The sequence below is a fragment of the Medicago sativa genome, chromosome 6, assembly GCF_051527215.1.
Source record: "Medicago sativa cultivar Bolivia chromosome 6, Bolivia_mono, whole genome shotgun sequence".
NCBI classification, from domain to species: domain Eukaryota; kingdom Viridiplantae; phylum Streptophyta; class Magnoliopsida; order Fabales; family Fabaceae; genus Medicago; species Medicago sativa.
In genome coordinates this window covers 90,189,718-90,261,806 of record NC_140754.1, presented here as the reverse complement: position 1 = coordinate 90,261,806, position 72,089 = coordinate 90,189,718, and the positions used below count along the sequence as shown (strand labels likewise).

The following is a 72,089-nucleotide window of genomic DNA, read 5'->3' as shown; positions in this document are numbered from 1 at the left end:
TTCTGGACCTTGTGCACTAGTGTCAGATGAAGCAAAAATGGAAATGTTGAAATGGGTTGCAGCTCTTGAAGAGGCAGCAGAGAAGAAACGAAAAATGGCTGAAATTGCTCAGGGTAATGTAACTGAAAGCCCGACATTTGAAGTCTCTCAGCCTCAGCATAAAGGAAAGGGGAAAGCTACCGCTTCCGGGACTCAAACCAAAATAGATGCTATTGCTAAAAAACCCTTAAAGGTGGAGGCAGATGATGCTGTTGCAGAGTTTTTCTACACAAGTGCCATTGCATTTAACTGTATAAAAAATCCAGCATTTGCAAAAATGTGTGCGGCAATTGGAAAATATGGACCTGACTACAAACCTCCTTCTTATCGTGATATCAATGATAAATTATTGGTAAGAGCAGTGGATAAAACTAATGAAATTGTTGACAAATTTAAGGAAGAGTGGAAGACAACTGGTTGTTCAATCATGTCTGATGAGTGGACAGATAGGAAAAGACGTTCAATTTGCAACTTTATGGTGAACAGTCCTAAGGGGACAGTTTTTCTATATTCATTGGACACTTCTGATATTTCCAAAACAGCTGATAAAGTTTTTAAGATGTTAGATGATGTTGTTGATGTTGTTGGAGAGGATAATGTGATCCAAGTTGTTACTGATAATGCTGCAAATTTCAAAGCTGGTGGGGAATTGTTGATGCTGAAGCGAACAAAGTTGTTCTGGACTCCTTGTGCTGCCCATTGTATCGATTTGATACTTGAGCATTTTGAAAAAGAGATGATAATTCACAATGTCACTATAAAGAATGCAAGAAAGTTCACTACTTATATTTACAATAGAACCATGCTAATTACCATGGTGAGGAAGTTCACAAATGGGAGGGATTTGATTAGGCCTGCTTTGACAAGATTTGCCACTGCATATTTGACTATTGGATGTCTCAATGATCTCAAAGCATCGTTGATTAATATGTTTGACTCGAATGATTGGAAGTCTAGTAGGTTTGCAACTACAGAAGAGGGAAAAAAAATGGCATCCGGTATCTTGGATCAACGTTTTTGGAAGAATATTGGTGTATGCCTCAAAACTGCAGCTCCTCTAATGGATGTGCTTCATTTAGTGGATTCAGAAGAAAAACCCGCCATGGGTTACATTTATGAGGCGATGGATGCTTGCAAAAAACAAATTCAAAACAACTTCAACAATGTTCAAAAATGGTGTAACTTCCTACACATGTACCAACATTAAAGGTTTGAAAATGAATTCTAACCCAGTTTTTCTTAATTTAATTGGTTAAGAAAAATAACTGCAATCAATTGTTACAGTATTATTGCTCAAAAGAAATTCACAATATTTACATGGTGAAATATTAACATTTAATTTTTAAATCTGTCCATGTATGTAATGCGGCCAAATGAATTAGTGAACAAAACTAAGGAATAATCACATGGAATAGTTGGCCACAACTAATAGTTGGTGAAATATTCTTTCAAAAAAAAATAGTTGGTGAAATATTAACATTTAATTTTTAAATCTGTCCATAATCATAAGTGAAGTTAATAACATTAGTTGGCTTTACTTTGAAAAGTTTATTTGTTAGTTGCCTAATAACTTGCACTCCAACTTACATGTATAAATAGTTTGTATTCTCCTATTTTTCATTTATCAATGAAATAAACAAACTTCCAATAAACTCTTTGTCTCTCCATAACCATCATTCTCATTCTCTCTTCTCCCTCTCAAATTCATCCATTGTTATGATTGCTTGAATTGCAAGAAACATAGCTGCGCTAATAAGAACTAGACAGTTGGCCAAATAAAAGGAACAACGATTGAATTCAAGACTCTTACACTAATAGTGACTCACATATGAAAAAAGAGGTTAGGAGAGGGGACTATGAAAAGTGTGTAATGACTGATGAATTTATTTCTCTATTCATGTTTACAGGCATATATGTCTCAAGCTTAGAGCTATTATGTTGATACCTCATTGGAATTATACTTTGGAGTTAGCCTCACTTTTCTTAGCAAAACAACGGTACACTCAATCAATATTATTGCCTTTTAAATTCTGAAGCATAATAGTTGATCAGTCTCTCATTTCTTAATGGTAAATTTTAGGTTTTCATTGAAAACAATTGTAGGTAATTATCCAACATAATGTGTTATCAATGAAAATTTGCCGCTTGCACTTTACTATTTATATCAAACTTAATATATGTTATTTGCATAATCACCTCACTTTCCATTAATTAAATTTTTCTTATAACAAAAATTTACTAAACATCTTTAAAAAAAAAATTTACTAAACATCTTTAAAAAAAAAAATTTACTAAACACAAAGCTACACTAAAATATATAATAAAGTGATCACCTCTCTTCTCCATAATTCAACTCTTGGAAGGATCTTTTCTTGGAGCACAACAAAAAACATATATTTTTGAAGGCACCGATGTTATTCACATTCGTTTTACCACTGCCAAAAATCCGTTGTCTACGTCCTTGTCCGGAAACTAGACAGCAGAACATATCAGCTTTTTACCGTTAAAAACTTTCTTGCTTCAGGTAGAGAAGAGAATGAATCTGTCTCTGCAACTTGCGGCTGAACCTGCCGCACCAGACTACTAAAAACAACAGCATCATTTGCACTGTTTTCTCCTACTAGATCAGTACTAGATTTTTCTTATTAACAAATATAAGCAATGGGGTAAGACTTCCGCATTACATTATTTTTATCCTAATTGCTATATATTTTTCTATCACCTTGTAAAGAAGTTTCTAGTTATTGTGTATGTAAAAGCATTATAAATTGGTCAGATAAACTCCGTATTATGCATACTACTCACTATTAAATTTTAGTGTTATTTTGATAAATCTGCTGCGATATAGGTCAAAGTATAAGTGATATCGCGGAAGGGAATGAAAAAACTACGAAGAAGAAAGACTTCCATCTGCTGCGATATAGGTCAAAGTATAAGTGATATCGCGGAAGGGAATGAAAAAACTACGAAGAAGAAAGACTTCCAGTTCCAGATGACATGTTTATATGATTTAAAACAGAGGATTTTATAGGCAAATACTGAAAATTATATCAATCATTTGTTCAAGAATTTTTAATTTCTCTGTTGAAACCATAACTGACAAGTGTTGGTAAACCTAAATCCGCACACATGAATCTAAAGCATGTGGATAAAACAAGATTTGTCGTATGGTTAAGGACACACACATGACATGTGATCCACAAATGAAGGAGTTAAGGATTGAAATGCTAACTAAAAATATCCATCAGCATGCTATAAGAGGCAAAACAAATTATCGGTAAAAGGTATTACAGCATGATTATCAAGATAACAAGGATTCATATATACACCCTTAGTTAAAGTTAGTTAAATCTAGTGGTTACTTGTATAATAAGATAAATGCTTAGCCAGTTGGTTTTAGTATGCTAACAGTTGAGATTTTAAATTAAAAAACAAATATTTGTTTAATAAAAATACATAATAATAACAAACAAAATCATGTTCCCTTCTTCTCTCATATCACAATAACCTTTTATTGTTTTTTAATTTAAAATATCAACCGTTAAATTTTTTTTTGCCACATGTCTTGCATCCAAACCCTAAATGGAGTAAATGAAGCTTAGCCTAAATGGAGCATACCCTAACTCGGTTAAGGCACTATCAATACCAATTAAAACTCACGGTTATTGTTCAACAAAATTTAAGGTTTGTACCGTTATGCTACTACACATGCAAATCTCTTTTGACTTGGTAAATTAAAGCAAGAGAACATGCACTCAAAGAAATTATTTAGGAAAACATGTTTAGACCAAGTCCAATATATGACCAAAGGGATTGGGCCATGTCTAGTAAAATAATAATAATAATAATAATAATAATAATAATAATAATAATAATAATAATAATAATAATAAGTTTCTATTAAAAATATTTTTCAATATTTCTTAATTAAAAATATGCGACACAAAATATTTGAAACTTTAGAAATATACTCAAAATTTACAACAATCCCCCACATATTTCAAAAGTTTAAAAGAAAATAGGAAAAATGACTTTTCGGGTTAACATCCTAGATGTGATGCATCAAACAGGTGTAGCAAGCTATATGAACCAACCCTAGAATGACAATACTTAACACACAGTGAAGTTGGTGTAGCAAGCTATATAAACCAAAATCACTTGGTGTATATTAGCGGTATACCACTCGCATCACACCCCCACATTTCTTGCCGTTGGCACTGTTGGTGCGCTAATAGGCCGTGCGCGTGCCTGAATTATTTCATGAGTGCTCCAAAGATTTCGCCGAGATCGCATACAAGCGGCCCCACTTGACACTCACATAGGTGATTTCATCAAGTGTATGCTGCAAATCATACACCACCCAATAAGGCACTTGTTGAATCATTTTCCAACCAGGGCCGGCCCTAGGCATAGGTCTGGAGTGCGACGGCCTAGGGCCCATGCCCATAGGGGGCCCTAAAGTTTTTTTTTATAGGGGTGTATATTGCAAATCTAAGTAAAAAGGTGGGGTGCTTATAGAAATTCGTATCATAAGGCCCAAGCCAGAATCCTTTTCTCAGCCCAGTATGTAAAAAAAGGGGGAAAAACGTTAAAAGGCCCAAATAAAGTGAAAAAAATGAAATTGCTCTTTAGGCCCCCCAATATACAAAAACAAAAACTCTTTTTGTGTAATTAGAAAGACAGATGAAAAAAGAAACCTAAAAAAAACCAAAAACTTCCAAAATCAGCCATTCTCTCTTCAGGTAAATTTTTTTAGGTTTATGTTTTTTCTTTCTTTCTAATTTCAATTCTCTTTGATAATGATTGTTTCAATTCTCTAATTGCTTCAGCTGTTGAATTCTAAATTTCTAATTGAATGATTTATGCTTTTTCCAATTAAATTCTTGATTTTTGCATATAACATGATTTATGATTCAACTTCAAGTACTGTACATCAATATTCTTCAAGATTCCGTAAATATCAAATTATCAATTCAATTCAATTTTTTTTATTTTTGTTTTTCCAATTCAAGTACTCGTGAATATCATTATATCAATCCAATTTGATTTTTTTATTTTCTTTTCCAATTCAATTTTTGATTTTTGTTTAATTAAGTGTTGATATATGTTTTTTTGTTGCGCTTTTATTTTCAGGTGTTAAAACTTCGGTCTGCTTTTAAGGTGTTATTGTTCTCTACTTCACTATTTTTATGGTTTTTGTTTCTTTGTTTGTATATTTCTATTGAGTATTTGATTTATTTTGAGATGTTGCCTAAAAAACATTTATGTGGTAGTGAAAAGCGAAAACAAGGAGCTCTTGATAAATTTATTTTCAAAAAGGTAGATACCCAAGAAAATGTTCTTAATGATGTGCCAAATTTAGAAAACAACAACACTGAAAATTTGGATCATGAAAATGAAAATTAGGAAATTAATGATATTTCAAATGTTCCTAATGATGTGCCAAATGCATATAATATTGAAAATCTTGGTGATGATTGTGAACAAGAAATTCCTCATTTTGATATTTATGATACAAGAAATTGGGAGAATCTTGATAACACCTCAAAGGATATTCTAGTTGAAAATGGGTCTATTAGAGAAATGAATCTTAATTTTCCCAATGACAAATATTTTAGGCATTTCTCATATGCAAATTATTCAAGAAAATTAAGTAATGGTGAGATTAGTGCTCGAAAATGGCTAGTTTATTGCAAACATGTTGACAAAGTATATTGTTTTTGTTGTAAATTGTTTAAATCTTATATAATGTGAATTATTCATTTATCAGAAGAAAAAATTTATTATATAACACAAAGGGCCCTTTTTCCATACTATGCCTAAGGCCCGTAAAACTCTAGGAACGGCCCTGGTGCCTTTTACTCATAATCAAGGACAAATTTTGGCAGACACATATAACACAAATAAACCCCTCATATTCATGATATATATACTGAACCAAACAGAAAATAATTTTGAATGATTTCTAATGCGCAATTCTGGGTTACGTCTTCCTGAAAATATTTCTTCATGCCAGTTCTGAATCCTTGATTTTAAATCAAGAAGGGTCTATTAAATCTTGGGGGATTAGCGTATAATTACGCAGAAAATCCTTAAGGACAGTGTGATCAGCACATCTCAAACTTATTTCACTATTTATTCATTTTGTAGCTGTCTTGTTGAATCAATGTTTATAGATGTTGATAGTGTTATGTCGATGGTCAACTATACAACAATCTGAAGACAGATAAGTTTCCTTGAAATCTCCTTTGATTATTCCCATTAACATAAATTGATTCTTATATTTATATTTTGATCATTATTTGTAGAGATAATTTATGCCAAATTTTACCACAGAAACAAGGGACACTTCAAATTAAGCCTTTCAACCTCTAAAATATGGTTGCAAAAACAAGTTATTGTTTAACTTCATTTCACATTAAAATGCTTATTTCAACCTCTCTTCACCTACATTATTAATTAAAAATTATATTTATTATGTACGTTCATATGAAATGCCCCATTCAACCTCCTTTCATCTAATCTACTCTACAACACCCCTTCACATCTTTCAAAAAAAAAAAAACACCCCTTCACATAAAATGTACCATTTTACCTATACCTACTCTCTAAATTCAATTGTTATACCTTCAAACTCTCTTCGTACTAAAAAAATCAATATATTCAACATATCTTCACCTATAAATTTCTTTCAACCTATTTCTTTATATAAAAAGAGGCTTCCTTCACTCTTTATCTCCCAAGCTCATAGATGTTCATTTCAAACTTCATAATTAAATCTATAATGAGATTTTTTTTTTCTTCCTCTCTGTCACTCTCTCTCTTATAGCTAATTATATAGATTGGTCCCTCTTTCTACCAATGATAGTAGTATAATATTGGCACACAAGAATGAATATTTTTATACTATATATAAAGATAATAGGGGATTTTAGGATGATTTTGGGTTGACTTTTTTCTTATTTCAATTATACCTTTAAACAAAATTTTCTATAATATTGTTATTAAAAAAGATAAGAATTTTTGTTATATTTGTTATATTATTGTTGTCATTGAAAAAGATAAATAGAATTTGTTGAGTTTGTTACATTTGAAAGTTATAAACATCTATACTTATAATTTAATCTATATCAAAAAATTTATACAAAATATCGTTTCTAATTTACAATTAAAATTTCTATAAAATATCATTTATAATCTATACGAGTTAGAAAAATAAAAACATCGGAAAGACATAACGTGAGTGCCGTCTTTCCACTAGTGTATAAAAATAAATATCTTTGGGGCTCTTGCCCCCACAAAGGAAAAAATAATACTTCAAAAATATTTAATAATTTTCATTTCATTCCTATAAAGAAATAGTTGTTGCCTAAATAAATAAATTTTTAAATAAATGAATGTAGAAAGCTATAAAAGATAAAAATAACAATAAATTAATGCTAAATTTTGTCATTTGTTCTTCTAATTTTTATTACTTCTTTAGCACTACACACTCGCAGTGATATAAAATACATCATATTTTGAAAAGCACATATTGTCATACATATTAAAATAATATATGTTATTTTCGTCAAAACAACAACTAAGGTTAAAATATTTTCCTTTTACCAATATTATTAACAATTGTTTATCCCATTATAATAAAATTTGATCAACCATTGTTGGCACAACATTGGTGCACGACAATATACATGAACGTATATTTATCTCAATAGTTCTGTTGAAATTGTTTGCTGAACATTTCCTCCAAAATATGTTAACAATAGATCAATGTGATCACCAAACATAAAAAAATAATACCGACCACACAACTCTAACAGAAGTATAATAACCACAATCAATATATGGAAGCAAATTGTGGATAATGCGTTGTAGCTTTGGAAAAAGACAATATGATGAAAATGATAACGATGAGCAAATACAATTACCTGAGGAATCTTTTAGAGTCAATCAATTTTTTGTGGTTGTTGATACAACAATAACTTCATTGAAAAATAAATTTGAGCATTTTGTAGTATTTGAAAGTATTGTTCAATTTTTATTTGATGCAACAACCTTAAAATTATTGGAGAGTGATGAATTAAAAAAATCTTAAACAAATTTTGAGGCTACATTTTCTCGTAAGGATTCGTCGAATGTTGATGTAAATGCACTTTTTTATGTATCGAAAGTATTACAAATATCTTTGTTAAACGTGTTGATGTGAGCATTTGAAATTCATGAGTTTGTATCGAAAAAAATATCTTAGTGTAGTAAGAGTATATTAATATCTTTGTAACTAACCATATCGAGTTGGTTACGGTTGCCATATTCTATAAATAACGGGATAAACACATTCCCTATAATATTCAACTCTTTTATAATCGATCAAAATATCAAGAAGATTCACATAATCACCATTCTCTCTCGTTACTCTATTTATCTATCTCTTTTGCTATAGTTGTAGATTGAACCTTAACAGTACATTTATTGAATAATTGATGTTTTTGATTTTTAATATAGTTTGGATACATCAATTATTCAATGGGGAGTGATGGAAAAAGAATACATAGTGGTGGTTGGAGAGTGATGAAAATGAATTAGATAAAGAAATTATGTGAAGAAATTTAAATGAGAGGGTTTATATTAATATAGGGATATTATGACTTGTGGCTTTTTTAGAAACATCAATTTCATTAATAATAACCAGCTTGCAAAAGCCCCCATTTTATTATTTTATATATTTTAAAATGAACTTTATTTACAATTTTCAACTTAGAATTAATTCTATCTATTGAATGGTGCCTTCTATCTAATGTTTTTCATACTACATCTGAAACATTATACTTCACTTTACATTCATAATGGTGGAAAATGCATCAATTGTGAATACATGCCCGTTTATGAGATTTTGGTGGCCTGGGTGAAACCTCAATTTAGACCCTATGAACATTTATAGATTCAAAGACAATAATAATTGTGTATGAAACAATATGTTCAATCATATATTTTTAGATGTAAGATTTTTCAAATTAACTTCGAAAAAATTATTTCTACAAATACAACAATCATCGACGTACTTAAAATAATTTTATAAGCAATTGAAACATTTGACAAACTCATGAATTTCAAATGCTCACATCAACACGTTTAACAAAGATATTTGTAATACTTTCGATACACAAAAAAGTGCATTTACATCAACATTCGACGAATCCTTACGAGAAAATGTAGCCTCAAAATTTGTTTAAGATTTTTTTAATTCATCACTCTCCAATGATTTTTAAGGTTGTTGCATCAAATAAAAATTGAACAATACTTTCAAATACTTCAAAATGCTCAAATTTATTTTTCAATGAAGTTATTGTTGTATCAACAACCACAAAAAAATGATTGACTCTAAAAAATTCCTTAGGTAATTGTATTTGCTCATTATTATCCTTTTCATCATATTGTCTTTTTCCAAAGCTACGATTTTTTGCCGAAAGTGTCGGCTCTATACGCATATCAAATGCAAGACTTTTGGCAACAATCATCCTAATTATTTCTATATTTTTCAAAGTATAATATTATATCTTACACTTTTTTTAAAAATTTAGGCCCATGTTTTAAACTTAATTTTTAGTGCCTAGGACAGTTGTCATCTTCCCCGCCTCAGATATGGTCTTGTGTGAATAGAGTTAGACTAGCAAAAGTGTCATGCCTTATGACAACGTCATTATATATTTTTAATTTATGTAAAAATCTTAAACACTATTTTTTGTTTGTTTTAATTTTAGATCCTACGCATGTACGTTTTGCGATACATCTTATGTTCATGGGTTCGGTTAACTACCATTTGTACAATTTGACGTTGCTACAACACATAAGGTGGATCTGCCTACACATGTACCAAAATTAAGGGTTTGAAAATGAATTACACCTTAGTTTCTCTTAATTTAATTGGTTAAGAAAAATAACTGCAATCAATTGTTACAGTTTTATTTCTCAAAAGAAATTCACAATATTTCAACGGTGACATATTAACATTTCATTTTTTTTTTTAAGAAATCAAAATGATATATTAACACTAAACAACGGAGTATCTTCACGGCACAAGATATACCACAAAAAATATCCGAAAAATACAGCAAGTGTTATTAACATTTAATTTTCATATGTCATGTGTGTACTGAGGCCAAATGAATTAGTGAACAATACTCTAAGTGACACAGTCGGAAGCGTATGCTAACAAGCGCTAAACCTCGATTGATAACAAACTTGTGAAAATAGGGTTCTGAAATCTACCAAAAAATTGAGAAAGCTCTTTAAAATATTATTGAATGAATAAAAATTGCTTATTAGGCTACAACTGTTAAGCTTAAATAGGAAAATAACAAAACCCTAGTGAGTCGAAAATAACAAACTGAAACCAAATAACATAAAATTATTAAAATTAGACTTAAATAAAAATAATTTAGAAATAGTATGGAAATCCTCCTTCATCACTAGGAATAATCACTTGGGACGGTTGGCACAACCAGACAGTTGGCCAAATAAAAGGAACAACAAATGAATTCAAGACTCTTAGACTAATAGTGACTCTTAGACCATGAAAAATGTGTAATAACTGATGAATTTATTTTTCTATTCATGTTAATAGACATATTTGTCTCAAGCTTAGAGCTATTATGTTGATATCCTCATTAGAATTAAACATTGGAGTTAGCCTCACTTTTCTTAGCAAAACAACGGTACACTCAATCAATATTATTGCCTTATAATTCTGATGCATAATAGTTGATCAGTCTCTCATTTCATAATGGTAAATTTTAGTATTTATATCAAACTTAATATTGTATCTTTACAGGTTCTAATATATGTTATTTGCATAATCACCTCACTTTCCATTAATTAAATTTTTCTTATAACAAAAATTTACTAAACATCTTTAAAAAAAAATTACTAAACACAAAGCTACACTAATATATACATGATGGACAACTCACAATAAAGTGATCACCCCTCTTCTCCATAATTCAACTCTTGGAATGATATTTTCTTGGAGCATAACAAAAAACATATTTTTGAAGGCACCGATGTTATCCACATTCGTTTTACACCACTGCAAAAAATCCATTGTCTACGTCCTTGTCTGGAAACTAGACAGCAGAACATACCAGCTTTTCACCGTAAAAATCTTTATCGCTTCAGGTAGTGAAGAGAATGAATCTGTCTCTGCAACTCGCGGCTGAACCTGCTGCACCAAACTACTAAAAACAGCAGCATCTGCACTGTCTTCTCCTACTAGATCAGTACTAGATTTTTTAATTTCTCCAAACAATGGGGTAAGCGTTCTGCATTGCATTTATTTTATCCTAATTGCTGTATATTTTTCTATCACCTTGTAAAGAATTTCCGAACTCTTGTTATAGTGTATGTAAAAGCGTTATAAATTGGTCAAATAAACTCCATATTATGTTCCCTCAAAAAAAAAAAAAAAAAACTCCATATTATGCATACTACTCACTATTAAATTAAGTATTATTTTGATAAATCTGATGCAATGTAGGTCAAAGTAGAAGTGATAAATCTGAAGCAAATGGAAAGTGATATGACTTCCAGATCATATGTTTATAGATTTAAAAGAGAGCATTTTTTAGGAAAATACTTAAAATCATATCAATCATTTGTTAAGAAATTTTAATTTCTCTGTTGAAACCATAACTCGCAAGTGTTGTTAAACCTAAACTCGCACACATGAATGAATCTAAAACATGTGGATAAAACAAGGTTTGTCGCATGGTTAAGGACACATGGCATGTGATCCACAAATGATGGAGTTAAGGATTGGAAATTCTAACTAAAAATATTCATAAGCATGCTATAATTGGTGTTTCTTATCTTACAAAGAATGAATTACAATTGCTCTTATATAGAGCTCTATGACAGGAGATTTATTCTAACTTCAACAACATAACTGAATTTAAACAACATAACTGAACTAAGTTAAACTAAATTCTACTTTGTTCCCTATTAGCTTTATCCTCAATCTGAAGGGAGCATCGTTGTAGTTTGTGAAAGAGGAAAAAGAAAAGTTCTTGTATCAGGAAGCAAAAGGTTGCATGTCTAGTTTAATCATATTCTCTACACCAAACTTGAATATTGTATTTTGTCATGTTATAGTATTCATATCTAACGATACATTAAATACTCACATTTTGAAAATGATCTAAACGAGAGAATGAGATGGTCCAAATTGATGATGATGACGAGACATGTTGAGTGCAGGTTGATAAAAAAATTATTTTGTGCTTGTTCACCATAATAAAAATAACCTTTTCTTTCATCTTAATTTAAAGTCCTTGTTTCAGGTATAATAATTCATAAAATGATAATTCCTTTTATTCATTTTAATTTGTACGACTAAGTGATTAATGTAAGAAAAAAGAAAAAAAAAACAATGTTTTTGTTATGAGATAGGGTGAAACAAGGGACACTTCAAATTAAGCCTTTCAGCCTCTAAAACATGGTTAAAAAACAAGTCATTCTTTAACCTCATTAAATGCTTATTGCAACCTCTCTTCACCTACATTATTAAATAAAAATTATATTTATCATGTACGTTCACATGAAATGCCTCATTCAACCTCCCTTCATCTAATCTACTCTACAACATCCCTTCACATAAAATGTGTCATTCTACCTATACCTACTCCGTAAATTCAATTGTTACCTTCAAACTCTCTTCGTACTAAAATATCAGTATATTCAACATATCTTCACCTATAAACTTCTTTCAACCTTTTATTTTTATATAAAAAGAGGACCCCTTCACTCTTTATCTCCTAATCTTCTACATGCTCATTTCAAACTTCATAAATCTATAATGAGATTTTTTTTTTCCTCTCCCCTTCTCTCTCTCTTATAGCTCATTATATAGATTGGTCCCTCTTTCTACCAACGATGATAGTATAATATTGGCACACAGGAATGGATATATGTATATAATAAATACCTTTGGGGCTCTTGCCCCCACAAATGAAAAAATAATATTTCAAAAATATTTAATAATTTTCATATCATTTCTATAAAGAAATAGTTGTTGCCTAAATTAATAATTAATATATTTTTAAAAAATTATTGTACAAAGCTATAAAACATAAAAAAAAAAAAAAAAAAAAAGAATAAATGAATAAATTAATGCCAAATGTTGTCATTTGTTATTCTAATTTTATTACTTTTTTAGCACTACGCACTCACAACGATACAAAATACATCATATTTTGGAAAGCACATATTATCATACAAATGGGGCTCTTGCCCCCACAAATGAAAAAATAATATTTAAAAAATATTTAATAATTTTCATATCATTTCTATAAAGAAATACAGTTAAAACTCTATAAATTAATAATGTCAGGACCGGAGAAATTTATTAATTTAGAGAGTTATTAATTTATCGATAAATTAATAATTATTAATTTAAAGAGTTTTTAAGTAATTATACTCTACATACCAAACAAAAAGACAAATTAGTCTATGCCTCTTAGAATTACGTTGCAGCGAACCTTGGGACTCAACGTAAATTAGTAATTATTGTGTTCATATGCATTGGAAATCAATAATGACTTTTGAAATACAGTAAATGTAAACAAGAGGAACAAAGATGTTCAATGTATTCTTAATATATTTTTTTTTCAGTTTCTATGAATTATTAATTTATGATTTTCTTGGGACCGAAAATTATAAAGGGATCTCCCAAAAAATTATTATCTTATTATTTTATCGAGTTTTTCAATTTTTTACATTGGCCCAAGTTAGGACCGGACAAATTTATTATTTTAGAGAGTTTATTAATTTATCGAGTATTAAATTAAAGAGTTTTTACTGTAGTTGTTGCCTAAATTAATAATTAATATATTTTTAAAAAATTATTGTACAAAGCTATAAAAGATAAAAAAAAAAAAATGAATAAATTAATGCCAAATGTTGTCATTTGTTATTCTAATTTTATTACTTTTTTAGCACTACGCACTCACAACGATACAAAATACATCATATTTTGGAAAGCACATATTGTCATACAAATGGGGCTCTTGCCCCCACAAATGAAAAAATAATATTTCAAAAATATTTAATAATTTTCATATCATTTCTATAAAGAAATAGTTGTTGCCTAAATTAACAATTAATATATTTTTAAAAAATTATTGTACAAAGCTATAAAAGATAAAAAAAAAAAAAAAAAGAATAAATTAATGCCAAATGTTGTCATTTGTTATTCTAATTTTATTACTTTTTTAGTACTACGCACTCACAACGATACGCACTCACAACGATACAAAATACATCATATTTTGGAAAGCATATATTGTCATACACAAAATAATTTTTTTTTTGGTGATGTCCGAGGTTCGAACCCCGGATTGGAAAGCATATATTGTCATACACAAAATAATTTTTTTTTTGGTGATGTCCGAGGTTCGAACCCCGGACCTTGCATATATTATGCATTGTCCTTACCAGCTTAGCTAAGCTCACGGGACTGTCATACATATTAATATAGTATATGTTATTTTCTTCTTCAAAACATTATTTACTTAACAATTAAGGTTACATAAAAGAAACGCCTCTCTGTTTATTAATTTCATTTGCTTTATCAAAAAAAAATTAAGGTTAAAATATTTTTCATTTATATATATTATCAATTACAGGTCTTTGCGGATTGGATTGGTTCAGTTTTATTATTTGTTCATCCAATTGGTTTTGTTTTAAAATCAAATTTAATCCAATATGATCCAAATTTTTTTGATTTGGATTGAATTAAGGTTTTCGGTTTTCAATGTTGTATAATTTTTTTCATTTTTTTAAAAAAATATATTATTTTATGACGTTTCATAAAAAGGCAAGGTTATGAAAAAAATGAATAAGTATAAAATAAAAGAAACAAAAAACAAATAAAATAGTAGATTGACGAAAATAGTTACATAATTGTAAATTAATAATATTTCTTAAAAGAAGGAAAAAATCAATACTTTAAAGAACAACCGTAGAAAATAGTTACATAATCGTAAATTAAAGAAACATTTATAAAAAATTCATAATATATATATATATATATATATATATATATATAAGTATAAATATTTTGGTTTGGATTGGATTTGACCGTTTATATAAGTATAAATATTACAGTTTTTTTTTTCGGTTTTTGGTTTTTCGGTTCAGTTACTGCGGTTTACATTGGATTGGATTGGACATGAACATCCTTAATATCATTTGTTAGCCCCACTATAAAATAAATTGGTTCTACCATATTTTTTTTGAATAAGGTTCAACCATTGTTGGTGCACAACAATATAGACGAATGTATTTTTATCTCAATAGATCTTTCAAAATTGTTTGTTGTACATTTCCTATAAAATATGTTAACAATACATGATTTATCACCAAACATAAAAAAATGAAAAAAAAATGACCGACCACACAACTCGCTCGAATAGAAGTATAATAACAACATTATGAAAGCAAGGTTGTGATAAGACGGATAGTAATATCTTAATGTAGCCAGAGTATATTAATATCTATAACTAACTCTATTGAGTTGGCTACGGTTGTCATATTCTATAAATAGCTTGTAACACACTGCATGTAACATTCAACTCTTTTATAATCAATCAAAAGAACAAGAATATTAACATAATCGATATTTTCTCTCATTATTCTATTTATCTGTTTCTTTTACTATAGTTGTTGTAGAATGAACTTTAACGTTTATTGAATAGTTGATGTATTTGATTTTTAATATAGTCTAGATAAATCAATTATTCAATGAAGAGTGATGAAAAAAGAATACATAGTGGTGGTTAGAGAGCGATGAAAATGACTTGGATTCAAAAATTATGTGGTGAGATTATTATGTGAAGAAATTTAAATGAGAGGCTTTTTGTATTAATATAGTGATATTATGAATCATGGATTTTTTAGAAACGTCAATTTTATTAATAATAACCAGTCTGCACAAGATGCCCAATAGATGGCAACAAAGACAACTACGTAAGCGCCGCTAACAAGCGTAGCCGAAACAACCAAGATAGTGTTGTGCCTAAAATTGAAATAGCTAGAAACCCCAAAAACAGAAAAAATGGGGGGAAACAACATAAACACAACCCAAAAACCCATTGCTAAATACCAGAAAACAGCATAAAAGAGCAGGTAGCATGGTAGACAACCGTACAGGCCAATACCTGGAGATGGAGCTGCCAAAAAACATCTAGGTTGTAATTACCTTTTAAAACAATCTCCCAGATACCAGCACCATTCATATACCAATGAGGGGGAGACCTTTATCTGACTCAAGGACCAACATTAGGATTGAGCCTTTATTTCCTCCACTAAATCCACCACTATGAAGTCTTTACCTTTGAAGATCTTTTCATTCCTTTCCTTCCACAACACCCAATCTATGGTATGCCAAATAATCCAAAATCCCATATGTGCTTTCTTGTGTGTAGTTGCAGCAAAAACACACTCCAAGAGGATGGATGTTGGAAAGATTCCGTGGGATAATGATATCGATCCCAGTCCAGCATAAAATCCTTTTCCAAACTCAGAACTCCACCTGTCTGTGGAGGAATGAGTGGGAAGAAGTCTCCAACTCCCTATCAAACAATACATGTTGATTTCGTTGGTGTTAGAACACGACAACACCTCAAATTATTCCTAGCCAGCACTCTGTCGAGAAGTAATTTCCAAGAATAGGCAATATCAATGGACTGGGACTTTTCCAACTGTACCTGAAAATTTCTCTTCCAGTGAAAGTTGAATTAACCGTGAAAATGCTACTATCATCTGGTTCCGTGATCATTTACCAACCTCCTCCCACCCCACAAATGTAGACACCAATGTTAGAAGTTGTCATAAGAGGTTTTCCTCCGATACGAAAAACTGCCACCCCCATGACCAAACCCACCTCCAAGTATCACGCTATCTCATTCTCATATCTCACACCTTTGCCTCCTTATTGACCGCCTGTTTTATCTTGGTTTTCGGGTGTCAAACATTGATTACGTTTGAACCTTTTAAACCGGTGATATCTTATTTTTTCTTGGGAAGGGAAAAAGTAAGCAAAACCCTTGAGAATCGAGGTCCGGGAGTTGTTTTCGCTACGGGAAGGTGTTAGGCACCCATAACGACTATAGTATCCTATAGGAACCGTCTTTAACTTCTACGCGCGCGCTTTATTTTTAAATGCTATTTTGAAAGAAAATATTAAGCCTAAGAGTCTCTAATTGAAGAATTGGAGGGAGAAGAATGTTTTTGAATTTTTATTTTAGTTGAATTGAAGGAATTTTGTTCCTTGCCTACGTACCCGTTTAAGGGATCAAATCCACCGTAGTTCTCTTTCAAAAAATGTTTTTGTTTTTGTTGGTTGATTTTAAGTTTGAAAATGGAGTTTGAAGAATAGAAAGAGGCCTCAAGGGCATGAGGTTTATGAAATTGTGAGGTGGAATTAGTTGTTTGCAAAAATGGTCTAAGTATGATTAAAGTTCATTAAGGTTTGATTAAGAAAATAAAAGGGAAAATTACAATGGGATTTTGATCCCAAGGTTTATTATGAAAAAGAGTTTGAGTGATATTATTCATGTTTGTTTGAAAAATGATTTTTTCTAAGTGTAAAGCCTAAACGTTCATCTAAACATACAATCCTAAACATACATCTAATCATGCATATTCTAGCTATATACCTAAAGTGATGTGTGTGCATGTGTCGGTGCTTGTGTCGGTGTACATTATTAGAGTCCATTGTCCTTATTACATCATGCCCTAGTTTACATTCTATGGTCTTGCAAGAAATTAAAATGGCATAAAAGTAAAGTACAAGATTTCCTAGGTGTTACATTCTAAGTCTTTGCATGAAATTTAAATGGCAAGGAATTAAAGTGGAGAAAGAGATGAGATATGGAATGCTTATGATGTATGAAACATGAAGCAAAAAAGAGTTAGTAGCACATGACAATATCAAGAAATAAGAGCAAGGAAACATTACTATAGCAAAAGCAAGAAAATATCACAAAACATAGCAAAAATAGTGCGAAATAGGCCTAAAGATTCATCAACAATGCAAGGCTTGAACAAGGCCTATAATCCTCATGTTTGAACAAGTTCCCAAAGAGTGTCAAATCAGTTTTCACAAGGAGGATTTAAAGGAGTGTAATATGCCAAGCATTTAGGACAAAAGTTAGGCTTATTCCACATTATTTATACACACACAAAACTTATAAAACGAGTAATAGAGCGCAAAAATATCCACATGCAGTAGCATACACATTTAAACAGTAAAGAAACACCACAAAGTCACACATCATGGATCACAAACACATATCAAGCATGGGAATCGAAATCAAACAATTTTCACGATTTTTTTAACATAAAACTTCAAAATTAACGCAAGAAACTAACACATTATTTTTATCAATTTTAATATGCAAAAATCATCACAAAAACACTACAAAATTATCAAGAAATGTGTATGAAAATTTTTAGAATTTTTAAAGAATTTTTAGACACAAAAACATATAAAAACTTCACAATTTTTAACAAAAATGGTAAACAATTGACAAGAAAATACCACACATTTTTTAATCAAGATTTAACACATGACAACACCACAAAAATGTCAAGAAAATGATCAAGAACACATAGGAATTTTTTTAGGAATTTTTAAAGGATTTTTTGAGTGCACAGGGGCGTAAAAATCAGTTTGCGGTGTGGAAATAGCACAAAATTCACTAAAAACGAAAATTGCAAGCAGTCAAGGCCCAAGCCCAGTCTAAGGTGGAAAAACGGGTCATCAGGAGATACAGGGACCGTTAGATCGATCCAATTGGATCAGATCCAAGATCCCACCGTTATGAAGGCCTAGGGAGCATGGTATCATGGTGGACTAGCGCACATAGGATTAAATGGCATGGCAAGTTTATAACAGAAGCTCACGTACATGTTGATAATGCATAAACCAAAGAAACTTCTTTCTCTACTCTCACGTTTTGCTCTCCCTCCCTCATGAAACTTCATCTTCCTCACAAACCTCACCGGAAACTTCATAGAGTTCGCCGGAATCTTCAAAGGTTCGCCGGAAAATTCATAACTCCGGCGACACCTCCGGATTCCGGCGAGCTCCGATTTGAAAACTTTATTCATTTTTACACATCCTTTTTCTTCCTCATTCCAAATATCTAATCAAAAAAGCCAGCAAACTAACACCAACTCCTAGATCTAACTTGCCATTTTCGAAATAATTTAGCAAGAAAAGATGAACAAAGATGAAACCGTTACCTCTCTTTCTTCTTGCTGCACCGTTTTCTTCTTGCTTGTGTTCAATTCTGGATTTGTTCCCTTCCTTCTTGCTGCACCGTTCTTTCTTCTTCTTTCCTCACTTCAATTTCAGTTTTGGCTTTTGCTTTGTGTTTGAACGTTTGTGTGGTAAAGGAAAACGAAAATGGATGGATTATGATGATGATGATTGTTGTTAGTTGAAAGTGATGGTGAAGGTTTGGTTATGGAGGATTCAAGGTTGTTGTGGTGGTTTTAATGGAGGTAGTAGTGGAATATGAAAGAAGGAGGTTGTTGTGGTAGTTTGGAGGGTGGAGAGAGTTGGTTATGGTGGTGGAGTGAGTTAGTTATGGTGGTGGAGTGGTGGAGGAAAAAAGTGGTTATGGTGGTGGTGATGATGATTCACGTGAGAGAGGGAAAAAAAGAGGGAAGAAAGAAATTGATTTTTATTATTTTTGGGATTTTTTGTGGAAAAATGATTGGTAATGATTGAATCTTGAAAATTGACCATAGGTTTGACTTATATAGGTGATGTGGTAAGCCTTGGACCGATTGGAGTGGGACATGTGGCACTAGACTTGTAACAAACTCTTAAGGACCAATAGCATTTGGACACGTGGCACTTGGACTTAACACACTTAAAAAGGATTAAAATGCAAATAACAAAAGTACGAGGACCAAAATGAAAATTAAAACTAAAATTGAATTGAAAAAGTAAATTGAAAATTAACGTAAAGCGAGACGATTAAAAGCGACAAAGCAGATTAAAATGAATCAGAGATTTTACGTGAAATGACCAAAATGCCCCTAGGGACTAAAATGACTCGAAACAACTCAAATGCAAATTTAAAATGATTTTTTAACAAGGGATTAAAGCAAGAGTTCATACAAGCGAATTAAAAGACTCAGAGACAATTTCTAGAATTTAAACAGGGTTTTAACACATGAAAAGACTAAAATGCCCCTAGGGGCAAAACTGACTCAAAATGACTTCTAATGCAATTTTTAAAATGGACTTTGACATAGAATTGAAATGAAGACTTATTCAAACTATTTGAAAGACTCAAACAATTTTCAAGGATTAAAAATGAGTTGAATGCAGGAAATGACTAAAACGCCCCTAGGGGCTAAACTGACTAAAAAATGACTTAACTGATATTTTCTGAAATGAATTTTGACATGAGATTGAAACAAGGACTTATACAGACCAATTTAAAAGACTCAGACAATTTTCAAAGATTAAAATGAGTTAAATGCAGGAAATGACTAAAATACCCTTTTATATGAATTTTGCAAATAATATTGAAATAAAATGCAAGGAAAAATGCAATTGATCAGAGACAGTTCAAATGACTTATAATGCAAGAAAAGAAGAATTTAACAAGTATTTTTAGGTCCAAAATTAGGGTATAACAGCTGCCCCTATTTAAGTTTCTTTGTCCGGGGAGTCAAGAGACGAAGTCTTAGAGTTGACGGGACGAAGATACTTAAATATTAACATTTGCACTGCTTTTGGACATAAAAATACGTTTTCAGATTTTCAAAAAAACATGAATGTCATGCAACATTTCATTTATGAATGCAAGACAATCGAACCGGAATCTACGGGCTGTGTCACACCACCCAGGGATTTATAGACATCAAGGTAGAAAGAACGGGCAACAAATAGACAGGTACAAGCTGTTCTTTGGATCGAACTTGCCACTTGACCGAGAGATACAAACAAGAGACGGGTACAAGCTGTTCTTTGGATCGAGCCTGCCACTTGACCGAAAACATAGACATATAGGCAGATACAAGCTGTTCTTTGGATCGAACTTGACACTTGATTGAAAATACAAACAGAAAGGCAGACACAAACTGTTCTTTGGATCGAACTGGCTGTTTGGCCGGAGATATAGACAAAAGGGTAGATACAAACTGTTCTTTGGATCGAACTTGCCGCTGGATCATCACCTCATCATGTGGGTAGGTGCAAACTGTTCCTTTAGATCGAACTCGCTGTTTGACCGATAACAAAGCATAAGCTGGGTACAAACTGTTCTTTTAGATCGAACTTGCCGTTTGACCGATAACAAAGCGTAAGCTGGGTACAAACTGTTCTTTTAGATCAAACTTGCCGTTTGACCGATAACAAAGCATAAGCTGGGTACAAACTGTTCTTTTAGATCGAACTTGCCGTTTGTCCGGAAGCATAGGTATAAGCAGGTACAAGTGGTTCTTTCTTGGATCGAACCTGGCACTTGACCAGTAACAAGATACAAATTGAAAGTCTGGTTTAACAAGATACCCATTGAGGGTAAATTGTCATTGATTTGATTTGGAAATAGACATGACCATTTTTGTTGGCCCAAAAGTAAGTTGAGAGTGAATTGACATTGATTTGAATTGAATTGAAGGTTGACATTGACAGAGGGATTGAAAGTTGAGATTAATCAGAGACATAGACAGAAGAATGATACAAGCTGTTCTTTGGATCGAACTCGTTGCTTGATTAATATCACAACATGTAAGTTGGTGCAAACTGTTCTTTGGATCGAACTTGCTGTTTGACCTAGAAATATAGACATATAGAAAGATACAAGCTGTTCTTTGGATCGAACTAGCCACTTGACTGATAACAAGATACAAATTGGAAGTTTGATTTGGAAGGATACAAATTGAGAGCAAGTTGATATTGACTTGACTTGAAGATAGACATGACCATTTTTGTTGGCCCAAGAGCAAATTGTGAGTAAATTGACATTGACAAAGACATTGAATTGAAAGTTTGAGATTAAAAGAGGGATTGAAAACTGAGATTGATCAGAGACATAGACAAAAGAATGATACAAACTGTTCTTTGGATCGAACCTGTCGTTTGACCGATAACAAAACATAAGCAGGGTACAAACTGTTCTTTGGATCGAACTTGCCGTTTGACCGGAAACATAGACATATAAGCAGGTACAAGCTGTTCTTTGGATCGAACTTGCCACTCGACCGATAACAAGATACAAATTGGAAGTTGGATTTAGAAAGATTCATATTGAGAGATTTGATTTGAAAATAGACATGACCATTTTTGTTGGCCCAAAAGCAAATTAAGAGAGAATTGACATTGATTTGAATTGAATTGGAAGTTGAAATTGACATTGACATTGGATATTGGAATTGAATTGAAAATTGACATTGACATTGACATTGACATTAGATATTGACATTGACATTGAAATTGACATTGACATTGCCATTGGATATTGACATTGACATTGACATTGACATTGGGTATTAACATTGACATTGACATTGACATTGGCATTGGATATTGACATTGACATTGACATTTGACATTGGATATTGACATTGACATTGACATTGACATTGACATTGACATTGACATTTGACATTTGAAATTGAAATTGAAATTGACATTGAATTTGACAGTTGACAGTTGGATATGCAACATGTATGTATGGTATAGCAAGATTATTGGATGCATGAGCACATAAAATGCATGATTATGCATGTATGAATGCTTGAAATGCATGATTGGCTTGTAATTTGACAGAGAAAGTTTCACAGAGATAGACAAAACATTGGAAGATTGGGCACGTAGTGGCTCGTGCTGCAACATGTTCACAGGGGAAAACCTCTTTGGAGAGACCGTCGTTGAGACGTATCAAAACCGTGGCTGAGGGCAATAAAACTTGTAAAGGAGGGAACCTTGGAAGATTCTTGGATACAGGTCGTCGTTGCTAGGCGTGTCAGTGTTGGGTAAACATTGGATGTTCGCATCTGTGGTCAATGCTTTTTCAATATTCTTTTTCATTCTTTCATTTTTCAATCCCATTTTTGCTTGAACCGCCCTTTCGGGTTTTCGATTCACCGGGGAATAAATTCTTTTCATTGCCCCATTTTTGCCTGAATTGCCTTCATAGGTTGTCAATCAGCGGGGTGCTCATTTTTGCCTAAGCCGCCCTTTCGGGTTTTCAACTTAGCGAGCTTTTCATTTTCATTTTTCCATTTCCTCATTCTGTTTTTCATTCTTGCCATTGACCACAGATCATCCCGGGGAGTAGCCTGCTTGTAACATGTATTGAAATAGACATTGACACTCATTTATTCATGCATGTTTCATTGAAATGTACCCTATTGCTCAGGTTTGCTTTCAGAATAGACAGAAAAAGATTTTTTAGTTTTCAAAAGATGTTTGTTTCAGACATTGACATTATCAAATAGGAAGAAAATGTTTTGTATATGGCATTGAAAATGGAAAGAAAAAGAAAATAGAGTTTCAAACAATAGCACAGGCTCAAATTGATGTAGAAGAGTGAGAGTCAGCCAAAGGCATGACTTCACGGATTTACAAAGCTTGGAAAATGGTAATTTTATTGGTTGGTGATACATTGAGCACGATGACCGCTACATTTCATAGAAATTTTGAATTCACAAGTACAGAAGCCTCTGATGAAGAAAATCACTGACAGTTGCAGATGCCCCAAGGGTGATGGTGATTCGCCAGATATAGTTACTTGTCTTTTGTCAACCTCATTTTTGCATGAACCGCCCTTTCGGGTTTTCGGCTCATCGAGGCGCTCATTCTTGCCTGAGTTGCGTACAATCTCAGCGAGCTCTTTCATATTTTTTTGTCCCTAACTTTTGCCTGGATCGCCCTTTCGGGTTTTCGATCCACCGGGAAGCGCATTTTTGCCTAGGCCGCCCTTTCGGGTTTTCGACCTACCACGCTGTTCTTTTCTTTCTAGACAAAGTATTTCTTGACTATATCGGCATTAACAAGATTTGGGAGTTCAACACCATCCATGTGTGTAAGAATCAAAGCACCACCGGAGAAAGCCTTCTTGACAACATAAGGACCTTCATAGTTAGGTGTCCACTTGCCCCTTGGGTCAGGTTGTTGACTTATCCTTCTTTTCAATACAAGTTCGCCTTCCTTGAATTCTCGAGGTCGGACTTTCTTGTCAAAAGCATTCTTCATTCGCACTTGATACAACTGTCCATGAGTCATAGCATCCATACGTTTCTCCTCAATCAGATTCAATTGATCATACCGACTTTGACACCATTCAGCCTCAATTAATTTTGCTTCCATGATTACTCGAAGAGATGGAATCTCCACTTCCAGAGGGAGAACTGCTTCCATGCCATACACAAGAGAGAAAGGAGTTGCCCCGGTTGAACTGCGCACTGTAGTACGGTAACCATGCAAGGCAAAGGGTAGCATTTCGTGCCAGTCTTTGTAAGTAGTGACCATCTTCTGAACAATCTTTTTAATATTCTTGTTAGCGGCCTCAACTGCACCATTCATCTGAGGTCTATAAGGAGAAGAGTTGTGATGTTCAATCTTGAATTCTTCACATAAAGCTTGCATCATGCTATTGTTCAGATTGGAACCATTGTCAGTGATGATCTTATTGGGAACACCATATCGACAGATGATGTTATTCTTGATAAACTTGACAACCACTTGCTTGGTCACATTGGCATAGGAGGCAGCTTCAACCCACTTGGTGAAATAGTCAATTGCCACTAGAATGAAATGATGTCCATTGGAAGCTTTCGGCTCAATTCTTCCGATCATGTCAATGCCCCACATAGAGAAAGGCCATGGGGAAGATATAACATTGAGAGCGTGGGGAGGCACGTGAATCTTGTCAGCATAAATTTGACACTTGTGGCATCTTTTAGCATGTTTGTGGCAGTCACGCTCCATAGTTATCCAGTAATAGCCAGCTCTTAACAGTTTTCTTGACATGGTGTGACCCGAAGCATGGGTCCCAAAGGTACCATCATGTACATCATGCATCAATTTCTCAGCTTCTTGTTTGTCAACACATCTCAACAAGACCATGTCATAGTTCCTTTTGTATAGGATTTCTCCGTCCAGAAGGAATTTGCTAGCCCATCGTCTCAAGGTCTTTTTATCCCTGTTGGAAGCGCCAGGTGGATATTCATGATTCTGCAAGAATTGTTTGATGTTGTAATACCAAGGCTTTTTATCATTCACATCTTCATCAGCTTGATCTGGCATGTTTTCAATGGTAAACACGTGAGCGGGTCTATCAAGACGCTGTACTTTGATTACGGGCACATCATTCCAGTGATTCACACGAAACATGGAAGACAAAGTAGCAAGAGCGTCGGCCATCTGGTTTTCATCCCGAGGGATGTGGTGCAGTTCAACCTTTGTAAAGTATGTCAACAAACATCTTGCATAGTCACGGTAAGGGATCAGCTTCTCATGATGAGTCTCCCATTCACCTTTTATCTGATTAATAATAAGTGATGAATCTCCATAGATGTCAAGGTGCTTAATTCTCAAATCAAGGGCTTCTTCAATGCCTAAGATACATGCTTCATACTCTGCTATGTTGTTCGTGCATTCAAAAGTTATTCGAGCGGTGAAAGAAATGTGGTGCCCCTGTGGAGTTACAATGATGGCCCCAATTCCTTTACCATAAGCATTAACAGCACCATCAAACACCAATCCCCACTTGCTATTGGGATCCGGACCTTCATTGATCAGTGGTTCTTCACAGTCTTTCGCTTTCAAATACATAATCTCTTCATCAGGGAAATCAAACTTAATTGGCTGGTAATCATCAAGAGGTTGACAAGCAAGATGCTCAGCAAGGACACTTCCTTTGATTGCTTTCTGAGCTTTGTACACAATATCATATTCAGACAACAACATTTGCCAACACGCAATCTTTCCAGTAACAGCAGGCTTTTCAAAGATGTACTTGATTGGATCCATTCGGGATATCAACCAAGTTGTATGATTCACCATATAATGACGCAGACGTTTGGCAGCCCAGACTAAAGCACAGCAAGTCTTTTCAAGCATTGTATACTGAGTCTCACAGTCGGTGAACTTCTTGCTCAGATAGTAGATAGCATGCTCTTTCTTACCAGTCTCATCTTGTTGACCGAGAACACAACCCACTGAATCATCTAACACTGACAGATACATAATCAAAGGCCTTCCTTCCACTGGCGGGACGAGGATAGGTGGCTCTAACAGGTATTCTTTAATGCTATCAAAAGCTTCCTGGTATTCATCATTCCATACAACAGGCTGATTCTTCCTGAGCAATTTGAAAATTGGACCACAGGTAGTAGTCATGTGAGATATGAATCTTGAGATATAATTCAGACGTCCGAGGAAACCTCTGACTTGCTTTTCAGTTTGAGGGGTCGGCATCTCTCTGATGGCTCGGACTTTGTCAGGGTCAACTTCAATGCCTCTTTGACTGACAATGAAGCCTAGCAACTTTCCAGATCGCACACCAAATGTACACTTGTTAGGATTCAACCTCAGCTTGTATTTTCTCAGTCTTTCAAACATCTTTTTCAGATACACAACATGCTGCTCTTCATCACTTGATTTCACAATCATATCATCGACATATACCTCAATCTCTTTGTGGATCATATCATGAAACAGAGTGGTCATTCCCCTTTGATAGGTAGCACCAGCATTTATCAAGCCAAACGGCATCACTTTATAACAAAACGTTCCCCACGGAGTGATGAAGGACGTCTTTTCTCTATCTTCGGGAGACATTCGTATCTGATTATAACCAGAGAAACCATCCATGAAAGAGAACACTTTGGATTGGGCAGTACTATCAACAAGTACATCAATATGAGGCAATGGGAAGTTATCTTTCGGACTGGCTTTGTTCAGATCTCTGTAATCAACACACATTCGAACTTTCCCATCTTTCTTTGGTACTGGTACGATGTTGGCAATCCACTCAGGGTATTCAGCTGTCATGAGGAAACCCGCATCAATTTGCTTTTGTACCTCAGCCTTGATCTTAAGAGCCATGTCTGGACGAGACCTTCTCAATTTCTGCTTGACAGGAGGACATTCAGGTCTTGTCGGTATCCGATGTTCCACAATCTTGGGATCTAGACCCGGCATATCTTCATAGGACCATGCAAAGACATCTGGATAATCATCGAGAAGCTGAGTGATCTTCTTTTTCACTTCTGGCTCAAGTGCAGCACCGATCTTAATCTCTCGCTTGTTCTCTTCAGTACCTAGGTTGATAAGCTCGATCTCTTCCTGGTGAGGCTGAATGGCTCTTCTTTCTTGTTCAAGCAGTCGAGTGATCTCATACGGTATCTCTTCATCATCATCATCCTCATCTTCAGCTTCATATACAGGGAATTCAAAATTTGGAGGAACCATAGGGTCACTGTGTTCAACGGGTTTATTGTGGTTCAATTTGCATAATATGATTGGGATGATTTTTAGAAAAAATGTTTTCTATGCAGATTTTTGAAATTAATAAGAAAATACAGATGTTTTGGTTTTTTCTGGCATTACCATTATTTCCAAGAAAAAGGCACTAAAAAGTAAAAAAAACAAAGAGTCGCGGAAAAGACGACAACTTTTATTGATAACGGCAATACCGAAACAAACATGCCCCTACAATGATATCACTTTCGCCTTGGGCAGAGCGAAAGGATTGTTATTTTGAAAACAAAGAAAACATGAGCAACACGACACATTACATGGAAGCATGCATGACTAAAGGAATATCAATGGCCTCCCAATTTCTCACAGTGCCTCCTGGTACAACAAATGTAGGCACATAACTACTTCCAGTAGTGTCTTCAGCAATAGCATTAATGAACCCAGCACTAGTGTCTTCAGCAATAGCATTAATGAACCCAGCACTGTAGAAAGTTCCTGTTGAAACACCCGATGTTGGGGAGAATCCAAGGCCCTCTTTACGCTTGTTTTCCAAGATCTGAATCACTTTGCCCCAGCCAGCAGCTTGCCCTTCTTGAACAGCCTTCTGGGCAACCTTCAATGAAGCCATGCACGTACCAGCCCTCCGGGGCTCTGCTCCTTCAACAGTTAAGCCTTGAAACGACGTCCCTTCAGCGGACCCTGCTTCAACACAAGAGAAGGATGACACTTGGCTAACCAGATATGCTTCTTCACCGTGTACAGTGACAATCTTACCATTCCTCATGAACTTGTGCTTCTGATGCAACGTAGAAGTTACTGCTCCAGCGTCATGGATCCACGGTCTTCCGAGGAGACAGCTGTAAGAAGCGTTGATGTCCATGACTTGGAAAGTAATCTGAAATGTCTCGGGACCAATGGTAATTGGCAAGTCTACTTCCCCAAGAACATCTTTGCGGGATCCATCAAAAGCTTTAACCAAATAACTGCTACCCCTTAGAGAAATTCCGTGATGGCTCAATTGCCTTAGTGTGGACTCAGGCATTACATTCAACGATGATCCAGTGTCCACCAAAACGTTGGATATCATATCAGACTTGCAGTGCACCGAGATATGCAGAGCCAAGTTATGGTGTTTCCCTGCTTCAGGGAGTTCATCATCACCAAACCCCAAGTTATTGCAAGCGGTAATGTTACCCACTATTCCATCAAACTGATCCACATAGACTTCATGATCAACATAAGCTTGCTCAAGTATCTTCATCAACACCTTCCTGTGAGCTTATGAGCTCATGAGCAGAGACAAGATGGATATCTTTGACGGAGTTTGCAGCAGTTGGTCAACAATCTTATAGTCACTTTTCTTGATAAGCCTCAGAATCTCGTCCAGATTAGACTCTTCAATGGGCTGGCCCGAGGGGCTGGCATTCCCTTCCTCAAGGTTAGCCATGTTTCTTCTCTGGTACAATCTTGTCTGATAAGCTCTATCTGGTTGGTAAACCTTACGAGCACGAGCCACCTTGCAGACTGCGGCGGAAAAACCAGGAGACAATGAGCACGGGAAGCCATTTGTGACCGATGAATGATGCATATGATGCATGATATGCGAATGCAAAAAAGACTCTTTTTTTTGTCAGAAGACTTGTCAAAGTGGTCGTGAACATCACGGAGAAACACGGTTTTATTTGAAAATCTTGAGCAAAACTAAAAGTTTAGTTGAGATGGTATCACTTGGTGTTCACATCCGTGATGTTCAAAAGATGACTTGTCTAAGTCCTCCAATAAATGCATGGAAAAAAGTTTATGCATGTATGCATGTATGCATGAGTGCAAAATTATGTTCAAGTTCGGAGAAAACATGGTGGGTTTGAAGTTCAAAGTCGAGGAGTCACGGGTGGACACGGTGTCCGGTGAATCTAAGGCTTTAGGAAATAGTAACCGGGTTCTAAAAAGGTTCCCACGTTGCAACCTCTCCGACGTATATCATGGTGTCACGAGACAACACTCGCTCCATGATTATCCGTGGAAGGTCTAACTTGAGTGTAGTATCGCGTGACGACTAAAACTCGAGACAACACTCGGCTTAGCCTCCGCACTACATCCTAGAAAATGACCATGGATGGGTTTGGTTATCTACGGTTCATAGCGTCATAGAACAATTAGAAGTAAAGTGCCTAAACGCGACAACACGCGCCGACAACATCACCCCTAAAATGCCTCAGCTATGTGGGATTGATCGCATAATCCAAAACACGAGGCAACCCCCGGAATGAATTGTCGATTATATCCCCCCTAAATCCTAAGTTCACTCAGCCCGGGTGCAGGACTTTTGATATTCTCACCCCACACGTTTGCAAGAAATTAAACATTTATTCACATAGGAAAGCAAGTAAAAGAAACAAGTAAAAAAAGAGCGCAAGCGTGGGAATAAAGACTAGGCGTAACTCTCGAATCTCCCCAGTGAAGTCGCCAGCTGTTTTATCTTGGTTTTCGGGTGTCAAACATTGATTACGTTTGAACCTTTTAAACCGGTGATATCTTATTTTTTCTTGGGAAGGGAAAAAGTAAGCAAAACCCTTGAGAATCGAGGTCCGGGAGTTGTTTTCGCTACGGGAAGGTGTTAGGCACCCATAACGACTATAGTATCCTATAGGAACCGTCTTTAACTTCTACGCGCGCGCTTTATTTTTAAATGCTATTTTGAAAGAAAATATTAAGCCTAAGAGTCTCTAATTGAAGAATTGGAGGGAGAAGAATGTTTTTGAATTTTTATTTTAGTTGAATTGAAGGAATTTTGTTCCTTGCCTACGTACCCGTTTAAGGGATCAAATCCACCGTAGTTCTCTTTCAAAAAATGTTTTTGTTTTTGTTGGTTGATTTTAAGTTTGAAAATGGAGTTTGAAGAATAGAAAGAGGCCTCAAGGGCATGAGGTTTATGAAATTGTGAGGTGGAATTAGTTGTTTGCAAAAATGGTCTAAGTATGATTAAAGTTCATTAAGGTTTGATTAAGAAAATAAAAGGGAAAATTACAATGGGATTTTGATCCCAAGGTTTATTATGAAAAAGAGTTTGAGTGATATTATTCATGTTTGTTTGAAAAATGATTTTTTCTAAGTGTAAAGCCTAAACGTTCATCTAAACATACAATCCTAAACATACATCTAATCATGCATATTCTAGCTATATACCTAAAGTGATGTGTGTGCATGTGTCGGTGTACATTATTAGAGTCCATTGTCCTTATTACATCATGCCCTAGTTTACATTCTATGGTCTTGCAAGAAATTAAAATGGCATAAAAGTAAAGTACAAGATTTCCTAGGTGTTACATTCTAAGTCTTTGCATGAAATTTAAATGGCAAGGAATTAAAGTGGAGAAAGAGATGAGATATGGAATGCTTATGATGTATGAAACATGAAGCAAAAAAGAGTTAGTAGCACATGACAATATCAAGAAATAAGAGCAAGGAAACATTACTATAGCAAAAGCAAGAAAATATCACAAAACATAGCAAAAATAGTGCGAAATAGGCCTAAAGATTCATCAACAATGCAAGGCTTGAACAAGGCCTATAATCCTCATGTTTGAACAAGTTCCCAAAGAGTGTCAAATCAGTTTTCACAAGGAGGATTTAAAGGAGTGTAATATGCCAAGCATTTAGGACAAAAGTTAGGCTTATTCCACATTATTTATACACACACAAAACTTATAAAACGAGTAATAGAGCGCAAAAATATCCACATGCAGTAGCATACACATTTAAACAGTAAAGAAACACCACAAAGTCACACATCATGGATCACAAACACATATCAAGCATGGGAATCGAAATCAAACAATTTTCACGATTTTTTTAACATAAAACTTCAAAATTAACGCAAGAAACTAACACATTATTTTTATCAATTTTAATATGCAAAAATCATCACAAAAACACTACAAAATTATCAAGAAATGTGTATGAAAATTTTTAGAATTTTTAAAGAATTTTTAGACACAAAAACATATAAAAACTTCACAATTTTTAACAAAAATGGTAAACAATTGACAAGAAAATACCACACATTTTTTAATCAAGATTTAACACATGACAACACCACAAAAATGTCAAGAAAATGATCAAGAACACATAGGAATTTTTTTAGGAATTTTTAAAGGATTTTTTGAGTGCACAGGGGCGTAAAAATCAATTTGCGGTGTGGAAATAGCACAAAATTCACTAAAAACGAAAATTGCAAGCAGTCAAGGCCCAAGCCCAGTCTAAGGTGGAAAAACGGGTCATCAGGAGATACAGGGACCGTTAGATCGATCCAATTGGATCAGATCCAAGATCCCACCGTTATGAAGGCCTAGGGAGCATGGTATCATGGTGGACTAGCGCACATAGGATTAAATGGCATGGCAAGTTTATAACAGAAGCTCACGTACATGTTAATGCATAAACCAAAGAAACTTCTTTCTCTACTCTCACGTTTTGCTCTCCCTCCCTCATGAAACTTCATCTTCCTCACAAACCTCACCGGAAACTTCATAGAGTTCGCCGGAATCTTCAAAGGTTCGCCGGAAAATTCATAACTCCGGCGACACCTCCGGATTCCGGCGAGCTCCGATTTGAAAACTTTATTCATTTTTACACATCCTTTTTCTTCCTCATTCCAAATATCTAATCAAAAAAGCCAGCAAACTAACACCAACTCCTAGATCTAACTTGCCATTTTCGAAATAATTTAGCAAGAAAAGATGAACAAAGATGAAACCGTTACCTCTCTTTCTTCTTGCTGCACCGTTTTCTTCTTGCCTGTGTTCAATTCTGGATTTGTTCCCTTCCTTCTTGCTGCACCGTTCTTTCTTCTTCTTTCCTCACTTCAATTTCGGTTTTGGCTTTTGCTTTGTGTTTGAACGTTTGTGTGGTAAAGGAAAACGAAAATGGATGGATTATGATGATGATGATTGTTGTTAGTTGAAAGTGATGGTGAAGGTTTGGTTATGGAGGATTCAAGGTTGTTGTGGTGGTTTTGATGGAGGTAGTAGTGGAATGTGAAAGAAGGAGGTTGTTGTGGTAGTTTGGAGGGTGGAGAGAGTTGGTTATGGTGGTGGAGTGAGTTAGTTATGGTGGTGGAGTGGTGGAGGAAAAAAGTGGTTATGGTGGTGGTGATGATGATTCACGTGAGAGAGGGAAAAAAAGAGGGAAGAAAGAAATTGATTTTTATTATTTTTGGGATTTTTTGTGAAAAAATGATTGGTAATGATTGAATCTTGAAAATTGACCATAGGTTTGACTTATATAGGTGATGTGGTAAGCCTTGGACCGATTGGAGTGGGACATGTGGCACTAGACTTGTAACAAACTCTTAAGGACCAATAGCATTTGGACACGTGGCACTTGGACTTAACACACTTAAAAAGGATTAAAATGCAAATAACAATAGTACGAGGACCAAAATGAAAATTAAAACTAAAATTGAATTGAAAAAGTAAATTGAAAATTAACGTAAAGCGAGACGATTAAAAGCGACAAAGCAGATTAAAATGAATCAGAGATTTTACGTGAAATGACCAAAATGCCCCTAGGGACTAAAATGACTCGAAACGACTCAAATGCAAATTTAAAATGATTTTTTAACAAGGGATTAAAGCAAGAGTTCATACAAGCGAATTAAAAGACTCAGAGACAATTTCTAGAATTTAAACAGGGTTTTAACACATGAAAAGACTAAAATGCCCCTAGGGGCAAAACTGACTCAAAATGACTTCTAATGCAATTTTTAAAATGGACTTTGACATAGAATTGAAATGAAGACTTATTCAAACTATTTGAAAGACTCAAACAATTTTCAAGGATTAAAAATGAGTTGAATGCAGGAAATGACTAAAACGCCCCTAGGGGCTAAACTGACTAAAAAATGACTTAACTGATATTTTCTGAAATGAATTTTGACATGAGATTGAAACAAGGACTTATACAGACCAATTTAAAAGACTCAGACAATTTTCAAAGATTAAAATGAGTTAAATGCAGGAAATGACTAAAATACCCTTTTATATGAATTTTGCAAATAATATTGAAATAAAATGCAAGGAAAAATGCAATTGATCAGAGACAGTTCAAATGACTTATAATGCAAGAAAAGAAGAATTTAACAAGTATTTTTTGGTCCAAAATTAGGGTATAACACCGCCAAAGTGAATAACCGGGGGGAATAAAATGCACAAGTTGGAGTTTTCAATCCAACAATCTCTCCCAAAACGAGTCCCTTCCCATTTCCAACCTTCAATACAATCTCGTACTTAAAGCAATCCTTCCCCATCGGGTCTTTGAGCAACACAATAGCTTTCCATTAAGTTGAAGAGAAGGAAGATCAATATTCCGAATCAAAATACTGTAACGCCCATACTAAACTTATCTAGAATATTTAGAATGTGCGTTAAATTTAGTACTGGATACATTAAAATTACAATAATAAAAATTTCGACTGAATAAATATATACATCACTGCAGGATCGTACATTTGCTATCTGAATGCATGTCCGGAACCATAATAAATAATCTGAACTAGTACGACACGAGCATGTGGAAATATACCATTCAGCCTCCTGTATTGTCTCCTTGCCACGTACAACCTGCTGATCTGAAATAAAATAAAAGGGATTGGGGTGAGACGGGATGTCTCAGTGAGTTCCACCTATCCTAGGCTGTAGGCAATCTCAGGGAACCTAGGATCGCCATCTGTCTCTAAACTCAACCTTTTTTTGGGTTTAAACAGTTTTGTCATGCATAACTGAGCGATCGGGGGATAACTAGGATCGCTATCTGAAATATTGATATAATTCTGATACTAATACTAAAATCATAATCTTAATCATAATCATATTCATAATATATGTCATATTGTGTTAGAATGTTAGCGTTGAACAAACAATATTATCTGAGTTGATTTTACGGAATAAACTCAGGTGGAGTAACCCCGAAATTTATTCCACTCTGACCGGTAATAATTTCCAACTGGCGGGAACCCAACTGACGGGGATACCGGACTCCTCTGATTATCGTGGGGTTATCCTTACGGATAGTGCCCGTTCCAACTGGCGGGAACCTTTTGTATCCTAACTGGCGAGGATAGCAAAAGCCACGGCTTATAATTATTTAATATTATAAACTGAACTGATTTTCTGATAACTGAGTTAATCCTCAACTCCACTACTGACGGGGAGCTAGAGAGGAATATCTTATCTTAACTGATTTTCTTACAATGATAATATTTCTGAATCTGATAATAAAGACGTAGTAATCCCGTCTTTATCCTGAAACTAATTTTGATGCTAACCTATTCAGGTTCTAGGCATATTCTGATAGAACTAGCTTCGACTAATTAAGCCGAAACTCCATAATTAAAGTCCCTTGTTTCCAATGATTGGTAATCTACCCATGAATTGTTTTCATGACTCATCCGTTCTAAATGCATCTCTTATGTCAACGTGCAATAATTATGTATTGGAACCTAAGTTGGAGGATTGTATAAGAATCTTGTCACATTGTTGAAAAATTTGTATTTGTCATTATAGCCGAACAATGGCCAACTTTGTATGTGAAATGCTCCATTCCAAATAAGAAAATAATTTTGAAAGTTAACTAGTAACCAAAACACATGACAAGTTCAATTATCCAAAACTATATATATGTGTGTGTCGAAATTTCAGTTTAAAATCCTATCCTCCAACATTAGGACTGATTAGTATTACACATTAACATAAGAAATATTAGAACAAATTAATAGGGTATCTAACTAGTAAATCATAACTATTCTATCTACATCAAAATTATTCCAACTCAAGGGTTATATAAATCATAGGGCATAAATTCACTACCCAAAATGGATGGTTTACTATCTAAAGGAACTCACCTCATCTTATTCTGAACTCTTGAACAATTTAAGCATCAATTGAGCATCAGTCATCGCTCTTCACTTCTGTCTCTATTCGATCCTCCAACGAAAAATCCATAGTTGCAACCGCTTAAATATCGACAACTTAATTCTTGGTTCAGCACAAATTTTACATTAGCCTCCATACTTCAAGGTCGTCTCTAGACTTCAATACTGAACCAAAATTCATGAAACCGGTACCCAAATGTCGACAATTTCGTTAGCTAACCATAGCAACAAAGATCACTTGATTCGGAGTTACAGGGAGAGAGTTCTTACCGTTTTAGTGGAGCCCTGTCCCAAATACGGGTTTCACCTCTTTAAGCCCAAACTTCAAGCTTCAGCCCTAGTTTCCTCTTCCTCACTTCTTGCTTCCAAGAATCTATTTCAAACATACACTAGCTACAAACCCGTGCTTCGCACGGGGTGGATTGCTTTTTTTTTTTTCCGGATAATTTTGTTTGCAAACACATATTTGTTAACTCTTAAAAGTAAACTGATTCCAAATGGAAAGCGGATTACTATTTGCACACAAGCTTATGTGTAAACTGATTCCCTTAGCCAATTTTCTAAATATTTGCACACAAGCTTATGTCATAAGATAAGTTCAAATACACTCCTTCAAATTCCTTTTTAGTTAATTGAAGCAAAAGTTAAACTTCATTAAATTCAAGTATTCAACTATAACTTTCATGTAAATTTATTTAAGGTTGATCAATGTGTATAACAAAAGAATATTGTGAGTACACATAATCAAGAACTGTAAGAATGATCTGGTTGGTATTGGTAGATACCCTTGACATAATATAAATGCTACCAGCCTAGGCTCCACTTGCAGAAACAATTTAAATTGTGCTTTGTCAACCTTGTTTATCTCTATCAATTGTCCAACCTGCAATTTGAATCAGAATGAGTATAAAAAGGAACAACTTCCAATCATAAAGAAATCGGTGTGCTGCATTAGGACAAAAAAACTGTGGGATCCAAAACAAAACCACTTGCAAGTGTTACATATTGATTATAAAATTTGAAGAGATTAAAGAAGGAAATCAAAATGGCAAAAATAAAAGTAAAAATAAACAAAGCCAAAACAGGTAAAATTAACTGTTCATCAACATTGCTCGATGCCATTGTCATCTTCCTTTTAATTTGATCTACTGTTATATTGAAGTTCTGGTTTCTTCTCAATTTCAATGTCACTATCAGATTCTGGTCCCTATCATTCATGTATTATTTGAACCTTAAAATTTCTTTTCATAGGGAACAATTTGCTCATTTGTTGTACATAATGTATTAAAAAAATTCATTATGCTCAATTCAAGAAACCTATCTCTTACATTGAGCAACAAATAGCCAATATCAGACAACTTTCTTTACGCGCCACGGACCGTGAAAGACCAAAAATCTTAATACAAAATATTGAATATTAGCTTGTACCTTCATCTTTTCAGCAGAAGTGATCATGCATTTGAATATTAGCTTGTACCTTCATCTTTTCAGCAGAAGTGATCATGCATATGACACTATCAGCGGTTCTTAGGCATTTAATCTTCTAGATTTACTCTCATAATAGAAGTATAATATCAACTGGGCATTCCCAAAAGGGTTCCTATCCCATTTGGCACCTACAAAATCAAGCAGAGATGCACAATTCAAACAAATGGGATATCAACCAGCTCGATGAAGACAGAGAGCAAGTTGGTACTGAGCCCGGATATTACCACCTTCGGAAGCTTTATACAACCATTTTAAAGCTTGCTCAATGTTTGGAGGCTCAACTGCATAGCATAGGTATACCTTTGTTAGACATAAACTATCATCATAATCTTCTTTTCCATTCCATTCTAAGGATAAACTAATACTCATTAAAATTCACAAAAGATATACACACGCTATAAAAAGTAACAACTAATTAAATCTAACAGATCATTGTATAAGAATGTATCACACTTACGTGCATATTAGCATTATTTCAGCTAACTTAACTGTGATCTATAAATGGATTCTTATAAGAATGTATCACACTTTAAGTGCTTGGATTTTGAAGTTAAATGCTAACATATGTCTTAAACTTACTGCCTTCGATGGATCCAAATAAAACTTTCATTTTTAGAGTGGAAGAATATATGACATTTAACTATTTTGTGAGATTAGTACTATGATTTTTAACTTACTGCATTGATAAGGTTAATGTGATATTCCTATAAACAGTGTGTACAGATTAGCACTATAACAGATAATCTAAGTGTGATATATCAATTAAACCGCACAGCAAGGTAGCAAATGAAGGAAAATATACTAAATCAACAACTAAACTTATCATAGGTCTTATAACCATACCTTTTCATCTACTAATATCATCTGAATACTTCCCTGGTCCGTAGGATTGGCACGGTCTGGTGTAGTCCACATGTTGATGACACGAACCTTCAAATTGAAATCAATCTTTCCACCAACAATCTCTAAGATTTGAGTTATCTTTGCTGAACTCCCTACAAATGAGATTACCAACATACCACATCAAAATCGCAAAAAAAATTTAAGAGTTTGAATCAAATAATTGAAAAATAACTAAGTTGATTTCATGAATATAAACCTTTGTTTACCATTTCTGCAAGTTGTGAGAGAAAAGATATCAGTGTATAGTGATATTCTCAAACTACTGTGAAAAAATGTTGAGCCTACAGTCAAGTGGTGTACATGTATTTATAGACCCTTAAAGATATGATGACTCTAAATGACTTAAGCAGAAAATGGCAAATGCATACCCCTTGTCCATCACAACAGATAGCTGACAAATGGACACCCGCATTAAACTTTTGCGTGCTCAATTCTGGATGCATGAAATCAACAAAGCTTTAACAAAACATATAACACCACACCAACTCAACCAGAATCAACCAAAATTTCTCAACCAAAACCTTCATATAATAACAACAACCTCCAAAAAAGAGGATCCCTAAATCGATTAAAAGGGGAAAAATAAAACAGCTAGAAACTTTAGGAACAACATGCACAACGCTGGCAGAAGTTTCACCCTTAGAACTTATACACAGGGACATTATTTAAGTGTGACAATGCATTATAATACCACTTATAAGATGTAAATAAAAATTCATATTTATTTAGATAATGAATGTATGCATCTATAAACAAACTTATAAACAAACAGATGCAACATTTATTTTACCACATTTTGTTACAGTTACAATAACTTAACCTAATATTAAAATACTGATTCTCTCTTTTATATTAATATTTATGTCACTGTTATACCAATTTAAAAGTAGTTTTGGGTAATCAATTACAGTTGTCATATCTTACAATTTCAAAAAAAATAACATTCTAAGATCTACCACATAACTCTGTCCTGTGTTGTATATCTAATATCTACTATCTAGAATAAGATAACTTTTAACACAATGTTTCATAATAATTTAGCTACACCGTCTCCTAAGTTTCTATGATGTAAAGAACCCAATCATAAGATCCAGATAGATAAGGGGAGAACCTCCCTAGAAAATGGATGTTTAGCTACTGTGAAACACATGCTCTTATGTCAGTGTTAGGTGTAAGCAAATAGCTATAATTTGAGACAGCACAGTAGGAATAAATAAATCAACAAAACATTTCAGACAATTCTGCTAACATACCAGCTTGAATGAGTCAAAGAGAGACTCCACTGATGTGTATGCCAAATAGAGAAGAGCACTTTTGTAGAACTCGGAAAATTCCTGACGGGATTTGTGATATTGGGAAGACACCCAGTAATAGCTTGCATACACAGTTGGATCAATATCTGTCATGTTGTCAAGTGTACTCTTCCTATTTTCCAGAAGATTCTTGCATTGCTTTTGGTCACCTTGCTCAAGCTTGAATAAGGCAATTTGCATCTTAATGTATAGGATAGGCTTTTCTATGCTATAGGATAGGCTCTTCTATGCACTTCTCTCTAGTGGCTTGCAGTTTCTTAATGACCCCTTCAAGATAACCAATGGCAGCTTCTTTCTCAGAATACAGTCGAGAAACCATCACAGCAAAGTGTGCAAGCTTGGGAAGGTTGATTTTGGTCTCAAAGTCTGATGAAATTGTTATATAACTGTATCAGAGCATCACCAGCCTGAAAATTCGAAGTAAGAATAATCCGTCAAACACCCGCGGAATAAATTATAACACTAAAAGTCATGTAAACATGATATTAGAAGAAAAAAGAAATAAGAACTTGCACTGCAGAGTAAATTATGACACTAAAAGCCATGGCAACATGATATTAAAAGAAATAACTGCATAAATTTTGTAACATCCTCAATGGCATGAAACACAAAAGGCAATAGATGAGTGGATGCATTAGTTAAACAATCACAACCACTGAAGAATGAAGCTAAACGTAAATTTTACACAAACTTTCAACTTAGGGTGTCAAATGATCATAAATTCCCTGACCAAGATACCAAAATTTGACAGCAAAGTACCAATCCAAATAATTTTTTCTATTCAATTTTTCAGAAGTAATAGATGGAGTTCCTGAAAGGGAATATGAAATGGGACTTTTCTGGTTCTAATCAAATTTGAAGGAAAATATATAATACCCCATTGCATTGTTGAATCATAGTAGCGCATGTTTTCTGGAAAAGGGCACACGCCTCTCTGTCAAACATCACCAAGGTTGCACTGTCACTGTTGTCAATCACCCTTATCTTGATAAGAAACCTGCAAAAAGAGTGGTTTTAAATCATTGGAGCCATTTAAGGTGAACTCTACATTGAAAAATAGCACCACAAGTCACACAAACCATATTTCATAAAATCAAAAGAAATTAACCTTGCTTCTAGCTGAAATCAATGAACTAAAGGTCTTGACAATTTTTCTGGTGGATCTTTCTCTAACTTTTCTTCATCTAACAGCTTGTTTCTCCTTCACTTCCTCAAATTCTTCATCAGAGCTAATAACAATAACTTCAGGTTCTGCAGGCTTCTAAGCATGTTCCACCCTTGTTGCAGGAACAACGTTCTACAACAACAAAGAGTTCCAACAGAACAATTTTAGTGATACAATGTATTAAGGAAACACAACCTTTGAAAATGGAACAGAGTAAACATGATAACAGCAACAACAAATGTACCTTGTTCTTCTCGGCAGCGGCTTGAGCAAGAACCGCTAACTGAGCCCTGCAGCAACAATAAAAACAAAGAATCAGGCAAATTATAAAGATACACAACATGAGGTAATGATTTAATTTCAATTGTAAAGTTATGGAATCAGCACCTTGTGAGGCATTTGGTGACATTAGCATTAGCACCAAGATCTGCTGGGTTGATTACAAGATTTTGGATATCTTGAAGTACTTTTCTGTTTCTTCCTTCAACCCCCATATTCTTTTGCTTATTCTCACCTAATTCCATTAACCAAAAATCATAAATCAAACATTATGACATTATTTCACTGAACAAAAATTATAAATCACACCATAGCACAAAAATGTAAAAGAAAGGTACCACCCATGGATTCACTTAACATTTTCTAGATTATCACATAACCTTAATACTTAACTAAACCACCCTCAAATTTCATTTCAAAATCTATAAAAATTAGATAGACCCATATACACACAGAACAAATTAATCACAAAAAATTCAAACTTTGATTGTTAAATAAAAAATCAACAACCTTTAAACACAAACAACCGAAGAAAAACATAAATTCAGAAGATCAAATCAAAAACATCAATTAAATCAACAACAACATTAACAACATAATTAACAATTTCATTAACAATAACAAAAACCCAATCAAACAAAACTCACCATAAATCAGAATTGAGTGGGTGAAATGAAGAATTAGAAGTTGATAGACCATTAGATTAGGCTGAAGATTACAAAATCCTATTTGCATGTGGATTTTGGTGAAGAAATTGGTGAAATTTGATGGAAAGGAGAGAAGAGAGGGTGAGGCGTGTTTGAGAAGAGAGAGAGAGAGTTCTGCGGTTTTGGTGAGAGGAAGAGTAGAGAGAAAAAAAAATGAGAGAAAAAAATGTGGTTTGGCATATATATTTCTCTCTTATCTAATTACTGAATTACCAAAATGCCCCTCAGAAGGGCAAAATGGTAAAAAAAACAGCTATGTATTGTCCTACATATATAAGTAGATAACAGATATAAAAACACTTATTCAGCAACTTAAATTCACAACTTAATCGCTTATGACAAATTTTGTCAAAACAACTTAACTGACATCATATGGCTTCTAGAGATTTCAATTTCATTCCAAACTCTACTTCATATATCCAAACATGTTTGAACAGCTCTAGAACAACTCACACAACAATTTAGGCATGTTAATCCCCATATAATCAGCACCAAGCCACATAGGAACAAATTAATTACTTACGGTAGCTTTTACAAACAACTAAACAACACTTACCAACTTCAATCTTTCTTAATTCATGCTCACTTAAGTACTCATTCACAGCTCCAACTGATAATCCCTTTTTACTTTGTGCCCAAATCCAAACAAAGTCTAAAATCCAAGCTTAAGCTTCCTTATAATTATACCCAAGCCTCAATGTTAGCTCTCCTTTCAATTTCTTACTTCTAATGCTCAAACAAACATGACTCATACCATAAGTACACAGCTGCTACCACATGAGTTCATGCTTGCAAAACTTCAAAAGAGTAGAAAACATGAGAGGAACACAGCTGAGAGGGAGAAAAGGAGATGGTTTTACTAGTTTTAGGGCTTAAATGTGACAAGAGTTAGATTAAAACCATTGTTTGTTGGATTAAATAAATTTTGGAAGGATGAATTGGTGATATTAGAGTGAGGGTTATGGGAGGCCGATGGAAATTGTAGAGAGAGAAGGGAAGATGTTGTCATATTTTTTGAGAGAGAAAGGATTAGAATTGTGTAGAAATTGAAGATATTTCTCACATATATAACTTTTACGGATGAAGTTACCATTTTACCATTGGTAAAAAAAAAACCTTATAGATAATTTGAAAAAAGGGTTAATTATGTTTCTAGTCCCTATAAAATAGCGACGTTGTAAATTTAGTCCCTACTTAATTTTAATAGCATTTTTAGTCCCTAATTTTGTTTTTCTGCACTGAGTATTAGTCCCTACTCAATTCAAATTTGTTTAATTTATGCTTAAACTCTTAAATTTTTGAACAATTTTTTGCAGACATGTTTAGAACATTACTAAAAGTTCGTCCGCAAAAAATTATTGCAAAATTTGATTTCTACATCCAGATTTTATTACTTTTTATCTTTAACTTTTGTCGTTTTAAAAAATTCATATTTAATTCATTTCATGTCAGAAAATTCTAAATTTTAGTAAACGAACCTTTCATAGTGTTCTAATCTTGTCTCAAAAAAATCGTTCAAAAATTTAAGAGTTTAAGGATAATTAATCAAACTTTGTTTTAGCAGGGACTAAAATTATAAGTAAATTTTTTTTATAGGGACTAAAAATGCTATTAAAATTAAGTAGGGACTAAACTTACAAGGTCGCTATTTTATAGGGACTAGAAACATAATTAACCCTTGAAAAAATAGCTGACACAGATATATGACAAATGACAGTGTTGTTAAGCGGGATATTACAAATACTATCCCCATACGGCATTTCTATTATGACCTGTGGTTATTACACTTGTGAGCAGATCATTTGCAATTATTTATACAAGTGTCTAACTTTTAGGGCGTATTACCCTTTTTTTGAAAATATTTTATTTTTGATTTCGTGGTTTACAAATAGAAACTTGAGCTCATTTCATTTACTGCATTTCTATATAATGACCGAAGGGAGAGATGCAATCAAAAAAAAACCTTACCCCTATTTAAGAAGCAAAGTAATACTAATTATAATTTTTTTGATTTAGAAGCAACTCAAAGTATTACTTACTTGCTTTTTGAAAAACAAAAAACTAACTGTTTTACATATAGTATTATGCCTTTTGACTCGGTGAATTAATGAATATGTTTTATCATTGATGATTTTATTGAGCTCTTGACATTATTTGAAAGAACTCATCATTGAAGAGATGCAATCAGTACATGCAATTGGTATTTAGTTCTATGGAAGTAATAGTTCTTCATTGCAACCATTTCCTTGCTTGTATACTCTACACTTTGAGAATATGCAAGAGTGGGTGGAATTGAACTTGATTGGAGGGTACGATTACAAAGTTCCCTCGTCTTAAAACTTCACCACTAAGTGCAAAATTGAGAGTAGGAAACATACTTGACAAATATCATTCCATAATTGAACTTGATTTAAGAGAAGGTAATCTACTGGTGCAATCAATGCCATCATCAGAACGTGTACTCGACCAACTGATGTTCCATTTGAGTTCTCTTCAACAGTTAACCATAGAAGGATTTCCATCTCTAATGTCTTTCCAGTATACAGTCTACCAAGAATTTTGAATTCCTTCCTCATGAATATTGTCCCAATTACACATTGCTTGAGGAATTGAAAATATCTTATAGTTGTAATTAAATTATATTATTTACCTTGGACGCTCACCTTGGCATCAAGAGTTTATTTTTTTCAAGGTTGTAAACATCTGAAATCAACATTAATTGCAGAAGATGCGTCACAAAAGAATATCTTACTCCCTCCGGTCACTATTATAAGCAAAAGTTCACTTTTTAGATACATTGAATAATTAATGTATCTAGTCTTTATTATGGACTAGATACGTTAATTATTCAATTAATCTAAAAAGTCAACTTTTGCTTATAACAGTGACCGAAGAGAATATTTCTTAGAAGCATCAAAATATGGAATTGTAAGGTTTATTGTTTTATAAGACTTAAAAAGAAAATATTTTTTGTATGGAATGTCAACTATTCGTATAGTATTATCTGGACAATTCTAAAATGACTAAATTGATTCACGTTATTCAATTTAAGGGACTAAATTGACATTCTAAAAGTTTGAAAGACTAAACTAATCGTAATTTACAATTGGAAAATGATATGCATCCCGAGGAATGGGATGGCGATAATTTCACGACAGTGTAACTGTTCAATATATTTCCTATATTTCATCCATCACCCCCTGATTTGTGGACAAGCATGCTTTTAATTGGCTAAAAGTTTTTCGTGGTGCTCTCGGGATCAAAATTTTCTAGATAAATAGCATCACTCTTTACAATTTGGAGTATCAAAATTTTGTTTTTTTCTTGATACGTTTCCTTCACTAAAATTCGAGATGTACCCCAATGGACTTGAATAGAATCTTAGTTCCCTATATCTTGGAAGTCAAACGTCTTCCACTAAATCAAATCTCTTGTGTTGGTTATTATAATGCTATTTTACTCAAAAAAATACTCTCTGATCACTATTATAAGGAAATTTCTATTTTTTAGATTCATTCAATAAATGATGTATGTGGTCTATATTGTAGACCACATACATAATTTATTGAATGAACCTAAAAGTCAAAATTTGCTTATAATAGTGACTGGAGGGAGTACAAATAACTCTTCAATCTCCTTCCATGTTAAAAGCTTCCCGCATCTCTCTTCACCTACCCTCCATACAAATTGATTCAACCTCTTTTCACGTTAATTGTGTCTTTCAAACTCTCTTCTATCTATGTACAACCTCCCTTCTCATTCAATACTATTCCTTTCAACCTCTCTTAAGATACAAACAAACAATCTTCTTCCTTCATTCGTTCTCTCTCAATCATCTAGTTGTTCATTTCAAATTTCATAAATCAAAAGTGATATATATATATATATATATATATATATATATATATATATATATATAGAGGGTTATGTTACAAGACACCCTTTGGTGGTGTCTTTTATCAAGCAACACCTTAAGGTGTGATTTTCACTTTTTAGTTATAACTTTGCTAAATGACACCTTCCTAAAAGTAAGTTGGTGTCTTTTCGCAAATGCTCATAGAATAACTTGATAAAAGACACCTTCATAAAAGGTGTCTTCTATCATAACTCATATATATATATATATATATATATATATATATATATATATAGAGAGAGAGAGAGAGAGAGAGAGAGAGAGAGAGAGAGAGAGAGTGAGAGAGAGAGAGAGATTGCTCCATCATTTAACCAATGATGATAATAGTACTCCATAAGAGTCACTTGCATCTACATTCAATTACATGAGTGTATGATGCAAATCTCAACAATCCAATTTAATGTATTCTTGCGACATAATCTCAAGACAATGAAGAATATCAACTACATAATCCCAACCGACATTAATTCCAAGACAATGAATTTGTGTGACAACCGAAATTTTAATTAAGAAACAATGGTCAACTACATAACCCCAACGTACAAATGGTAGTAATTAACTTTCGGAAAGAAAAAATGAATGAATGCAAAGCACGACCAAATTGAATAGAGGAAATCAACGTCAAATTAAATTTAAGAATGCATTAACTATATTTATTCATTCATTCATTAATAATTCTTTCTTATCATGATACAAAAAAGTCATATAGCATCTGAGTGCACAAATCATTTGATTCACTTAATTGAATTAATGATTTCCACGGCACTTAAGTGCCGATGGATTAAATTGGACTTCGGCTGTTAATTACCGCCGGTTAATACTGCTGAGGGGGCATTTGAGTAATTTACTTGTGTGTTTCAGCCAACAGTGATGGTCAACATCAATTTATAGATGAGTTTGGATCTATCATTGTTTATGGTCCACCATTACTTTTTCATAGTCCATAATCGGTAACTAACACCATTTTTTTATCAAAGAAAAAAGACTATTACTTTTTTCACCCTATGCCACTCTCACGTACCCTGTAAAATTTTCAAAAATGCCCTTTGCAGTTTGGATTTCATAATTCAGACGAGTTCGAATTTCATAATCCAAATTATGCTTATGTATAATCATCAATCTTAATCTCTTCCATTTAAGGAATTTTGAATTTTACTTTTAAAAACAACCAAAAAAAAGGGGTTTATCCATGTCAAATAAAATCATAAAAACACAAGGATGAGAGTTAGGAAGATTAATATTGTCCTTAAAATGACTATCCATGTTATAAACAAGTTCAGAATTGGTGCTGATGCAGTTTAGATTACGTAATCCGAACTGCATTAGCTCCATGAAAAAAAGGGTCTAAACGATGGAATTTTGGATTTTGAGGGGCGGAGTCCCGTAAGAAATCTCTTCTAATGGAGTCTTGATCATAAAAACACAAGGATGAGAGTTAGGAAGAATAATATTGTCCTTAAAATGACTATTCATAAACATGTTCAGAATTCGTGCTGGTGCAGTTTGGATTACGTAATCCAAACTGGATCAGCACCATGAAAAAAGGGTACTTAGGGGGTGTTCGGATTCTATAATCCGAAAAAATTAAATAGCGCCTCCTATTTTTTGAGATTTTCGGATTATAAAATCCGAATTGGTGAAAAACTCATTTTTTTTCACCCTATAACAAAGGAAAACACCAATTCGTCTTTTAAAATCCGAAAATCTCAAGGAGGATTTTGGAAGATATAAAATAGGGTGAGCGAGAAATTAATAGGGTGAGAAAAGTAATAGTCAAGGAAAAAATATCTAAGGGGGCGTTTGTTTGAGGGAAATAAAAATAGTTCCCAGGAATCTAAGGTTGGAATTACATATGCCTTTGTTTGGTAGATGGGAACAAAAAAAATATGCCTAGGAATAAATTATACCCAGGAAAAAAATAATGACAGTTACACCCACGTTGGACCCACGTTTTGCCCACTTTTATTCCTGTCAAATAGGATGGGAAAGTTTTATTCCCAGGTAAATTTCTGTAAAAATCCAATTCTACCCTTAACCAATGCTTATCACCTCCTATATGATTGTTGAAAAGATCATCTGATATCAATATTTCTTGGTTGCTGATCGTTTATAAATTTTGTCCTCAATTTTTTTAAAAATGAAAAATAATTGAAATTATTCTTTACAAGAAAGATTTCCTTTTATCGGTGATAATTTTCTTTGTTCCATTGGGATTTTCCCCAATTGAGTTTGGACTTCTATGCATTGATTTTGGGATGATAGCCAAGATGGAAAGGGATGTGTAACAAGAAAGAGAACCTGGTTTGTCTAGAACTCAGGAAGGATTAGAGTTTAGGCTCTTCATCAACAGGATTTAGAAATGTCGATGGTATTGACAGGGGTAGTTTTATAAATTTAACGTTCATGCCATAAAAAATTCCCAGGAATTATACTATTGACCAAACACTTTTTTCTACAATTTCCCGGGAATAAAATTCCAACATTTATATTCATGGGAAAGTTAATCCCAGGTATTAATTTTGTAACCCTCAAACAAACGCACCCTAAGCATTCTTGGTTAATGTAGCTCTTATACGTGGTTGATTATATAATGGATGATTAATGTGTTGCGACATATTATCATACCAATTAATTATTTATTGAATGTAATTAATCTCATATTTAGAAATTAGAATGTCACATATTTGTATAGAATTATTTGGACAATTCTAAAATAACTAAAATGACTCACATTATTCAATTTAAGGGGCTAAATTGACCTTCTAAAAGTTTGTAAGATTAAATTAATTATAACTTACAATTTGGAGTACCAAAATGTTTTTTCGTGACACATTCCTTCACTAAAATTCGAAATGTACCACAAGTGACAATTGAATGGAATCTTAGTTCCCCATAGCATAGAAGTCTAACCTCTTCCACTAAACCAACTCTATAGCGTTGGTTATTATTATAATGCTATTTTACTCCAAAAATACAAATTACTCTTCAATCTTCTTCCTTGTTAAAAGCTCCCTATATCTCTCTTCGCATACTCTCTATGCAAATTGATTCAACCTCTTTTCATGTGAATTGTGCATTACAACCTCCCTTCTCATTCAATACAATTGCTTACAACCTCTCTTCACCTACTCTATAAAATGCAAATTACATTCAAACTCCTTTAACACTATAAAATCTCTATTCAGCCTATCTTAACCTATATACTCCTTTCAACCTCTCTTGAGATACAAACAATCTCCATTCATTCGTTCTCTCTCTCAATCACCTAGTTGTTCATTTCAAATTTCATTTATCCAAAGGAAAATATATATCTCTCTATTATATCTATTATATAGATTGCTCCATGTTTTAACCCATATGATAATTTACTACTAACAATTAATAGTGACCTACAACTACATCGATTACATGAGTATATGATGTAAATCTCAACAATCCCTCCATAATTTGTTTACGGTTTACGACTTTGAACGTCAAACTTTAAACTAATTGGCCGAATAGGATTGAAAAAAAATTGTCGGCCAAAGGTTGTGAATCGTAAACATACCACGTATGGGGTTGTATACATATTACATCCATGGATAGAATATGGATCCATTATTGCGCCGGTAATCACCAACAAAGATTTCATAAAAAAGGTTGGGAAGCTAATGCTACCTTTTTATAAATGATTTTATTCAATTTACATTTGTAACTCACTTACTAGTTTTATGATAATAAAAAATACAATGGTTTTGCTGCATTGGACTGTATATGTGGTAAACCGTTTTTTTTTTAAACAAAACAAAATTGTTTCAAAAATAAAATTTGTAGAAATCAATTGATAAATTTCACAAAATTAAATGGAGTGACACTTACTTAGATATATTGGCATTTGCTTCTCAAATTTGTGTCTTTCTCTAGTTTCATAATTTTTTTTATCTTAAATTTTGATTAAGTGATTACTTTTTTTTTTTTTTGTGTGTATGGATAGGTAGGTATATATACATTACTCTCTTTATCACAACCCATTTCTATTAATTTGGGGGCAATTATTCTAAATATTCTTTTTTACCCTCATTTTCTACACAATCAGAGTAAAGATAAATTTTTAACTTTACTTTTTTTATATTTATCTTCTAATAATAACTTAAAAATTATCTAATTCAATATTTCATTCCTTTCAATTTATGTTTTTTTTTCTTTCAAAAGAAGGCCAAGTATATAACTATCATTTTCATTATATATCATCTATCTCTTTATAACATAGTTATCACATACCTTCTTTATGGGATGAATTAATGCCTTTTTCTTATCTCGAAAGGAGGAGGGGAATGCACACATATTCGATATAAGATAATCAAAAAAATTTATGTTAAAAAAATATTTATACTGGGGCTTTGCCCTTGTCTTTCAATTGAAAAATAACAATAAGAATATGAAAATATGGTTGCCTCAATGTCGTTGTTGGCATGGCGTTTAGGGCATTGAATTTTCCTCGATCAGGGTCGCTAATATTAGGGTTTCTGAGAGTAGATGTAAAATTGGTAAGGCTCGCTTGACTCTACCAAGGTTTGCAAGTCGACGATGGTTGTGGTTGATCATCTCCGGCGTAGACAAATCTCTCTTGCACCACCATGTTTCAAAGTTCAATTTTCTTGATATGTTCTTACTTGGATCCATTTCGATTTAGGGTCGAGTGTTTAGTTTCAATGGAAAAATCTATCAAAATTTATAAAAATCATGTTATCTTGTTGTTTATATTTGTTTTGCCCAAAATGATTTAGCCCAAGATAATTTATGCCCTTTATTTTTATCACACTATGCCATATTTTATTTTGAAAATACCCTTTCTAAACCATGTTTCATATTATATAATGTGAACCCTTTCTATATATAAGTAATGTAACTCGAAATCTTCCTCGTGAGTATAGCTCAGTTGGCAAGGACAATGCATAATATATGCAAGGTCTGGAGTTCGAATCCCAGACACCACAAAAAAATGTAACTCGAAATCAGAAAACTTCTCTCTTCTCTCATTTTAACAGTTTCACTTTTGCCCTAAAACTTCTCCTCTCATACCCCAGAATCCGAAAATCCAACATTGAATGATTCTAAAAAAAAAAAAAAAATAGTAAAAAACATCAAAAAGGAAAATTAATTGTGTTAGGTGAGAAGCAAAGATTTAACAATACATATACTCATGTTAATTTTCACTTTTGGAGCGACAAAAGCAAAAGCAAATTCTAGAAATTAGTTGTCAAGTTTGCATGGGTCCTTCAACACTTGTATTTTTAATACATGTCATTCCTTGTCAACCACACAAACAACTATTGACACCAACGCAAAATGGGTTTCACATAGGGATGGCAATGGGTACCCAATGGGCAGGGTACTATGGTACTCATCCCCATACCCGCGTTTGTAAAAAATGTCCGTACCCGAGCCCGTACTCTCGTGGGCAACAACTTTAGTACTCTTCCCCATATCCTATGGGCACTTAAGTGCACATACCCGCACCCATTACCCGCACTTTAACCGTGAAAAGACAACAAAAAAACACCACAGTTGAAATAAAACTATGATCCAATTTTTTTTAAATCAACTCATAAAATAGTACGAATCGTAGTATTTAGCCAAATAAATAAACATCCAAAATATCCCTAGAAAGAAAGAAAAAAAAATATACTTTACGTAAGTTATACGTTAAAAAGTTGTAGTTGCATGTTAAAGTCGTATTAAATTGTTACTAAAGTTTATATTAAATTGTATTAAGCTCTTTTAGGGTTAGGCTTAAATAGTTAAATAAATTAATTAATTGTACACAAAAAATAAATAAATTATTTATCATATTATATAAATACATATATGCTGGTTGCGGGGCTGGGTAGTACAGTGCCCATACCGATTCAAATTTGCGGGTAATTACCCATACCCAAACCCAGACCCATGAAAGCGAGGTTTTACCCTATCCATAGCGGGTATTTTTTGCGGATGCCCATAGGGTCTGGGTCCAATTGACATCCCTAGTTCCACAATCAACTCAAAGTGAGTGTAAGGACAACCGATTGTCTTACCAAAAGAATTACTTTTAGAATTTGATCATGTCCACCAGTTGCTCAATATTCACCGTCTTCCTAGAAAAAAAATAGAATCAATACAAGATTTTCAAATTGAACGGAACACAACAATGTTTCAAACTTTTTAAATAGAACGGAACACAGCAACGTTTTACTCCCTCCGTCCCATATTACTTGACCTATTTAGAATATTTGCACTATTCATGTACCATGTTTTGACTCTATTTTTCAACTAATATATAAAAACAAAATATAGCATATAAGATGTTGTTAGATTCGTCTCGATTAATATTTTCAAAATATCAAATTTTCGTAATTTTTTCTACTAGATTATTAAAGAAATTTAAGTTTAAAATTGTGCATTGGCATACGTGACAGAGTCAACCAGGTCAAGTAATATGGGACGGAGGGAGTAATTTTTAAACCTAGCATAGTACTATACTAACCTCATCCTTGAGACTCCCCAAAATAATAAATAGACAAAACAAATTAAGGGGCACATAAAAATAATATACTATCTAAAGTAACCCTCTGCCCATGGACAGATATGTCTAAGGTTTGGTGTGGGTATGATATGTTTAAGGTTTGGTGTGGCTATAGCCACACCAGCTTATGCCATATTTTTTTAATCAAACGACGTTATTTTGGTGTGAAAAAAATGTTTAGTATACTACTGAGAGCAAGGGCGCACCTCTCTTATTTCCAACCAACACCCCTCATGTTTGTTACCTCTCTCACCATCGATTCAAGATCGTTTCTTACTTCTAGGTTAGTCCAATTAAAATCCCTTATCGTTTTTTTTAATCTTGTTTTAAATTTTTGGTTCATCCCCACTTCTCTAGGGTTTTCATCATCTATAAATAGGGATCCATTTGATCTAGGGTTAAATATGTTTTTGGTCCCTATAAATATATCAACTTTTTGTTTTAGTCCCTCTAAAATTTTCCTTCAACTTTTAGTCCCTATAAAATTTTCAATCTTTACTTTTGGTCCCTCATTTAAAGTAAACTCAAATGTAGAATTCATATTTTTAAATAAAATATTGCAGAAAAATGTTTAATATTATAAGGATCTCTCCCAAAAAAATTTAGAATTTTTTACCAAAACATGAATTAAATATGAATTTTTATATTTTTGGCGGTAAAAAATTCATATTTAATTCATGTTTTGTTAAAAAATTCTAATTTTTTTTGGGAGTGATTTTTATAATATTCCATAAATGTCTGTGTAATTTCATTAAAAAATACAAAAATTTACTATGTTATCTTTATATTTTTAATTCAAGTTTTTAGAATTGCAATTCACATCAAGCTCGACCAAGAAGGAAGCTCCTTATTTGTGGATTCATTTTGTAATAATTGTGCAAAATGATATTGATATAATGAATTAGTGTAGGTAATTACTTCTATAATGAATTTGTGCAGAATGATATAAATGAATCAATTCAAAGTAGCTGGTTTCCCATACTGAATTTGTTAAATTTCTTTTAGTTTGGATAAATAAATATTTACAATAATGGCCCATTGAATGTTTTTCATCTTGGAATTGAACTCGGTATTTAGTTATGTTCGTCTTATAACTTTTATAAAAAGAGATTTTCTTAAAACAATTAGTAATGATGTTATTTTAGATTATTTTTATCAAATATTACAACTTTTTTAGTATAACGTAACTTTTTAGTAAATTTAGTTCTAAACCAAAAAATTTAGCCTCAATGATAATTCATTTAGGGGTCCGCCCATAACTCTGCCTCAGAAGATTTTGGTGGGTTACCCTCTCTTGTAGTAAGTACTAAGAGAGGACAATGACAAACAAACGATCAAGAGTTGAAATTGTTCATCTGAACGGACTCCCTCCACCTCGAATGTTACTGAGAGCACCAAGTATGCCCCTACACCATAATTTTCATTTGATATGACGCCTGACGTGGCAAATTAGACACACACAAAAAAAAATGATCGTACATACCCATGGTTTGCTATTTCATCATTAAAATTCTTTATAGGTAACATTTCATATCCTTAAATAAAAATTAGATGTTGAGATGTCTCATTGAAGGATCATGAAATAAAAATTCACACTTCAGAAAGACATATCAAGTTATAACTCGTTCATATAAATTGGTCAAAAACAACTGCTTGAGTCTTGAATTTATCAAAATAAAACTAAGAATTTTCGGATGTCCATGTGCAAGAAATTCGTTGTCCATTGCATAAGAAAATCAAATTCAGTTTAATCTGCTATATTATACTCAACAAAAAGTTATCAAGAACATGCTCCATAACATGATCATAGATAAAAGAGCTAAGCTATGTGAGTTATGAAAAGGTAAACTCAACAAACACCAACTTTTGATATGCAACACGTTCGAACTGCAAATCAAATAATAAGTTTAATTAAGTTCACATTCGAAATAACGGCTTCATAACAATAAAGGTTTTTTTTGGTTACATAACAATAAAGGTTAAACTAAAAGCTTATATGGTTGACCACATGCCTGTTTTATTTAAAAATATTTGAGCACTATTTTTTTTTTATAATCTTGCTAGCAAGTCATGACAATCAAATCAATCAATATCAACAAAATAGGGAACCAAAGCAAACAACAAAATGTTAATTAATCTCATATTTAAAGTGACTTATTATTGAATGTTTCCTTCAAAAATAAAAAATAAAACTATTTATTGAATGTAATTATTCTCATATTTAAAATATGTTAACTAGCAAAATTATTTTTAAAATTTGTGTCAAAATTCATTTTCTCTCTTCTAAATTCATCCTCTAACAGAAAGAAATGTTAAATAAAAATTATGAGGAAATTAAATTAGCAAAGGCAAATTCTAGATACCTTCGTGGCTTGGTCTATCATTTGACTTGTATGTGGCATGCATGTTACTAGGGTTCATTAAATGTGTGTGTGCGCGTGTGTAAATGTTGCATGTCAGATTATACGTTATAACAACTACATATTGGATACAGGAGTAATGCTAACAACACTATCTTTTGAGCACCCTCTCTAATCCTCAATCTCTTATTGGTTTAAATCATTGTAAAATTACACTTTAAAAATTGAACCCACAAAAAAGTTATACACAAGATTACTGAAAAGTTGCTTGTGCATTTTTGCCTTCTAATACCGGTTCCATACTTAGACACAGATTCAACAGGTCTTGAATTGAATTTGTGTAAGTCTCAACTCTTGTATATTCACTGTTTGTTATGGAATTTCCATTGTCACAACTCCAATCATTTGCATCCAAACAAGTAAAAGGCTTTAATACCTAAAAAAAGAAGGATCACGTTGTTAATATATCATTGTCTTATAATTTAGGAAAAAATAAAATCACGATCATTTAACTTCAGTTCTATGTATTCTTCAAAACTTTTTTAGTCCTATGTAAATTTTATTCATTTATAGGACTAAAATATAAAATATCTTTTATATGGACCGAAGTTACACAGATCTGATTTTATAGGGACAAAAAAGACATTCAACCCTTCTATCATCTACCTTTGGAATGTCAACCATTGGTATAGTATTATCCGGACAATTCTTTTTTTTTTTTTTGAGCAAATCCGGACAATTCAAAAATAACTAAATTGATTCACATTATTCAATTTAAGGGACTAAATTGACCATCTAAAAATTTGAAAGACTAAACTAATCGTAATTTACAATTTGGAGTATCAAAATTTTGTTTTTCTCCAGGTTATTATAATTAGAGGTGTTTGCGGTGCGGTTTGGTTCGGTTTTGAGGTTAAAAGTCATCCGAACCGTAATATAAATAAGTATGCGGTTTGGCTTGGTTCGGTTGACTTTTAAAATATAATCCGAACCAAACCAAACCAAATCAATGTTGTTTGGATTGGATCGATTGTTGCTGTTCTTTAAGACAATAATTTTTTTTTTTGTTTTCAACGTTAAAATCAAATTAAAAAGATAAAACACAACATATTTTCAACAATGTTTTAAATTTCATCCAACATTACAATTTTGTTTCTATCTAACAATGTTCCCAACTATGTAGATCAAATTAAAATGTGGACAAAAAGTAATCCTATTTTGTAAGAAATTCAAAAGACTAAAATTTTAATAATTCTCTAAGAGTTCAAGTAGAACATAAATACATTTTTGATAGAAAAACCAAAAAAGAAACTTAACAGGAGAAAATAATATTTCATTTTATTAAAGTTGCCATTGAATTTCTATGAGTATTGGTCTACATGATATGTATTTAATTATTTTTTTTCTTGTATTGCGATTTGATTTGATTTGGTTCGGTTGGTAAAATCAAAACCGCAAACCGAACCATACCATTCGGTTGAGTAATAAAATGATCCAAATACATCCGAATCAAATAAGGTTTTTTACGGTTTCGATTTGAATTGGTTCGGTTTGCGTTTTTTTTTTTTGAAATGGATCGATTTTGAACACCCCTGATTATAATGCTATTTTACTCAAAAAAAATACAAATAAACTCTCCAATCTCCTTCCATGTTAAAAGTTACCTACATCTCTCTTCACCTACCCTCCATACAAATTGATTCAACCTCTTTTCACGTGGATTGTATCTTTCAACCTCTCTTCACCTATTTATGTACAAACTCCCTTCACATTCAATACAATTGCTTACAACCTCTGTTCACCCAAAAAAACCTCTGTTCACCTGCTCTATAAAATGCAAATTACCTTCAAACTCCTTTCGCACTATAAAATCTTTATTCAACCTCTCTTAACCTATATGCTCCTTTTAACATCGCTCGAGTATAAACAATATCCTTTCGTTCGTTCTCTCTCAATCACCTAGTTTCTCATTTCAAATTTCATAAATCCAAGTGAATTATCTCTCTATTACATCTATTATATAGATTGCTCCATCTTTTAACCAATGACGATAATTTAGTACTGACATAATATGCAACTATATTCGATTACATAAGTGTATTGTGTAAATCTCAACAATCCCTCTATATTATGTTTACGATTCACAATTTTGACAGCCAAACTTTAAACTAATTGGCTAGACAAGGTTAAAATTAGTTTGTCGGTCAATGACCGTGAATCGTAAGCATAACTATCAGCGCGTTTTATGCATTGGGTTGTAGAGATATACTCTCTTCGTCTCAAAATATAAGGAAAAAAGACAAACTTTTATGGTATGTAATATTGTTTTTTTTAAACCATATTTTTCAAGAAAAACTTTTGTTAATTCTTATGAAATTAAATGCAAATTACATTCAATTTTCTCTCTTCCATTTTCTCCATAATCAATAGCCAATAAAAATTGTTTTTACAATTTCCATGAAACTTATTCCAAAGAAAACACAAAAAACTATACTCCAAATTCTTATGTTTTAGTTTTCCTAATAAGTGTGATTTGATTTTTTTTCCTTATAATTTGAGACGGATGAAGTGTTTTACATAAGCTTGTCTATCGTGTGCAATATTACACATGTTAAAGAAACTAAAAGTAACAAATTTTTATTAAAAAACAACAATTATTTATTAAAAAGTCATATATTCGATATGAAATACACAAGTACAAACTTACTATTTTGAACTTTCTAACATTTAATATAAAAGTAGCAAATTTATACATACATGATAGCAAATTTTCACTAACGCATGAATTCTGCCAGCTTATTTTTTCCACCAGCTTTTGTGAATTCCGCAAAACCGTGCTTTTCTATTAGTTAAATTTGTTTTCGCGAGTCTTTCTTGATAATATTTGTCGCCAACTTTTTTTGGGTGGTAGTCGGGGTTTTAACCCAAAACCTTGCATATATTATGCATTATCCATACCAATTGAGCTATGCTTACACGGACTATCTGTCACCAACTATAACAATGCTCTTTATTTTTTGTCTATGGATCGGTAGGTATACTTTACTCTCTTTGTCACAACCCATTTCTATTAATTTGGGCCATTTATTTTAATATCATTTTTGCCCTCATTTTCTACACAATTAGAGTAAAAAATTTAGATTTATAATCAAATTAAATGGTGGAGAAATAATAAAATAAATAAATAAATTTTTAGCTTTACTCTTTTATATTTACCTTCTTCTAATTACTAAAAAATTATCTAAATTTCAATCTTTCACTTCTTTCAATTTATGTTTTTATTCTTCAAAATCACTTCTTTCAATTTTTTTCCCTTTCAAAATAAGGTTAGTATATAACTATAATTTTCACTATATATCATTTATCTCTTTTTAACATAGTTATCACATACCTTCTTTATGGGATGAATGACCGATGGCCCTTTCTTTTCTTGAAACGGGTGAGGGGAATGCACGAATAATTAATATAAGATAATAAAAAATGAGACATTGAATAAGTGTTGATCCCTGAATCTCAATATACTATTGCTAAGCATAACCAGCTCAACGAAGTTTCACAATCTTGTATGGATAAAAGCAACACGTTTCTAATACAACAAATATCAAGGTTCTTTCTGGACATGGTTAAATGAATTGTAACAATTCTAAAAACTTTGTGGGAATCCTTATCTTCAAATGATCAAGGCTTGGATTATGATATTTCTGGCAATCAAGTTGCTTTTAACCCGGATATATGACCTACACTATGTATATTACTATGTATATTTCTAGAAGAAAAAAGAAAAAAGAGAAAAGAAAAGTCGAATGATTCTAAAGGAGAAAACAAATATTGATTCAAACCCGATCTAAGAAGGATGTGGACTTACCACATCATATCACCTTACATCGGTTGCAAACTGATGTAAAAAATCATTTTCAACTGATGTAAAAAATCATTTCTGTAGTAGTGAGTGGTCCACTTTTATTCAATTTCTTTAAGTCATAATAAAAGGAGTGAAGAATTTTATGATGACTCCTCTCTCCCTTTGGCTTTTCTAAAAGGATTTTCTGCTTTTATATGCTTCTTAGTCTAGTAATGTATTTATAAGCTTTTCCTTATTTCACTACTCTATATTAAACCAAGAAATGGTACTGGTACCTATTCCATACTAGAATTCCTTCCAATTTCTATTGTAATTCCTCACTAGTTTACTAAAAGAAATTTGAGTTCCTTTCACTTGCTTCATTCATATATCATAACACTTACACCTATTTATGAAGCAATTAGATACTAATTGTCTTGATTAAAAAGCAACTCAGAGTATCATTTACTTGCTCTTTAGAAAAACAAAAACTTTCTGTTTATAGTATTATCATATAATGCCTTTGTCTAGATGAACTATTGAATCTGTGTTATAATCGATGATTTTATTGAGCTCTTGACTTTGATGAAAGATTGTTGCCAATATGCTCAATCTTGGAATGGATATTCTCTATTTTCAAATGTTCTTAACTTTCTATTCTTACCCAAACCCTTGTATTTAGACATATTTAACATCACTAAATTATATCAAACTTGAATGTTATATGCTGGCACCTAATAGTATCCATAAAGGATATCAAATACTCACATTTTTATTATGTTTTTCTTGTCGGGATAAAATTTTTAAACATGATTTAAATGAAAGAACCGCCTCTCAACAAGATAATGAGATAGATACAAGTGATGATGATGGACTATCTCCTATGGATGTCAACCTGTTGAGTTCCAGGTTGATGAAGATTCAGAATAATGTTCTTCTCCTATCTTGGTGTGCTTATTTTCTTGAGTATTTACAGGTTCGAACTCTATTGAAAACAAAATGAATTGAGTTTGCATTAACTTGTCAAACTATCGAACACAAACAAACAGAAATCATTTGTTTGATTAATTTCATCTTTGAATTTTTTTTCTTGGGTAAATCAATGGTGACAACTACAAAGAAAATTTCAATTTCATTGCTCATTAGGTCCTTTAAAAAGGATTTCAATTTGAATTTAAACGTGAATACTAATTGTATAATTGTTTTAATATGATTTTGTATAAATAGGTAAAAACAAATATAACTGAAAGATAAAAATTTGAATTGAAAAGATTTTCATTTAAAATTTTGGGGGGTAGGGTAGCTCGATTGGATTGAACTAAGGGTTTAAGAACTTAATAAGTTAAAACATCATGTTCAAGTTTAGGCTAAGTAAAAAGAAAATAAAAAAAATTTCAAATTACATTTTTTTATAATATATATTACCCTGAAAAGTCCAAAATATATAGTTTAATAATAGGAATTCTCTTTGTCGGTAATATCTTACTCAAATGACAATACCGATATTGTTATCTTTGGTTTGGTTTAAACCCAAAACCTTGTAATTATGTGTGTATGTTTTAGTGATGTTTGCCACTTTGTCTACGGACAATACTTTTTTTTTCTTCCATGTAATAGGATAAAATAAAATAAACAAAGATTTGAAATAATTAATGTATCTAGTCTTTATTATAAGCTAGATACATTAATTATTCAATGTATCTAAAAAGTTGAGTTTTGCTTATAATAGTGACCGGAGGGAGTATGTCACGTTGAAAGCTCCTTGAAACCTCTCTTCATCTACGCTATATGAGTACAAATTATGTTCAACCTCACTTCACATTAATTGTAGCTTTCAACCTCTCTTCATCACATTCAATAAATGTGTCTTTCTACTTGCCTTCGCCTATAAACTCCTTTCGACCTCCATTCACACTATAAATACTCTACTATTTAACTTCTCTTCACCTATAAACTCCTTTCAACCACTTTTCACGTACAAACAAACTCCTTTCACTGTTTTTCACTCAAATCAGTAGCAGCTCATTTCAAAATTCTAAATACATAATGAAATTCGTTTTTTTCTTTCTATATTATATCTTTATTATATGTATTTATCTATATTTTAACCAATGATGGTAATAAAATAAGGGGTTTGCTAGGATACACCCACTAATTTTTATTAAGGTGTGTTTTAGCAAAGATATAACTAAAAAGTTGTTAAATACACCTTAAGGTGAATGTTGCTAAAATACACTTTCAAAAAAATAAGTGGGTGTATGTTAGCAACTCCTATAGGCATTTGCTAGAATACACCCACTTATTTTTTAGAAGGTGTGTTTTAGCAAGTTATAACTAAAAAGTAGTGAAATGCACCTTAAGGTGTAGCTTGCTAAAACACTCCCACATAAAAACTAATGGATGTGTTCTAGCAAATCCCATAAAATAAAGGCGCATAATTGCTTACATTTTGTTGTAGGCCATTGCAGTGTCAATAATCACCATTTGTAATATTTTGACATTCCTTATGGTGGGACTGCATGCACATATTAATATTAATTTATGACAAAGTTAAAAGGGTTGGAAATTAATGTTACATTTGGTTAGTTTTTTTAATTTAAATTTGTATTGCACTTATTGGCGCCGTGAGAAAATTAAATCACATGAAATAATATATTCGTCAAAATTTGATGAAATATTCTAATTAATTTACTTTTCTTGTTTACTGTTTGCTTTTCACAATATATCAAATTTAAAGAGGGATATGTTTTGACATTTCATATTCAAACAATGAATCGTTGTTTTGTTATTTAAAATCGTAAGGGTTGAACAATCTAATTGAGGAAAATTACAACTTGAAATATTAAAAAGTTTGAAGCTACCTCTTACAACCTCTCTACCTTCTCTGTAAATGCATACACGTACCTTTAAATCTTTACCCATACCCATCCTCTCTTCAACTATAGACTCATCTAAACCTCTCTTCACACAAGCTCCCTTTATTTGTTAAGGAAAAAAAAAACAAGCTCCCTTCGTTCTTTCTCTCTCAATCCACTAGTTGCTCATTTCAAACTTTATAAATCAATTTTGTTTTTAGCATATTTTTTTCAACTTTAATATTCATACTATATTATATATATTTCTCCCTCTTTTTTCAACTTTGGCATAACAATGACATGCAACTATTTACACGACTGCATATGTTAACCATCATTCCAAAATATGTTTACCGTTCATGACATAGTCGCATAATTCGCACTTCGTGCTGGTACGCGGTACGGGTACAGGTTTGTGGTGCGCGACATGAGAAGAATTCGGTACATACGAGGCTATAGAGCTTTCGTATGTTTCGGTTCGTAGTACTAATAATATCTAAATAAATATAGTACGCTATCAAAAAAATTAAGAAAAGTATTTTTTACTAAAAATTTTAAACAAAAAAAAAATTATAGATTTGATACAAAAAAAAGTAGTTTAGTTAAAAAAAAACAGAGAGAGAGAGTTTACATATAAAGAAATCACTAAGTCAGATTAGAAATTCACAATTCATTAGGCCAAATGTAGCAAAGCCCGATATAAAAAAAGAATGGTTCAACAAGAGAAAAACCAATTTCCACATTAACCCTAATTTTATCATCTTCCTCGTTTACTCGAACGTGAAACAGCCGCCTACCGGAGAACAGACCACCCAATTTCTGCACTCTCCACTCTCATGTTCGTGTTCTTCTAACTCCCAGACTACAACGCTTGTTACTCAACTCACAGTTCCCCCACTCTATCTCTCCAAGTGGTTCATGGTTGTGTGCGTAACGAATTCTGTAATGGTGAACTTCTCTACCATACTTTAAACTAATTACAAACAAAAGAAATCAATTGGTTAAAATTCACGATGGTAAATGAAGTGAATGAAGTAATTATTACTTACACACATTTTGGCACTTGCTTTTCAATTTTGTGATGTCTATTTCATTTTAAACTTCATGAACTCATAATGATATTAATTTCATCTGTATTACATAGATTTTCTTTGTCAAGTAGTCTAGCAGCTAGAGAAATTCAACCTTAAATGTGAATAAAAGTGAATAAGTGGGGTGTCCGGGATTCGAACCCCACTGTATATATTATGGATTATCCTTGTCAAGTGAGCTAAGCTCACGTACAGGGGCAGACCTGTTATGGATTATCCAATTTTTTTTTTGTTTGGCCCAAAACACAAGCATAGCGAAAAACTTTAAACCAGTGCAGTGCATTTGATGCACAACGTGAATGGCCCACAACATGCAGTGCATTTGATGCAGCATAAAGAGAATTGTTCTACCTTTGCCTCATGTTGTTCACTTATTTATATTATAGTTTGGCTTTGTAAACTTGTAATGTAACCGATGTGGGACTTAGTATCTATCTATGTTTTACACATCACATCACATGCAAAATATGTACAGATGAGTGATTAATGGTTAAATGATCGTCTTGTAACATATATAGAAAGAGATGTTCTTAGGACAATTAGTAAAAATGTAATTTAAAGAGGGATATGTGTTGACATTTCATATTCAAACAATGAATCGTTGTTTTGTTATTTAAAATCGTAAGGGTTGAACAATCTAGTCTCTCAAATTTTGTAAATAGAAAATTAACCCTTTAAACTAAAGACTGTGAATCTACTTAGTGTTTGCTGCTTACATAAAAATATTTCTTTAATAAGAGTTCATCAAACCAAAGACTTACACATTAGGTTGAATAATTTCTTGTGTTACATAAAGACAAACCTATAACATTCCAAATTATGGTGAAAAATTACTAAACTGATTCACATTATTCGATTTAAGGGGCTAGCTAAATTGACATTTTTTATTTTGAAAGACTAATTGAGGAAAATTACAACTTGAAGTATTAAAAAGTTTGAAGCTACCTCTTACAACCTCTCTACCTTCTCTATAAATGCGTACACGTACCTTAAAATCTTTACCCATACCCATCCTCTCTTCAACTATAAACTCATCTAAACCTCTCTTCACACAAGCTCCCTTTATTTGTTAAGGAAAAAAAAAAAAAAAGCTCCCTTCGTTCTTTCTCTCTCAATCCACTAGTTGCTCATTTCAAACTTTATAAATCAATTTTGTTTTTAGCATATTTTTTTCAACTTTAATATCTATACTATATTATATATATTTCTCCCTCTTTTTTCAAGTTTGGCATAACAATGACATGCATGCAACTATTTACACGACTGCATATGTTAATCATCATTCCAAAATATGTTTACAGTTCATGACATAGTCGCATAATTTGCACTTCGTGCTGGTAGGCGGTATGGGTACGGGTTTGTGGTGCGCAACATGAGAAGAATTCGGTACGTATGAGGGTATAGAGCTTTCGTATGTTTCGGTTCGTAGGACTAATAATACCTAAATAAATATAGTAAGTTATCAAAAAAATTAAGAAAAGTATTTTTTACTAAAAATTTTAAACAAAAAAAAATTATAGATTTGATACAAAAAAAAAGTAGTTTAGTTAAAAAGAGAGAGAGAGAGTTTACATATAAAGAAATCACCAGGTCAGATTAGAAATTCACAACTCATTAGGCCAAATGTAGCAAAGCACGACATAAAAAAAGAATGGTTCAACAAGAGAAAAACCAATCTCCACAGTAACCCTAATTTTATCATCTTCCTCGTTTACTCGAACGTGAAACAGCCGCCTACCGGAGAACAGACCACCCAATTTCTGCACTCTCCACTCTCACGTTCGTGTTCTTCTAACTCCCAGCCTACAACGCTTGTTACTCAACTCACAGTTCCCCCACTCAATCTCACCAAGTGGTTCATGTTTGTGTGCGTAACGAATTCTGTAATGGTGAACTTCACCACCATACTTTAAACTAATTACAAACAAAAGAAATCAATTGGTTAAAATTCACGATATTAAATGAAGTGATTATTACATACAAACATTTTGGCACTTGCCTTTCAATTTCGTGATGTCTATTTCATTTTAAACTTCATGAACTCATAATGATATTAATTTCATCTCTATTATACGTAGATTTTCTTTGTCAAGTAGTCTAGCAGCTAGAAAAATTGAACCTTAAATGTGAATAAAAGTGAATAAGTGGAGTGTCCGGGGTTTTAATCCCACTGTATATATTATGGACTATCCTTGTCAAGTGAGCTAAGCTCACGTGCAGGGGCGGGCCTGTTAAGGTACTGGTGTGCTAAGTGACACACCAAACATATCCAATTTTTTTTTTGTTTGTCCCAAAACACAAGCATAGCGAAAAACTTTAAACCAGTGCAGTGCATTTGATGCACGACGTGAATGGCCCACAACGTGCAGTGCATTTGATGCAGCATAAAGAGAATTGTTCGACCTTTGCCTCATGTTGTTCACTTATTTATATTATAGTTTAACTTTGTAAACTTGTAATGTAACCGATGTGGGACTTAGTATCTATCTATGTTTTACACATCACATGCAAAATACGTACAGATGAGTGATTAATGGTTAAATGATCGTCTTGTAACATATATAGAAATAGATGTTCTTAGAACAATTAGTAACAATGTAATTTTAGCTCATTTTGTTGGGTATTTGTATTGACTGCATTATTGCAAAAAACAAATATCCATGATTGTGATGTTGGATACAATGTTGCAACACATATTGGCATTACTACAAATGTTGGATATGATGTTCCAACATCCTGGCACGGTTCAGTGTGCCATATTTTATGACATGTTGTACGCGTGTTTTATCTTATTAAGGAATCCACGTCCTCTTATCTTGCTGACCAAGAAACGTGCATATTTGTTCAAAATCAGTTGTGGTTTTATAACTGAAGGAGTAACAATATTTTAAGGAATCTTTGGATATGTTTGGCAGTTCCTAAATATGTTCCTACTTTTTAGGACTTTCTACATTTGTTACTGATTCTTGTTACGTAGATCAACTGAAGGATCTACATTGTTCTGAAGCCCAACAAGGTTATTGAGCCCATATTGCTTCAGTATATAAGGAAGACTTCAAGACCTAATTCATAATTCAAGCCGTCATTCTAAAGAATAGTTTTTTAGGGATTTGAGTCGTGTTCTTTGTGTGTTCTCCTCTTGTATCATTTTGATGCAAGTCTAGGACTGTTTGTTATTTGTGAGTCTTTCTTGTATCACCTTGATACATGTTAAGGACTGTTTATTGAGTTGTAACTCGTGTGCTACACCAAAGCCTTGAAGCAAGGTAGTAGTTTGTGTTTGAAGGTAACTTCATCATTTTGTGTTTTAATCTGATAATCACAGGGGCTGTGGTTGATTATAGGATAGTGAGATGGGATCTCAGATCTAGGAGTTCCTAGGTTGAAATCTAGACGGGTAGGTCCTAGGTCTTAAGTTATAGACGTGGTTTGCTGAGAACTTTAGAATAATTAGGACTACACTAGTGGATTTCCTTCCTGGTTTGGTAGCCCCCGGACTAGGTGTGTTTGTCACCGAACTGGGTCAACAAACTCTCTGTGCCTTTTACTTTCTTGTCATTTATTTTCTTGCGTATTATATGTTTATTTGCATGATGTTGGAACATTAAACACAACATCCGTTTTCTGTGTGCTCGGTGTTGGAACATCGCATAGAACATCTTAGTACTAGTGTGCTAGAATTTCACATTTTCATCAAATGGAAAATAGAGTTTTTTTTATTTTATTTGTGATTTTGGTTGCTACAAATATTTTTAATATAATCTCTTATTAAATTTAATTTTATTTAATTATTTGACAAAAAAATTGTGCCTCAACAACATTGTAAGTCCAGGTCCGTCCTGCTCACGGGTAGAGCTGTCAAAACGGGCCGGCCCTAATGGGCTTCGGGCTTTATCGGGTCGGGCCAAAAAGCCCGGTTGGAAAATGGGCTTGAAATATGCTACCCGAGCACGGCCCTACACGGGTCGCAAGCTAACGTGCCGACCCGTATTAAAAATTACTTTTTTTATATAAATAAAAGTACTATAAAATACTCCTATAAATTTTTTAATAAATAATATTTTTAATATGTTTAAATAATGTCTAGCACAAAAATAAATTGTAAACATTTACGTACATTAGTCGTAAACTAAAACGGCGAGGAAAACAATTTTAAATAAATTAGATACGTTATGGTTATAAATATTTATATATTCGATCTTTAAAATTATAAATAACGAAACGAGTAAATTTTTTTTGACAAGAATGAAACGAGTAAATATAATTTTATATTACATTTATGTGTTAATTCATTGAATTTTCACTTTTATTTTTACTAAGTAAAGAATTATTTGAAAAATATATATAATTTATAGGATTTTTTTTGTTATGCGGGCTAACGGGCTACCCGCGGCCCGTTCGGGCTAGCCCTAATGGGTACCAGCCTTTTTAGGTCCGGGCTAAAAAGCCCTATTAAAATTCGGGCTCAATATTTAAGGCCCATGCCCTATAATTAATCGGGCTAAACTGGCCAACCCGTACGGCCTGACCCGTTTTGACAGCTCTACTCACGGGGACAGATTTCTCTCTTTATTAACAGATGATGATAATTTAATATTTCCATAAGTGTGGTATGAGACTATATACGTGTTGTATCCCAGTAATCATTTTGAAAATGTTTACTGTATATATGGCTTTGGCTACTTAACTTCAAATTAATTGACCATATAGGATTGAAAGAAATTTGATGGCCAAATTCCATATATAACAATGTATGTCCGCAATACATGGTTGTGATCACCAAACTTAAAAAATGATTGATTGTAGAAGCCTACCAAAGCAAGTTTCCCCTAAAAAAGCAAGTTAGTTTGTAAAAAGAATAAAGGTGAAAGGCTATTATTTATGAGTAATGATATTTTGACATCCATTTGATGACAACTTTGTTGACAACCTTGTTTTTCTCACTTCTTATTGGTCAAAAACAATGGAGAGAGAAAAAGGAAGAGAGAGAATAACAACATCATGTGAGTATGAGAGAGAAAGTTGTCCAAAAATTGTCAAAAAGTGGTTGTCAAAATATCATTTCTCATTATTTATAGAAAAGGTGCGTACGTTACAGGAAAAAGAAAAAAAGTGAAATGCTACTTTTTATAGAAAAGGTGCGTACGATAGCACACACCCTAAACCAAAAAAAGTTCAAAACAACCAGCGGAAAATAGAAAAAAGAGTAATAGACAAAGGACAAGTTAAGCCTTCTCAGAAGTTTGATGATCACAATCAATGTATGTTAAACATACTTAGCTAGAGTTAGTATGCAATCATGTTTAAATCTAGTGGTTACTTGTGTAATAATTTAACTACTTAGCTAGTTGGTTTTAGTATTCTCTAGAGGTTAGCACACATAAATATATCATGTGTTTCTCTAAAAAAAATATATCATGTGGTGTAGCCTCAATGATAATTAATTAATGAAGTGGTCCACTTTTATTCAATTTCTTTAAGTCATAATAAAAGGAGTGAAGAATTTTATGATGACTCCTCTCTCCCTTTGGCTTTTCTAAAAGGATTTTCTGCTTTTATATGCTTCTTAGTCTAGTAATATACTTAGAAGCTTTCCCTTATTTTACAGCTCCATATTAAACTAAGAAATGGTACCTATTCCATACTGTAATTACTTCCAATTTCTATTGTAATTCCCCACTTGTTTTTTGAGTTCCTTTCCATTTACTGCATTCCTATATCATAACTACGGGTGGGAACAGGCTAGGCCGTCCGACAGGGGCCTACGGCCTAGCCTATTTAAAGTCTGGCTCGGCCCAGCTCGTTTATTAACAAGGCAAGACTCAAGCTTTTTATAAGGCCTATTAAATTAAACAGGCCAGGCAAAGGCTTGCAAAAATGCCTATTAAACCCGCCATGCCGACCTATTAAGCTTTTTATATATAATATATCTTCCATTATTAATATTTTTGAAGTTTTTATTCATAAACACAAGTGAGCCGTCACAAAAACCGTAGTTTCTTCTCCTTCATCCACCAAAGAGGGGTGATTTAGGGTCAATTTTTGACCCAAAATCACCCCTCTAACTCGTTTTTCTCTTTCTCTTTTATTGAAATAAGTGATTTTTACATCTATTTCGTTTTTTATTTTGTGATTTCGTCGTCTTCGTGCGACGTTGGTTGTTCGTCGTCTTTGTGCAACGTTGTTTGTTTTTCTTGTTTTCTCTCAGGTATTTGATCGGTTCAGATTGTCAGATCAGCTTCGATTCAATGCAGATCCAATCAATGACTTTGGCGTCATCCACGTTGCAGATCCAGAAACATTGTTATTCCAGAGATTTAAACATAGTCATACGTGTAGGCATTTGTACTTTGCTGTTTTATGCTATTAACACGGATGTTGTGAGGCTGTTCACAGATTCATCCTTTTTTGTTTTTAGCGAATTTGCATTATATTGATATACTCTTTCAATTTGAATGAATGAATATCTTTTATTTTGTCAAAAAAAAAAATTCATAAACACAAGCATTCATATGATTGGTTATTTAGTACCTGATATATTGGTGTGGTTAGACCTTCGTAAGAATTCATTATTTAGTAGCAAACATATGTGTGTGTGTTATACCCTAATTTTGGACCTAAAAATACTAATCCAATTCTTCTTTTCTTGCATTACAAGCTATGTGAACTGTCTCTAATCAATTGCATCTCTCTCTGCATTTTATTTCAATGTTATTTGCAAAATTCACATGTAAGGGTATTTCAGTCATTTCCTATGTCAAGATTTCTTCCAATCTTTTAAAATTTTGTTTGAGTCCTTTCAAGTAGTTTGAATGAGTCCCTGTTCCATTCTACGTCAAAATCCATTTTAAAAATTGCGTTTGAAGTCATTTTGAGTCAGTTTTGCCCCTAGGGGCATTTTAGTCTTTTCATGTGTTAAAGCCCTGTTTAAATCCTAAAAATTGTCTCTGAGTCTTGTAATTTTGCTTATATGAGTCTTTGATTCAATTTTTGTTAAAAATCCATTTTTCAAATTGCATCTGAGTCATTTTTAGTCGTTTTTAGCCCCAGGGGCATTTTGGTCATTTCACACGAAATTTCGGCAGAGAGATGTTACTTTAAAGTACCTCATTTAAGCCATTGGTTCGTTTTAGTCCGTTTTGTCAATTTTATTCGTTTCACTTTACGTTATTTTCCAATTACCAATTTTAATTCATTTTATTTTTTAGTCCTAAATTCCTAAAATTGCATTTTAGTCCTTTGAGTCACTTTATTTTCTTTTAAGTCTTTTTTTTTTTTTTGATTCGAATTTTTAGGTCAAACTTCTTAATTCTTTTGGTCAATTGCAGCTAAGTCCTTTTTTACAGTCCAGTCCTTTTTTCTTTTTACAAGAATAGTCCATGAATTTTCAAGATTTGCAGGAAGGTCCCCAGGTCCAAAATAAGCCAAGGCCGAGCCATTTCAAGTCCAGTTCCAGGTGTCAAATTTCTATTGGTCCAGTAATACACTTGGCAGCCTATAAAAGGCTCCAATCATTGCCATGCCACTCAGATTTTTACAACTCAACAAACACATTTCAGATTCTCTCTCTGATCATCAAAGATCAAACACCAAAATTCTCAGAGAAACTTTCAAGAACATTCATAACAGAAACCCTAACCGTCTCCAAGATTTTCGAAATTCATCAAATTCATATCAACACGAAGCTCAATTCAACAAATTATTGTGCAAATCAATCGAAATTGTCACGAACTCTCAGAGATTCATCAAGAATCTTCATCATCGAGTTCGTACCTTCGCAATTCAAGCACGTTGTGCGATCACGAAGGGTTTTGAGGCGAGAAGAAGAGGAATTGAAGCAGGCTTCGAATCAGTGAAGAAGAAGAAGAGGATACCGATTTATTTTCGGTTTTCAACTTACCAGAAAAACTCTTAAGGATCTTTGTTCGAACCTCCAGATTAATTCAGGTAATCATCAAAATATCTTCGTTTTTTTCATTGCAAGAAGCTCATCGAAGCTCAACGAACACCAATAAACGGTGAATTGAAGAAGAGCTTCGAAAAATTCGAAAGACTTTGAAACGAAGCCCTAAAAGATGTGAAGCTTCAAAGATTCACCGTTTATTTCTTGAAACGAGGCTTGAAATCATCATAAGTAAGTAAAACAATTCAGTTTAGGGTTTCGTTTCATCATATTCCAAATTTTTTTTCAAAAGATTCGAAACCAAACCCTAAGACACAGATCTGCAAAAATTCACCGTTCCATTTACAAAATCAAGTTCGAATCCATCATTAGCAGAAGAAATAACATGGATTAAAGCCTCGTTTCAAAAGTGCGAAGAGTTTTTGAAAAAACTTAAAAACCGTAAAGTTTGAGCTTCGATCTGCATAGATCTAGGTCTTGTTTGTGATGTCTGATGCTTGATTCGTGTTTAGATTGAAAAATAAACGGTGAAAAGCTTTAGATCGGAGAGTTTTGGTATGTTTGAGTGTTAGTTAGGTTTCCGGCATCGGAATCTTCACCGGCGGCGGTGAAACCCGCCGGAGAAGATGACTAGAGGTCTAGAGAGAAGAGAGAGAGTTTGTAACTTAGAGAGAGAAGGAAGAGAGGGGAATGAACTTGACCGGCCTCTGTATGCTTATATAGAGGCCTGGACCGGTTTGGTTCATCCCTGGTTCACTCCCTCTTCATCTTAACCGTTGGATTTAGGGTTTGATTCAGTTGGATCAATCCAATGGCTGTGATCCCCTCCCCTGTAATCACGTGTACGTGCGCCCATGCCTTATCATGCTCCCCTGTGTTCTGGTGCTTTGGATCTAGGGTTGAGAGGTACTGGATCAATCCAACGCCCCTGGTGCGTTTGGATGATCCAGGATCCATCTTTGTTTGGGCCTGGACCCCCTGTCTTTGCAGATTTTCGTTTTTTCTTTGTTTTTTTGCTATTTCCCACGCTTTTTGTGATCTTTGCACCCCTGGCATGCTTGAAGTATTTTAGAAAATCCTATGAAAATTTATAGAGTGTTTTCTAGTTTTTTTTATGATGTTTTGTGTTGATTTTATACTGAAAAGCTTGTCAAAAATATTGAGATAATTTCTAGTGTTATTTCTTGAATATTATGTTAAAATTGGTGAAAATTGGCTTAGTTTTTGTTTCTAATCCATGATGTACATTTGTGATACATGATATGTGTTTCCATGAACCATTAGCCACTGTTTGAACCTGGTTTTGATACTTGTGTATAGAATTTAGTTAGTTACTTAGCTTACAAGTTAGTTGTGTAGTTAAATAATGTAAATATGCTTAAAATTTGTTTTAAAATGCCAAGTAAATCATGTTGCCTTAATTCCCATTCCAAGACTTGTTTCTAAACCTTTAAGAATGTATTGGAATGTGAGAATTATAGATCATATGGTTCTTGCATTCTATGAACAAATTTTAGCCATGTTTGCGCTCATTTTCTATCCTTTATGTTCTAGTGTTTCTCTTGCTTTATTTCCTTTGATATTGTCATGTGCTACTAACTCCTTTCATTTCATGTTTCATCATTTCATAAGCATCTCCATTTCATCCCATATTCATCTCTATTTCTTTCTTGCAATTTAATTGGTACCAAAGTTAGAATGTAAACACTTAGGAGTTTTGTAATATTTTTCCTTTATGCACTTTTAATTTTCTTGGCAAAGAGGCCATAGAATGTATCTAGGGTATGATGTAAAGGACAATGGACTCTAATGATGTACACCGACACAAGCACCTACACATGCACACACATCACTATATAGTTAGAATATGCATGTTTAGATGTATGTTTAGGATTGTATGTTTAGATGTATGTTTAGGCTGTAGACTTAGAAAAAACCAATTTTCCAAAAAATATGAACAAACTTCACTCAAATATTTTTCATAATAAACCTTGGGGTCAAAACCCCATTGAATTTTCCTTTTATTTTCTTAATCAAATTTCAATGAAAAATAATCAAACTTTGACTTCTTTTGCAAAATGACTAATCAAACCTCACCTTTTCTTAAATTCTCATGCCTTTAAGGCCTCTCAATCTTCATTCTTCAAAAATCCAATTTTCAAACTTAAAATCAACCAACAAAAACGAAAACATTTTTTGAAAGAGAACTACGGTGGATTTGATCCCTTAAACGGGTACGTAGGCAAGGAA

At 33.1% G+C, this 72,089-nt stretch overlaps 1 protein-coding gene and 2 long non-coding RNA genes across 22 annotated transcripts in view; 1 reads left to right on the top strand and 2 right to left on the bottom strand.

Moving 5' to 3' along the window:
• The window catches only part of LOC146918101 (uncharacterized), a 2,474-nt gene extending 1,228 nt beyond the window's left edge, over positions 1-1,246 (top strand). Inside the window, exon 2 of the mRNA XM_085721995.1 lies at positions 1-1,246. This exon is cut by the window's left edge and continues 249 nt beyond it. Coding sequence (XP_085578121.1) covers positions 1-1,246 — 1,246 coding nt within the window.
• Positions 1,247-33,938: 32,692 nt separating this feature from the next.
• Positions 33,939-35,738, bottom strand: LOC146918100 (uncharacterized). The gene is made up of 2 exons (XR_015015997.1): positions 35,445-35,738; positions 33,939-34,172 (listed from the first exon to the last, which is right to left on the bottom strand). It is a non-coding gene; the product is annotated as an uncharacterized LOC146918100 (long non-coding RNA).
• Positions 35,739-36,141: 403 nt separating this feature from the next.
• On the bottom strand, positions 36,142-42,368 carry LOC146918099 (uncharacterized). 20 transcript variants are annotated; one of them, XR_015015995.1, is made up of 12 exons: positions 41,270-41,455; positions 40,731-40,857; positions 40,588-40,633; positions 40,287-40,475; positions 40,055-40,175; positions 39,119-39,585; positions 38,234-38,298; positions 38,072-38,127; positions 37,806-37,957; positions 37,187-37,243; positions 36,903-37,090; positions 36,142-36,357 (listed from the first exon to the last, which is right to left on the bottom strand). It is a non-coding gene; the product is annotated as an uncharacterized LOC146918099 (long non-coding RNA). The 20 variants fall into 20 exon arrangements; XR_015015994.1 differs by having other exon boundaries at positions 37,190-37,243; XR_015015993.1 differs by lacking the exon at positions 41,270-41,455 and adding an exon at positions 41,886-42,368 and having other exon boundaries at positions 36,903-37,243.
• Between the last annotated feature and the right edge of the window lie 29,721 nt (positions 42,369-72,089).